Here is a 72,089-nt window from a genome sequence, read left to right on the forward strand (position 1 = left end):
AATATAATATAATAAAACTGGAAACCACCTACTAGCTAACAATAGACAATACGTGAAATAAAATTGTCATATGTTTGAAGGCTATTTAGTGACACAATGTTTTTCTCTTTTTTAATATTATTTTTATTATGCAAATAACACATGCTCAGTTAAGAAAAATATATAGGTAACTAAAAATTTAAGTAATTTTAAGATTTTTTTTAAAAAACTCATTTGTGATCTCACAACCTAAAATTTAGTACTGTTAAGATTGATGTATGTTCTTACAGATTTTCATGTGTGTATGGATATACACATAATACACACATGCATATATACAACATGCATACACATGTCTACACCAAAATGGCTTCATATTGCATTTACTGCTCTGTATCCTGCTATTATCACTTAATAGTATATTGTAAACAACTTTCCATGTCAATAATTATGTTTCTGCCACTTCAAAACAGAGCGCAAATGCAGAAAGGCAAGCATGCTCCAAGCCCTCTAGCAACACCGACTGCATTCCCATTTCTCTCATTTCTCATAGCCAAACAGTTTCGAGCCCTATCTTTTGCTCCCCTAGCTTCCTCTACCTAGAAGTCTCTTCCCTGCCCTTTTCTCCTCACTTCTTAGGCTGGAGGAGACTCTTCGTGTCACCATAGAATTGTGGACTCACATTTGGTAGAGTCTTGTTTGGTCAGTTCAGAGCCCTCAAATTCCTAAGACAACTAGCACATGACCCTGGAGGAAGAAATGAAACACAGGGAAAGGAAGGAAGGAAACGGACATTCATTGTAATTGGAGGGACCAAGTGTCTTCACATACATTATCATTTCATCTTCACAGAGATTCTGTGAGGCTGGTGTTAGTAACACTCTTTTCACAGATGTGAAAACCAAGAGTAAAGGCAACACAGCCAGGAAAGATCTCCAATCACTTTGTAAAACTGCTGCAGCCAAGATGCTGTTGCTGCCCAGGTGAGTGAGCATTGCAGTTTGCAGCACAGACCTCTAGCCCCAGACACCACTTGAAGGTCCTCTATCCCACAGCCTCTGGATCCTGGGTGTATCTGGCCATCCTTGCAGCATGGATTCTCTGGGATCCCACCTTTTTGACATCATTAGCTTCAAACTGAGAGTCAGGCTATCAATAGATCTTGCTCACATACCTGTACCAAAGCTGTTAAGGAGACTAGGAAAGGGACTTCTGGTTTCTACCTTAGGAGTAGTGAACTCTAGAGTGGAATTTTCCAAATGGGTGTTCAAAGGCACTGTATGTCTATACAGAGTAAGTAGACTGGGTGTAGTGGCTCACATCTGTAATCCCAGCTACTCAGAAGGCTAAAGAGGGAGGTTCTCTTGAGGACTGGAGTTCCAGACCACCCTGGGCAACATAGTGAGACCCTGCCTCTATAAGAAAAAAAAAAAAATTAAATTAGCTGGGCATGGTTACTCATGCCTGTAGTTCTAGCTACTCAGGAGACTGAGGCGGCGGGATCATTTAAGCCGAGGAGTTCAAGATTACAGTGAGCTATGATAGCGCCACTGCACTCCAGCCTGGGCAACAGAGTGAGACCCTGTCTCTACAATAAATAAATAAATAAGCTAATGTCTACCATCACTCATTTAAATGGTTCATTTTACAGAAAAGACTGCTCTGGGTTTGAGACACAGCTGAGTGAACCTCAAATGGTTTAGGCTCTCTAAACTGCCTACGTACTTAAAATTCAGGGGAATTTGATTCTAGAAAATCAAGACTTTTAACTTTAAACTTTATCTACCTCTCTTCTGGACTTCAGGCATACCAAAATCCTGCTCATTGCCTTCTTTGTATAACATGAATATGTGCTGTTGAGACAAATCTTTTCCAAATCTCCCACTTCTTCCTCCTAATGTTTATTTTGACCCCAACTTCCCCTCACCACTCCCCATCATAGCCATATGTGAGAGATTATTCTAAAACATAAGAAGAAATGCAGACCACCCTAAACCCATGGAAAAGGTATGAGAAATTCTTTCCTAGAAAGATCTGTTTTTTTAGGACCCTAAAAATGCACAAGATGAAAAATGAGATGGGGATTCAAACCGAGGTCTACTGGCTTCATGCTATAGTTTGAGAGAGAAAAAAACCTAATTCCATCTTGGACAATGGAAAATGGGAACAGAAATTGACAATAGGGAGGAAATTCCCACTTTCAAAAAGAACTCATATTTCATTGAATCAATTTGCTGCTCTCCTAAAATCATAAATTCTATGAAGATACTAGCAAGTTGTTTCTGCATGAGATTTTGATTCTTTTAAGGGCGAAAATGAGTGTACTAAAATGGGGAAAGGAATAAAGTTAAGCTTTTTAAGTCTAGGAAGGCTGAGGAAAGCAAATAATGCAACAAAAATGCAGAATAATTTGACCCCAGCCAACAATGTAGAAACCTAGATGGGATATATATAGCTGATATATAGATATAGATATAGATACAGATATATAGATATATATGTATCTCAAGACAAAAGTACCAAACATTACTAATGGTTCAAATTTTCCACTAATTTTGACTAGTCCAAGCTACTGAAATCCTTTTGTATGTATATTTTAAAAGGCTGGAATTGTAACATATATGACAATAAGAGATGCCTAGTAACTTATTTCAGCTGTGGCTAAAAAGAGGCAAGAGGCTTCATGGAGAAACTGAACAGAGACCAATCAGGAGCTCCAGATGGCATAAATCTTTGGGTCTTGAGGAGTTAGGTAATAAACTTACTAAATCATTGCCATTATTTTTATAAGTCAAATAGCAGGAGAGTTGCTAAATGCCTTTTATTTGAAGGGGTTTATATTTTTCCTTTCCTCTTGTCTTTTAATACAGGTTGAATCAGGTTATGAGGAAAATTTCACCCGAATGAAATACAGTACTTGCCAATAACCAACATCAATCTGAGAGTCAGATCCAGAAAAAGTATACAACTTAAAATGCAGTCAGGGTAATGCTTCAAAAAGTGATAATGAGATTCCTCCAAGTTGGACCCGTTTCTAAGTTCTTACAGACAGCTGCTTTACCATGCGGTGTGAAGCTGGATCGCACAGAGGTCCACGAAGACTATGCACATAAAAACAGTGGTTGGAAACAACCAGGCTTGATGTCAGGAGAATGGAGTCAGTCCCCTCTCCCCATCATGAGCTGAGTGACCGTGGGTGAGTAAATTAACCTCTCTGAGCCTTGTAATCCTGAACTATCTATAAAACTGGGAAAATGAGGCCTGTTACACCACTCTCGACGAATTTAAAAGCGAAAAATGCATCAAAATACAAGCTAGTGTTATTATTTTGAACTGCTGCTATGCTGAGAAAATTCCTAAAAATTCTGGGAGCATCGACAATGATTTTTAGCCCATGCCAAGCAATCTGAAACTTAGGCTTGAAAAATATTTTGAAATTATAGAAGATGGTGCCAATTACATTTATGATAAATTTAAGGCATCTCAGTGGGGAAAAACTGTCATTTATTGAGTGTTTATTATGAGTCTGACCCTGTGCTCAGGGCTTTACATACATCACTCGAATTTTAATCCAGTGAAGTTGGATGATATTCCAGCCCCATTCTTCTCAAGGAAGAAGTCAGGCTTAGAGAGGCTGGATTGCACATCCATGATCTTCTTAGTGGGAGGTAGAAGAGCTAGGATCTAACCCAGGAAATCAGGATCCAGAAACTGCTCACTTCACTGACACTAGGCTCTTACATGAAAGACGAAGATAAACAATAGCAACAGAAGACGATGGCTACAGAAGCGTTATGCAAACCCGCATGACCAGTGGTGATCACGTAAATAATCACTTGAGGCAGTGAATCATAGAAACGACACACATAAACTTTAAATGTTTTATTTAAAATATATAAATATCCACTCGTTTAATAGAACCATTATTTGAAAGTTGTTAAGAAAAAGAACACGGTTTTTGAAGTGTACTTTTGAAGCACGTACATTTGTTATGCTGTAATATAGTTGGCTGCTGATTCAATAAAACAAAACTCTTCCCAGGGCAGCTTTGGCTTCTAAATGTGAAGATTTGGGCTCTGGACTTGGTATATCACACTTCCTTTCCCCTCTTTGCTTTATTTTTTGATCTATGTATTTCTATCATGGCCTTAGTGATTCTTCCCTGGCCCTTAGTATATATTGCATAAATAGGAATCATTAGTTCATTGTCATATATTATCTTTCTTTAAATCACTGGAAACTCCAATTTTGTCTGGGTTCAGTTACCAAACTGATTTAACTCTTAATTAATCTCTTGTAGTCCAAAACGTTTCCAATGTTGTCAACTTCAGGCAACATTTTTTTTCTCTAAGACTTAGTAAATATCAAACTGGGACTTTCACTCCCCACTAAATGCTAGATGAAAAGAAAATAACCCTTTAATGTTAATTATTTTTAATGTATGGTGCCTATATATTCTTATCTTCTATTTTTTTCTAAAATGAAACTCCAAAATTATTTTTAAAACATTTTATAGCTCATTGATCCATAACTTGGAACAAGGATGTTACATTCTGTTATAAAAACCTGGCATTTATTTAAATCACTTTCTTTACATTATTCATAACCAAAACATGAAGGAGCATTATTTTAGACCAAAGGCCTTCAAAGTTTTTGCCAGAAATATAAGACAAATTTTACATGACAGCTAGGAATTTTATATCACGTATACATACATACATACATGCTCACACATACACACAAAAATGTATAATAAAACAATTTTCATAAAATGCCTTTACAGCATATAATGCACACTGACATTTTCTATTCTGTTTTATTCAATTTCATTTCATTTTTGAAATCCTTTATCTCAACTCGGTAAATTTATTTCATGACCCACCAAAGAATCAAAATCTACAATTTGAAAAACATTGGTAAAGAAAGCATAGGCTTTTCAGACGGCTATTTTCTTCAAGTGCTTCTTCACAGCATGTATACGTTCATGGGAAAGAAATCAATTTATAGAATAACTCAGTGTCTGTCCATGCTGGTTTTTACGAAGAATACATATCTTGTAAAAACAAACAATTCATATCTCTTAAATCTTGAAGACGTTTTTGTTGGCCAATAGTAACAGTCAAAATGTGAAATTCCACTTGTATTGCTACAGGCAGCTGCTGCACATCTTTGCCCGGATTTTGCGTAAACTGGTAGCACTTGCTTTACCTTGGCACCATGCTTTTTTAGAAAACATCTTGTAATTTAGAACTGCTTTCATTCTATTTGAGTTATTCCCTAATCAATTTTTTCCTTTTGATAAGTGACTTTAACTCCTCTGTAAATTTTTAAGCAGCAGATTGATTTGAGGGCAGAGGCAACTTCTGCCCTCCAAGACCCAATACCTGGACACCCTGGCTTTTCCTATATTCAAGCCATCCATCGGTTGCTACAGAGCTGTCAGTGCTTCCCATCTTTTGATGCAGGGCCAAGGCCTTTTTTTGTAACTTTCCATCTACTGATTGGCATTCTGTGTATTCTTTCTTGCATAAACAACATCAGTAATATATCAGTCCTAGTCATTAGTTTCCGTTTCTTTAAAGTAGAGCAAGAATTTAAAGATGCTTGGAAAGCCATGAAATGATAGAAACTTTCTAGATGATTATATGTTCCCCCAAAACTTTTACAATTAACTTACCGTAGTTCTTCTCTTTTTTTAGCAACATTCCTTTAAATCCATATTATTCAATGTAGTTTTTTTTTCAACTTTCATTTTAAGTTCCAGGTACATGTGCAGGATGTGCAGATGTGTTACGTAGATGATCTACGCAGCAAACCACCACGGCACATGTTTACCTCTCCTCATCTCTACTAAAAATACAAGAAATTAGCCGGGTGCGCTGGCACATGCCTATAATCCCAGCTACTTGGGAGGCTGAGGCAGGAGAATTGCTTGAACCGAGGAGGCGGAGGTTGCAGTGAGCCGAGATCACACCATTGCACTCCAGCCTGGGCAACAGGAGCAAAACTCCATCTCAAAAAAAAAAAAAAAAAGTCGGGGGAGATGGGTTAAGAGAGCTTCCACTGTCCCATAGCAGGGTCAAAGCCCAGCGGGAAGCTGTCAGGAAAGTATCACGGCCTGGGGCCTCCTGAAAGTAGACCCCAAGGCAAGAATTACAGTGCTGTCACTTCAATTATTAGGTACAAGACCGGGGTGCTGAAGGCTAAGGGAAAATGTGAAATGAGGTAAGGAAAGACACTGAGCAACACAGTTCAATGCAACAGCTACCACATCACAATTAGCAACAAAGAGATACAGCTGGCAATTCAAGAGACATGTTTACTCACCACACAAGATCTCTCTGGGATGTTTGGAAACAGGAACCGCACAATCTCACCACGATCCAAAAGGGGCAAAAGGAGTTGGAATTTATGGACCTAGCTTCCCCTTCCATCTCCTGATTCCTATTGTGAAAGGATCACCCTACAGCGAGTTGATTGCCCCACACTTCAGATTACATCTTCCAGCCTCTTGGCATCCAATCAAGGACTCAGATACCATTTCCCATGGTGGGACTTTTAAGTTCTAATCTTAAAAGTCTGGAAGCAGAGAGGCTTGCTTGTAGGGCATGGAGACAATGCAGTTCAGAGCTCTAACTGTGAGCGCCAGCAGCCAGCTCAGGGAGTTCATAAGGATGCCAGAAAATGAGGTGACGGCGTTCTCCAGAAGGTGTGCAGAAGCATTAGAATAAGAAAGTGGTTGAGATAATCTGAGAAGGTGAACAAGGTTTGTGTTCAACGCAGCTTAAAACAGAAAACACTGGGAAAGTAAGGACATTCCAGGAAGAAGGAATGATGCATTTCAAGACTCAGTAGGTAATATCTGCACCCCCATGTCCATTGCAGCATTGTTCACATCAGCCAAGATATGGAAACTGCCCAAATGCCCATTGGCAAATGAATGGATAAAGAAAATGTAATATATACATGCAATGGAATATTAATCAACCTTTAAAATAAAGAAGGAAATTCTACCATTTCTGACAACATGGATGAACCTGGAGGAAGTTATGCGAAGTGAAATAAGCCAGACACAGAAGGACAAATACTGCATGATTCCACTTATATGTAGTATCTAAAATTGTCAGCCTCATAGAAGCAGGAAATAGAATGGTAGTTGCCAGGGGCTAGAAAGAAGGGGAAATGGCGAATTGTTGCTCAGTGGGTATAAAGTTTCAGTTATACAAGATGAATAAGTTCTAGAGATCTGCTGTACAACATAATTTAGCCTATAGTTCATCATACAGTATTTTGCACTTCAAAGGATGTTAAGAGGATAGGGCTCATGTTAAATGTTCTTATCACAAAAATGAAATAACAGTAACAACAAAATTTATAAAAGAACACAAGGAAATTTTTGTACGTAATGGATATGTTTAGTTTCTTGATGATGGCAATGGTATCATAGGTGTATGAATATGTCCAAATCTATCAAAATGTATATATTAACTGTGTAAAATTCTTGTATATCAATTATACCTCAATAAAATTTTAATAAAATACTCAGTGAAAGGAAATAGCGTGTTTTTTTCTGCAGTGTAAACAGTAACTTGTCGACGGCTTGTGGGGGCATTCTAGAGTAGGACGGGAGCAAGCTCATCTCATTTCACTATGGCAGCCCTGTTACACTACTGACTTACAAAGAACTTAGAGTGAACTAAAACCCCCTACATTGTCTTTTTTACACATTCAGACCAGATTAGCACTCAGGTGTCCTGATTCCTGATTCTTATCCACCACACTGCATGCCCACTAGAAAATATCCTTCCCATGAGAGCGGGGTCTTAGGGAAAATATGGAGTACAGACAAGGCTTAAAGAAAGTAAAACTGCTTATTTCTTTCAAATAATGCAGCCTACATATTTCACAGAATTAATGTTGACAGAATTCACAGAGTTTAGGGAAAAGCAAGAGCCAGCGCACACGTGATTTCTTCCGGCCATTTCAAAGCTCACAATTTCTCTGCCATTGGTAACCTACCATGGAGAATTCATTTCATGCCTGTCTACTCTGGTAAAACCTTGGAATGAATTGAATTGTTACAAAAAGGCGAAAATTAAGAATGCCAAGAGTCATTTGATGCAGCTAATTAAGAGTCGTCATCTCTGCAGTTTTGCACGTGTTCCCGACTTGCTTTACTCTTACTTTCTGAAGTTTTATCTGATAAAAGAATTGTGAGAAACCCCTTCGTCTGTTGCCAGAGAGAAGGCCTTATCTCTTTACACTGAGGCATTGGAGAAAAATATTCACTTTCAAGCGATCTTTCTAATATTGGAATTATTTTGATCAAACTAAAAACCTCTGAGCCAAAATGTAGTTCAATTATGTGCTGGGTATAGGAGATTGGGAAATGAAAGAAATGAAACTGTCCCCTCCAATGACTTGTACTGCATTTAGATGAAAACCTGAGCCCGTTTACCTGGGTTGGCAATACCCTAACCTTCTGACCTCACCTTCATTTATGTTCCCATCACTGTCAGCGCCACCATAGCAACCTCTTCTCTTCCTCAAACACAACATGCTTGTTCCCATCTCAGGCCTCTGGACTTGCTGCCCCTACTGCCTATGGTGCTCTTCCTCCAATCCCTTGACATACCTTGCCTCCCTCTTGACTTTTTTTTTGAGATGGAGTCTGTCCTTGTTGCCCAGGCTGGAGTGCAGTGGAGTGATCTCAGTTCACTGCAACCTCTGCCTCTCGGGTTCAATTGATGCTCCTGCCTCGGCCTCCTGAGTAGCTGGGACTACAGGTGCGTGTCACCATGCCCGGCTAATTTTTTTGTATTTTTAATAGAGATAGGGTTTCATCGTGTTAGCCAGGATGGTCTTGATCTCCTGACCTCGTGATCCACCCGCCTCGGATTACAGGTGTGAGCCACTGTGCCTGGCCTCCCCCTTGAATTTCACATATCAGCTTGAAAGCCCCACATGTATCAGTTAGGATGCTTTCAGCAAAAGGTAACAAAGAAGACCCAGCCAGAAATAACAAAAAAAAAAAAAAAAAAAAAAAAAAGGCTTCAGCAATGCACACATATAACATAGAGAGGCAGGGTAGTTCTGAGGGTTGGATGATTCAGCAGTAGGACTCCATCAAAGCCTCAGGTCCTTCCCAGCTTTCCACTCTGCCATCTTCAGCAGATCAGCAATGCTCCCTTCATGGTCACAATGTGACTACAACTGCTCCAGACTTCACATGAGGACACAATGGTGATCAGCGAAAAAAACAGGCACCTCCTTTCATGCAACTCTTTCTATTAGCAGGAAAAGCATTTACCAGAGGTCGTCCAGTCAGTAACCCTCTGATTCCATTGACCAGTAACTGATGTACCTAAACTGATCACTGGCAAGAAGACCACCATGACTGATGTTGGCGAGGGATCTGGGCAAGGGTCACATTCCCTAAGGTGACCAGAGGGTAAGAAATTTGAAGCCATGCCAGCCAGTACAAGGAGCGAGGCCAGGATTGGGGCAGGAATGGCTATCAAAAACAAGCAGAAGCAACAACTACAATATCCAATTCAAAATTGCCCCAGTCAGTCTCTTCCACAATGTATGTTTACATCTTTGCAAAGAACTGAGTTGAGCCTCCTATTTCTCTTGCTTATTTATTTGTTCATTGTCTGATACTCCAATGCAAATGTAAACTCCATAAGGGCAAGGACCCTATCCATTGCTTCACCAGGGCATTCCCCAGCACCAGAATAGTACCTGGCACATAGTAGCACATAGTGAATATTTTTGGGTAAATGCATGCAGGACTGTGCCTAGATGTATGCCCATTCTGCCACTGAACCCTTTGTGGTAGCGTGTTATTGAATTTAAAAAGCAGGAAAATTCACCAAAACTAAGCCACAACTTCAATGACCATAGCCTTGGAAGAAGGCCACTGAGTTCATGAACATACCTCTCATGATTTCAGAAAATGTTTTAGGCAACTCAAAACATAATGCAACACTTTTCCCCAAGTTGTTCACCTTCTCCGGTGTTTCTGATTCCATGATTACACCATTACCCACCCAGCTGACCAAGACAGAACCTCAGATATTTTCTTCACTCCTCTTTCTTCCTTACCCACCCCACATCAAACAGTCAAGTTTTGAAAAATTCAAAAATCTGTCTTCTCCTCTTGATTTTGACATTACTATTTAGTTAGGTTGTGTTCAATAAACTCTATTATCTTTGTCAACTCTAATATTCTACGATACTTTGACGTATATGTCCTTATTTTCCAGGACCCCACATTAAAACACAGCTATCAGAAAAGGCTCAAATTCACTATTATTTTGTGTTACCAACATACATATCAAGAATATTTCTACTTTTTCCTTCCTCAGTAAAGTTACATTTGAGAGGAAAGGGAGGGAGAAAAGGCAGTTTAAGTTGTTACTTTAAATGGTCATTTCTTAACAGTGGAAGAAACACTAGAGCACTCAGGATTCTTAGTTTGGTACTCAGCCAATTGTGCAGAGTCCAATCTTGCAAAAAACCATCAATATATAAAATAAATGAAATAAAGATAGTCCAACATCTTTTATAATTCTGGGATGTTAGCCATGGAGAACTTTTTGCTTTTGAACACATATCGTAATTGTTGAGATGACATTAAAGAAAATTTATAGACAACATGTGACGCTTCCTTCCTCCCCCAATCAGAAAAGTCCATCTCTCCTCTGAATTCCCACAGCCCTTTAAATGATACATTTATTCTCATCCTTTCTAACACATGTTATTTCTGATCTTATTATATCTCTACTACTCACCTATGAGCTCACTGAAGGCAAAACCTAAGTGTAGTAGGAAGTCTTAATGCATTGGGGTCACATACATGAAACGATCATTGTCTTTTCCAATGACTGCTTTCAACCATTCTCTGTTGAATCCCTCTCTTGAATCTCTTGATGACACTTAGGCATAATACATAACTTTATGGCTACCTTGAGGTATTAAAAGTCCCTTTTATTTTAAAACTTCAATTCTATCTCTGATACAAACTTAACCTCTTCTGCCTGTGGGCTGGACACATAGTTTGGGAAAATCTGAGTGGGAGGGTGTTAGGTCTAATTTTTCACTTCCTCCTCCTCTTTCAGGATAGGCTCTTTGCCTATCAATAGTTGGGCATAGAGAGGATGGATCAGGGAGAAAGGAATTCTCCTTACATTTGCTGCCGTGAACCTCTGAGGCCCTCCCTGTGTGGTGGGCATCTAAACACTGCCTCTCCTGCATGGCTTCCTCCAGGGCCCTGTGCAGTCTTCCCAAAGCACAGATGCCTTCCCTTGGGAAATCTTAATTGACCTCTGCAGGCTGTCATTTGGCTCCCACAGGTGTTGCAGTTTCCCCAGCTAGCAAACAGTCTGAATTGACCCTGTGACATACTCTTAACCTCTAGAAAAATCATGGTTTCTGACATGCCAAGTGATGAGAGTGCTGACTGCCTTATTGCCAGCCTTTTCTAGGCTTTGCCAACTCACTGTCATTCACTTTTTCTACTCAAGAGGCAGATCTGAGACCTAAATACAGATGTAACTAATGGCTAAGATGATCATCACTCTTCCTGTGACTGGCTCCAATCTTCCAGGGGGTTCTCTGATAGTCCCTATCACTTGACTTTGAGGGGAGAAGGGATAAGGTAATCACTTCTCATCTGAACATTCCCCATCAGCACACCAACCCCAAAGGATCTCTCTTGTCTTCCTCCTTGGTCCTCTCCTTTGTAGAATGAGTGAGGGGGCAAGGAGTGATGATGGCAAGGCTCTCTCTTGCCCCCTTTGGGGAATATTGGCTGCTCATGTTAGATGGCAGCTCACAGAGTAAGAGGCTTCTCTGCCTCCCACTCTGGACTTTAGTATCTTACTCTGCAGCCACAGAAAAAATTACCATGAACATAGAGCTTAAAACATCATCCACTCATCATCTCAGTTTCCAGGGATCAGGAGTCCAGGCCTGACTCAGCATGGTCCTATTCAGGGTCTCCCACGACTGTAATCAAGGGGTCGTCTGAGCCAATTTCCTATCTGGAGGCTTGACTGAGAAGAATTCACTTCCAAGCCCACTCATGGTTGTTGGCAGAATTCATTTCCTTGCAGATGCATGGCTGAGGCCCATGTTTTTTTGTTTGCTGTCAGCCAGGGATCACTCTTAGTTCTAACGACACCCTCAGTTCCTTGCCATGTGGCCCCCTCCATAGGCCCTCCTACAAATTGGCAGATCACTTTTTCAAAGCCAGCAGGTGTATCTCTCACTCCTGTCTGCTAGGGCAGAGTCCAATGTAACGTAACACAACAATGGGAGTGACTGTCATATCTCCTTTGTCATATTCTACGGTCTAGAAGCTAGTCACAGACTCCAACCACACTCAAGGGGAGGTATGACTCATTGGGGACAGACTTAGAGTGTGTCCACCACATACGGTTTCTTTTCTTTCTCCCTCCCTCCCTCCCTTCTTTCTTTCTTTACTTCCTTTCTTCCATATGTAGATGGTCTGCTATGTGCAAATCATATTATCTTAAGTGAAACAAAAATGATTAAAGCAAGCCCCTTGTCTTAGTGCAGGCTGCTACAACAGACTATCATATCCTGGGTGGCTTAAACAACAGACATTTATTTCTCACAGTTCTGGAGGCCAGAAGTTGAGGTCAGGATGCCTGCATGGTCAGGTTCAGGTAAGGACTGTCTCTGGTGTTGACAGCTGTCTTCTCAGTGTATCTTCACATGATAGAGAACAAAGCAGAGAGAATCATTAACCTCTCCTGTTTTCCTTCTAAGGGCACTAATCCCATTCACGAAGTCTCCACTCTCATGACCTAATTATTTCCTAAGGCCCCACCTCCTGGCACCATTGCACTGGGTGTTGGGATTTCAACATATGAATCTGGGGAGACACAAACATTCAGTCCATAGCACCCCTATGTTTCAAAAGCTCATACACTAGTCGAAGAGATAGTCTTGTAAACAGCTACAGTGTAGCTTGTAATCAACACTGGCCTATAGTTATGCACAAGCCCCAGCCCAGAACCAGGAGCCCTAATTTTCCATGATAAAGGCAGGAAAATTCATGGAGGAGGTGCCATTTGACAGGCTTTTGAAAGAGGAGTGGAAGCCCCACATGTTTCCACAGTGCTTTACCTGTGTCAGGCATTCAGCAAATGTGTGTGTAATAAAAACCTCAAGAATGTGATCGAAGAACTAATTTTACAAATGAGCAGAGTAAAGGCTTGGGGAAAACACCTGACATCACAGCAATTTCAACATAATAATTAGTGCATGGTCACATGCTGAGTGGCCAAGAGCTTGAAATTCTTCAAAAATCAATCTCTTCATTCTGTACCTAAGAAGCAGCTGAGATGACCAAAAAGGACAGGACAGGAGAATGCAGTCTCAGAGCCAAGAAAAGGCGAGTAGAAGGACCAGAGTTCACTGCAACGGATTGGAGAAGAAAGCAGACAGAGCTGTCTGATGGCTGCACTCAGACAGGTGGTTCTGGACCAGTGAAATGCAGACAGTCATCCACTTCCAAAGTTTTTTTTGTTTGTTTTTGTTTTTGTTTTATTTTGTTTTTTTGTTTGTTTGTTTTGAGATGGAGTCTTGATCCATCACCCAGGCTGGAATGCAGTGATGCAATCTCGGCTCACTGCAACCTCTGCCTCCCGAGTTCAAGTGATTCTCACACCTCAGCCTCCCTACAGAAGCTGAATTACAGGTGCATGCCACCATGCCTGACTAATTACTTTTTATTTTTAGTAGATATGGGGTTTTACCATGTTGGCCAGGCTGGTCTCAAACTCCTAACTTCAAGTGATCCATCTGTTCAGCCTCCCAAAGTGCTGGGATTACAGGCATGAGCCATCGCGCCAGGCCACTTCCAAAGTTTCTACTTTCAGACAACCTGCCTTTTCACACATCACATACTGACACCATAAAGTGACTTTCATAAACCCAGGGAAGACTTTCCTCTATGAGCTGACAAATGAACATTTTGAACTATTTAATAGTAGTTCCCATCAAGTTCCTTTCTGACAGTGTTATCACCTTGGGCTGTATAATAGTGTTCAATGCAGAATATGAATATAATATTGGAAGGGTCTTTAAACAAGGTTCTGGGGGTCCCAGAGAGATGACTCTAAGACCTTTGTATTCCTGTCTCAATTTTAATCAAAGTTGGTCTACTTATTGTTTTATTTATTATTTGTATAAATTTAAGGGGTACAGGTACAATTTTGTTATGTGAATATATTGCATTATGGTGAAATCTGGACTTTTAGTGTAACCATCACCTGAATCATGTACATTGTGCCCATTAAATTTCTCATCCTTCACCTATCCCACCCTTCTACACTTCTGAGTCTCTAATGTCTATTATTCCACACTTTATGTCCACGTGTACACATTATTTAGCCCTCACTTATAAGTGAGAACATGTGGCATTCGGTTTTCTGTTCCTGCATTAATTTATTTAGAATAATGGCCTCTAGCTGCATCCATGTTGCTGCAAAGAAAATGATTTCATTCTTTTTATGGCTGAGTAATATTCCATGGTGTGTGAGTATATATACACAATATTTTATATATGTATATATATGCCATATATATACACCACATTTTCTTTAATCCTCCATTGATGGACACTTTTATTCCATATCTTTGCTATTATGAATAGTGCTGCAAGAAACACACAAACGCAGGTATCTTTTTGATATAATGATTTCCTTTGGGTGGATGCCCAGTATTGGGATTGTTGAATTGAATCAGGTTGCTCTATGTCCATGTTTTACGTATTAGGATCCTGGTAAGATTCTGTTTGAGGAGAACTTCACTGTTTAATTTTTTAACCCACTGTTTTATTATATTTTATCTTTTTTTAATAAAAATGAGAAATTTTTAAAAATTGAAGTCTTGACACATGTGATTGATAGGAAGCTAGGTATAAACATGTTACAATCAAAATTAAGACTGAAATCTTTAAGCACACTCGGCCGGGCACGGTGGCTCACACCTGTAATCTCAGCACTTTGGGAGGCCAAGACGGGCGGATCACAAGGTCAGGAGATTGAGACCATCCTGGCTAACGCAGTGAAACCCCGCCTCTTCTAAAAATACAAAAAAATTAGCCTGGCATGGTGGCGGGTGCCTATAGTCCCAGCTACTCAGGAGGCTGAGGCAGGAGAATGGCATGAACCCGGGAGGCAGAGCTTGCAGTGAGCCGAGATCGTGCCACTGCACTCCAGCCTGGAGAACAGAGCGAGACTCCGTCTCAAAAAAAAAGAAAAGAAAAGAAATCTTTAAGCACACTCAAAGCAGCAAACCTTTGTTTCAATTCAATGTTTAATGAACTTCGCATGGGTCAACCACACATGCAATTAATTGTCAAGGACAAGAAACAGAAGATAAACATGTACAAAATATCATTAATGATATATGATTGAAAATTGTGACCAAAAATGAAGAAGTAATTAGAGGGATTTTCTAGTATTTTAAGCTTTCTGGAATGGATCCCCCATCATCCCATGAATATCTGCATCTTTCACACATTTGAGGTTAGCACATGCATATTTTTTGGAATGTGTATGAATAAAAACAGGAGAACGCCTTCAAAAATGTTTTCATTATATAAAGTCATGAGCTAATGACTTCCCCCAGGTAGTGCATCTTTAATATGTTATTCTCAGTGCACACAGTATACAACATATCCTTTGAGTTTCACTTTCATGATCTGTGTCCATCTCACCTAGATTTAACTCCACTCTAATTTTGCTTTCTTTTGTTCCTAATTCTAGCCTTTGCTTTCACCAGGGCTTCTAATCAGTTTGCTCTCATAACAAACCAAGAGAAGAAGCTTAAGAAAATCACGGCAAACATTTCTTAGCCTGAATCCTGCTCTCTTTCCTGCCCCCTTCATTTCAGAAAAATTGAAGCTTAGAGAGCTTCTGATAACCACAATAACAAGCCAGAACAAGGCACAGCAGGGCCTTGTTATTAGGACATAAATATAATGGAGATCCACTTTGCCTTGGCAGTGACAAAAACGAATATTAAAGCAAATAAAATCACCATGCAAAAGACCAATTTACCCTTTAGAACATCACTAGAATGAGAAATTTAAGAAGCCCTAATGGGCAAATATTTTGATGGACAGTGTCTTAAACCTACTCTTGTAGATTTTTACTGTCTTGCTAGCTACTACCTTGTTGCATTTTTTTGTTTGTTTTGTGAATCAATAGATAGCCTTTGTCCAATACCTATCATGAGCAATACACTGTCTTAAGTTCCGTGGAAGATCAACAATTGAGCTTACCTATGAATTTTTAGCTTACCAGGGAAACTAATTCATGGATTCCAACAAAAAAGAAAAACATACAAGTGCCTGAAGAGAGAAACCCTTGCAAAAAGGTTTTGCATGACTGGTCAATGCTATACCCACCAGTTACTAAACACTTGTAAAATCACTTGTGGAATTCATACTATAATGCTGTCTGGCTAAGAGATGAGGAAACTGAAGCTTAGAGAGGTGAGGTGACATATCCAAGGTCACAGGGCTGAAGCAGCACCAACAAGATTCTAGACCATCCCCTCACTTCACTCCAGACTTCTCTGAGGCTCGGTTCTACTGCAAAGTTTTTCAAGGTTTTTACGAAAAGGTAGCATTTGAGCTGCCTTTGAAGGTTGGGTATGATTTAGATACACAAAGACGAAGACAATTGTCTTAGTCTGTTTGGGCTGCTTTAACAAGATACCATAGATTGAGCAGCTTAAACAACAAAAAAATTATTTCTCATAGCTCTGGCGGCTGAGAAATTCAAGATCAAAGTGCTGGCACATTTGGTGTCTGGTGAGGGCCCACTTCCTGCTTCATCTTTTCATTGCACCCTCACAAGGTGGAAGGGGCAAGGAAGTTCTCTGGAGTCTCTTTTATGAGGATGCGAATCTTTATTCAAGAGGGTGGAATTCAGTCCAACTCCCAAAGGCTTCTCCTCCAAATATTATCACATTGCAGATTTAGGTTGCAACATATGAATTTGGGGCACGGAGACAAACATTTAGTCTATTTCAGCATTCCTGGTAAAGGAACTCATGAATAACTATACCAAAATGATAAAGCATAAAATTGTTCAGAAACTAAAACCTAGATCTTGAGCTGTAGATACCGAAAAACTCAGTTTCAAATCCTAACTGGATATGCCAGTTCAAACTTCTTGGAAGACGCAAAGACACTCTTTTCTCTGGGATGCTGAAACGTGATGTGGAGACATAGACATTACTTTGGTACACTGAGGCAGCACCTTTTCCCCTGCACTGCTCCATTCTTTTCTCCCTTCCACCACCCATTTCATATTATGTCTATGCTCAGTTACTCAGATGTATTACAGATACTCAGTTATTCAGCATGCTCAGTTACTCAGATATATTCAGCCACCTGCTCCGGGGCACATACGTTTCAGAGCCTGGATTTAAACTGCAATCTCGCTCATTTCAGTGTCCCCACTCAGCCAAGATCAGCTGCCTACACCCCTTTGCCTCCTCCACTAGAATCTGTCTCCTCTAGTTTTAACCATCCTGGGAGCCCAGCACACACGCAGCCCACCCACACCTTGCTAGGCAACCAGCAACATTGGAAAAAAGAAGCACAAGCTTAATTCCACCAAATTGACCTTTGTTCTTGTCACTTCTCAGCACCATTTTAAGTAACAAACAAATTCATAGCCACCATAGGCATTGTCTGGGTCTATGCCCGTCACTGGTGTCAATTTATAATAATGCATAGAAGATGCCAACTGAATACCCAACGTCTTAGGCACAATAAACTAAAGAGAGAAAGAAAGACATTTAATATCACAATGATTTACTTTACTATGACACATCAAGATATTTTCAAGTTCCATTTGGGAAATATCTTCCCGGCCATGGTGAGGAGAAGAAAATCAAGATCCCAGTCAGATCAGAGCCCGTTGCAAATGAGCAGTAAGCTACTCCAGAGTGAGAAAAGTCACCTATGAATATATGTGGCCCCATGAAGACTGGGCCTTTCCTGGGCATCCTTAACCTGCTCTTTACAACAGCTCTGCAAGAAGGTTGTATTTATCTTGTTTACAAGTGAGGACTTACAGCTCAAAGAGGTTGAGTAAGTATCTGAAGTCACATCACAAATTAGTAGCCAAGCAGTAAGCCAACATTCAAACCCGGACCTATCAGACTCTAAGTCTTAATTTTTGTGCCTACATGGGGCTTCCCCCAAGTACCAGTCTCCCCTGGGGGGGTTCAGTGGTAGAATTCTCACTTGCTGAGTGCTAACCTATCCCACATTCTCTCTCCCATCTGACTCCTACTTTTTAAAGTTTACCCTTGTTCCATCCTAAACTCTCCCATATCTCCAATCACTATTGACTGCAATGACCACACTGTGGTGTCACTGCCTGCCTCCTCCATCAAACTCTAAACCTCTCTAGAAGTACTGTGCACTGAGTCTCATTAGCAACTGCCTCCTTTGCAATGCTTACAATGGGTTAGGCACTGTTCTCAGTGATTTACAAACATACTCTCACTTAATTTTCTCAACAGCCTGATGAAGTGGACAGAGCTGCTCCTCACAGTGACCATCCTGGTTGTTTACAGATTGTCCCCATCATAACTGGTCAATGCCATGCCAACCAGTTACTAAATACTTGTAATATCACTTGCCAACCAGTTACTAAATACTTGTAATATCACTTGTGGAATACACACTATAATGGTGTCTGGCTAAGAGATGAGGAAGCTAAAGCTTAGAGAAGGTGACACATCCAAGGTTACAGGGCAGCACCAGCAATATTCTTTTTTTTTTTTTTTTTTGAGACGGAGTCTCGCTCTGTCGCCCAGGCTGGAGTGCAGTGGCGCAATCTCAGCTCACTGCAAGCTCCGCCTCCCAGGTTCATGCCATTCTCCTGCCTCAGCCTCTCCGAGTAGCTGGGACTACAAGCGCCCGCCACCACGCCCGGCTAATTTTTTTGTATTTTTAGTAGAGACGGGCTTTCACTGTGGTCTCGATCTCCTGACCTCGTGATCCACCCGCCTCGGCCTCCCAAAGTGCTGGGATTACAAGCGTGAGCCACCGCGCCCGGCCAGCACCAGCAATATTCTAGCCCATCCCCTCACTTCACTCCAAACTTCTCTGAGGTTTGTGTCTACTGCAAAGGGGGCGGATTTCAAATAGTTTGTCTGCCCGTCAATTACCAACTATGTGCACTTGGATGAGTAATTAATCTCTATGCACCTAGTTTTCCTCATCTATAAAATGGGGCCATAACATCTAACTCAAATATGTCATGAGGTCTAAACTAAACAACTGTGGTCATCAGAACTCCTGGCTTGTGGCAGGCGCTGAATTATTATTCTTACTAATTTGTTAGTCATTAAAGAAAAGCCCCTCCAAAAGGTACTTAAAACCCTCTACGACCTACTCCCCTCATTGTTCCTCATACCTAACATGTCTGCCTGCCTGTCCCCCACCCACAATAATCACATAAATATGAAATGCATTTTTATTCTTTAAGATTTTGTTTACACTGGTCTTGGATTGCCTTTCCCATTTCTTCACCTATTAAAAAAAAGTTTCTAAAACAACTATCTAGGCTTAGCTCCAGTACCACCTTCCAGAAAAGTCTTCTGCAATCTCTCCACCAGATTCAACCATTTTAAACTATCCATGCATGTTTTTTTTTTTTTTTTACCTCTAGTGAGCAATTTATTCTTTACGTTTTTTTCATTATTTATTTATCCATCCATCTCCCTTAAGGGCTAGAAGCTCTTTGACTCATGTCTGCACTCCCCACAGTATCTAATCAAATGTATGGAGGGGAGGAAAGAAGAGAGGTGGTGAGAAGAAAAAGGGACAGTCCAGAGCTAGTTCAGTAGAGGGTAAGATGGGAGAGCACGTGGGAGAGGTCAGGGAGGAGTTCTGGTTGACCAGGGCTGTTGAATCATCAGTACCCCGGGCATCATGCAACAGGATGAAATGTTCAGGTCCTGATTTCCCATGTGGGCCCCAATTAGCTGAGTGACTTTTATCAAGCTGATTTACCTCTCTGGGCCTCAGTACTCTTCTTTGTAAAATGAAGGAAGTGCACTACGTCTCAAGGAACCCTTCCAACGCTGAATTCCATGCTTCTCTCTGCTCCACCTCCAGACACCTTGCCATTGCCCCTAAGACTGCAATGACCACGCTGTGGTGTCACCGCCTGCCTCCTCCACCAAACTCTGAACCCCTCTAGAAGTACCGTGCACTGAGTCTCCTTAGCAACTGCCTCCTTTGCCCTTAGCACGAGACCTGGAACTGTTTTCCCCGAGTGAATGAATAAATAAATGGCCCGAAAGAATGGAGAGTTCTGAAAACTCCACAACAGAAGTCTAGCTTCAGGTAGAACTGGGAATTTTAGTGGCTTCTGCGGTCAGAGTGGGATGTGATCAGGCCCCTCCATATGTCCTAGTCTGCCTGCGACAGTTCCAGTTATTGCTTGTTGTCCCAGTGTAATTATTACAGTCTCCCCTTTGACTCCCACGTGTCCCCTTTGAACAATAAATTAAATGATCACCACAGAAATGAGGGTGCCTTGTGCTTTAAGTACTGACCATGTACCAGATGCTTCAATCAGCTCTTTCCATACATGATCTTTATTAATTCACCCCAAACCCTTAATATAGGTATTATTATCCCCACTTTACAGACAAAAAAAAAACTGAGTCTCAGAAAGTTCATATGAATGACTGAAGACCTCAGAGCCATTAATAAATAGAGGACTGCCTGAATTCAAAGTCCCACTCTTTCTACTGGACCATGTGGTTGGAGCACGGGGGTAGTGAGAACCAGGATGGGTCATGGTTCTCTGGGCTCAGGGTCAGATTTCTCTTATTCTTACCTCCCTTGTTACATTCTCTCAATTCCTTATTTTTCTTTGCTGGGTCCTATCTCCTCTCCAAACCCCAGAATGGCCACAGTGGGCATTTGTCTCCTCTTTCCATCACTTTTCCTTTGCTACTTCCAGAAGTAAGTCTGTAAGAGTGGACTGTGCTTTGTAACTCAAACTCTTCGAGCAGAGTGCATAGCAGGAGTTGACCTTCACAGTGCCAGGGAGGGTCATGCCCAGCGGACTCAGAGGCATGCACTGTGGCTTCATGAGACTGCTGTCATGGAGAAGGATGTAGGCTTTTTGAGTCTGCCTGTCTGGGTTTGAGTCTACATCAGCCACCTTCAACTATTTGATGTTGGGATAATTGTTTCATCCCTCACAACCTCTGTTTCTTCATCTGTAACTGTCCATTGCCTCTGGTTGTCACAAGAAGACTTGTTCTCACCAGTTGCTGGATGAGAGGAACAGTGAAGACTAGGGCTTGGGATTTTACATGTCCTGATGGAAACTCTGCCTCTCCGTAACCTAGATACTTTGGGCAAATCCCTATTTCATCCCCCTAAGCCTCCAAGGCATCACCTAGATAGAACCTAAAATTCCTCCCACCTATGTCCCTCCTCACTCCACACCCACTACCAACTGCAGTCCTCTCACTCCTGAGTTTAAAGCAATAGCCTTCCATTCTGCCCCTTTCCCTTCCTTCCACCAATTTATTCTCCACTCTGATTCCAGATGGATTTCTTTTAAAGTGAAAATCTATTCATATCACTTGCCTACTTAAAATTCTTCAATCGTTTCCTCTTGCCCTCAGAATCAAGTTCAATCTCCTCCTCAGAGAGAATTACATGGCCAGGGCACCGTCCTGCCCTCTCCCCCTCGTTTCTTACTCTCTAGCCACAGTGAACTTCTCTTGGTTTCATTAAGAGGCCATATTCCCTCCCACTGCCAGGATCTCATGATGCTTTTCTCAGTTTCTAGAATGTTCTTCTCCCCTGCCCATTCCCCACTCCACTCACTCACCCACACCTCATCTAGTTAACTCTTCCTTGTCATGTGAATCTCAGTCTGAACCTTGCTTTAAAGGAAATAAGCCTTTCCTTTCCCCACATGCCAACCTAGTTCACTCATTTACAGGTGTCAGAACCCCTTGTACTTCTTCCCTTTTAAAATTCAGTCCACTCAAAGTGACTTAGTCAGTGGCCATCTTCACTACTAGTCTGTAAGCCCCACAGGAGCAGAGAGCACATCTGACTTGCATCCCACTATATCCCTACATGCTGGCGAATCAGAAGCAAGCCAGAAATTTCACGTATTCATTCACTCACTCATTCATTTGTGCATTAATTCTTTCCATTGTAGTGGGTGGGTATTTCTTTTTTTCATTTTTCATCACCTTTTCTCTGCAACTTCCAGAGATTAATCTGTAGGAGAGGACTGTGTTTTGTAATTCACAGAGGAGAAAGACTCCAAACTCTTTGAGCATAATACATTGCAGGCGTCTTTGCAGTATAAGAGGTTAGGTGTCTTTTAGATCGTCTGCCCTGATGCATGACCCTGGTATGGACCCCTTCCCTTTCCTCTCCTCTAATCTCAAGTTGTGAAGCTCCTCGCTCTGTCTGAAAACCCATCCCAGCAGTGGGATCAGGTAGAGCAGAGAATGACTGACAACTGAAATTTAAGATAAGACACTGGGAGAAGGAGAAGTTTGAAGAAAGAAGCAACAGGATGAAAAATGGCCAAGAGGTGGTGTGGGATAAGAGAAAAAAAGGGAGCCGGGCACGGTGGCTCACTCCTGTAATCCCAGCACTTTGAGAGGCTGAGATGGGTGGATCACTTGAGGTCAGGAGTTTGAGACCAGCCTGGCCAACACGGTAAAATCCCATCTCTACTAAAAATACAAAATTAGCTGGGCGTGGTATCACATGCCTGTAAGCCCAGCTACCGGGGAGACTGAGGCAGGAGAATTGCTCGAAACTGGGAGGCAGAGGTTGCAGTGAGCCAAGATCATGCCACTGCACTTCAGCCTAGGTGACAAAGCTAGACTCTGTCTCAAAAAAGAAAAAAAAGAGAGAGAGAGGGAGAAAGGGAGAGATTATGAATGGGTCCTGAGAGACTAAGACTAAACTGTCCCACCTAAAATTGGACTAGATAAGCCATCTGAACTTCTACCACCCTGTGGATTCCGGATGATGGAAGCATTTCTTGCTGAAGCCTAAAATAAAGAATTGATCAAATGCTTGCTAAAGTTCCCTGTAAATGCTTATAAATTGCTTATCTTTTTGTGTGACTCCTTTTTCAGCAAACACTGATGGCTATCCACTGGAAGCCATTTCTGCCTTCTTCATTAGGAACAGAATCAAAGCTGGGGTACCGTCAGCTTCAATTATGCCCACATTTCCCAGGCTCCCTTACAACTAGCCATGCATACTAAGTGTATGGTTAGGTTAGATCAATGGGAAGGGAGTGGCAATGAAATGTGCAACTTCTGTGCCATCTCCAGGTTGCTTGCCCGAGAGATCCTCTACATCCCTTCACATGAGCTGCATCTCAGAGGGACCGTATAGACAGGACAATGCTCTAAGGAATGGTAGAGTCATAAGACAAAAAAAACAGGAACTTGGCCCATGAATGGCCATATGAATCTGAGCCAGCACATCAGCCTCAATTGCTCACTTTAGGAATGTTACATGAGGATGAATAAGCTTCTGTCTCCCTTAAGTCATGGTATTTTGGGGTATCTTCATTATAGCGGGTTAGCCTCTACCCAGATTCATAGAGGGTGTTTCTCTCCATGTCAGAAGGTATAGAGCTGGGTTTTCAATGATTGGATTTGTGAAACAACAAAGAGCTTCCAGAATGTATGTTGTCTCTTAATAGCATATAGCAATTCTAACAGTACTCCCTTGGGACTTATTTGGCCAAGCAAAGCAAAGCACATTAAATATCATGCACATTGAATTGAGATGCGTTTTGAGGTTCCTATGAAAATATATGCAGATCTTTTATCTATTATCTATATAGCTCAGTTGGTATGCAAATGCTATTTAAGGTTCAGCTCAATACTGCCTCCCTGAAGAAGGCTTCCCTGAGCTCTTCCTACAGATTCAGTCAGTCTCCCCTTTCTTAGGTGTTGCATGTCATTGTACCAGTAAATCTTCTCTACCCAGAGGAGGATGTGTGTGCAATTTCTCTCTTCAATCAAGTTGTAAGCTGCATCACTGCTTTGCATCATTACTTATTTACTTAATAAACATCTATTGTGTACCAAGTACCGTGCTGGGTGCTGGGGACAGAGAGATGAATGAGACACAGTGATGGTCCGCAGAGTCTGATGGATGGAAAGAGACACGTAGATGAAAAATGACAACTCTTTTTTATTGCCACGTGTAGTGTGGCATGTGCTACTGCAGCATCACGAATCTAGGCAGGCAGCTCCAGAGCTTGGTCTCTCAACCACCACGCTCTCTGATGATCCCCAAATGCTTATCTCTAGGACAGGCTTATCTCCTGAGGGTCAGCCGACTGCAACCCCCCTGGGATGATGACACACTCTGACACTTGGGTTTTATCTTTGGGCTTCCCCACAGTCATCACGAACTGCCCTAGGTCCAAACTCACCAGATTGTTCACATTAAATATGTGCAGTTCATTGTATATCAATTATACTCCCAAAAAAGATTTAAAAAAAACTCCCCAGAAATGAAACTGAACAGAGGGGCCACGAAAGAGTGCGTGGACTTGTCTCTGTCCCAGAGAACTCTAACTGTGCATCAGGAAGTTTTACACATGGCTGGTTTACAGTGGGCTTGATTTGAGCCTCTGTGGGTATACCTAGAATCTCTGCTATTTGGGCCTCTTCCTTTAGTCTGATTAAGATTTTTAAATAAGAGACTTTCTTGTGAAATGTCTTTGATCTAAAAGCAAATTTTTAAATTGCAGGGTCAGAGAAAACCAAAGTCCCAAAAAGGAAATCAAACCTACAAATTTAATTAAAATGTAACAAAGCAAGCAACTGATTATGAAGGTCGTAAAGACAATGGGGCCTAGTTATATAATTGTTTTATCTATTTTCTTATTTACAAAGCCATTTTGGTGAAATACAGCTTTTAAGGCAGGATCTGGGTATCTGTAAGTGAATCTAGCACAGGCAATAGCATATGGTAGGGGCTCAACAAATATTTGCTGAATCCAGATTGATTTTTCGTAAGACCCCACTCCTCTCCCTCTTATCCAACTGTAATACATCCTGTATATTTTGAGCTAAAGGCTCAGCCTGAGGCTGCAGAGAGAACAAGGTGAAGGTTAATTAGGAATAGCCAAAATTCCTCTAATGACAGGATTTGGGACTTTTAAGGACAAGCCCTTAGAGTTCATATGCTCCAAAGTTTTTACTCAGTGGAAGAAGGAACAGGAGCCCGTAAGGAAAAACAAACTCTTGCACAATGTTTTGGGCAGAGCTGGGTGGGGAGGGAGATAAATCTAATTAGTAAGAAAATCCAAGTTTTTTTTCAGAACTTGAGTTACATTCCAAAGCGTAGAATATTTACTTGGATTTTAAGATAAGAGCAAGTCAGGGAGTAACACTGCAAGTGAAGTTTTAATCAAATGCATTGTATTAGATTGAATAAAGAAAATGTGGTACGATACACCACAGAATCCTATGCAGCCATAAAAAGAATGAAATAATGTCCTTTGCAGCAACATGGATGCAGCTAAAGGCCACTATTCTAAGCAAAACAACACAAGAACAAATAACTAAATGTTGCAGGTTTTCCCTTATAAGTGGGAGTTAAACATGGGGTACTCATGGACATAAAGATGTGAACGACAGACACTGGGGATTAATAGAGGGGGAAGAGAGGAAGAGAGACAAAGGCTGAAAAACTACCTATTGGGTACTATGCTCACTACTTGGGTGACAGGTTCATTCATACCTCAAACCTCAGCATCTCACAGTGTACCCATGTAACAATGCTGTACATGTACTCCATGAATCTAAAATAAAAGTTGAAATTATAAAAATAAAATTAAAAAAATTTAAAATGCAACATGCATCCTCCCTCCTAGTTCTGCATTCCCTTCTCCCACTGGTTTGGCAGCAAAGGAACACAGGACATTGACAACAATCACTCAGACAACTAGCAGGGAGATTTGTCCTGGAAGGAGCTAGGACATGGGCTGCAGAGAAGCTGATCCTATCCAGCCAAGATGACTCATTGGATCAATAGCATCATTAACAGGAGTCCCCTGAAGGAAAGGGCCCACCACAAAGCTGACTCCTACTCTATCTCAGATGGCTCTATGTGCACATGTAAAAGAGTCAGATCCAAGGCCAGGTGTGGTGGTTCACGCCTGTAATCCCAGCACTTCGGGAGGCCAAGGCAGGCAGATCACTTGAGCCCAGGAGTTTGAGACCAGCCTAGGCAACATGGTGAGACCTCATCTCTACAAAAAATACAAAAATTAGTGGGGTATGGTGGCATGTGCGTATAGTCCCAGCTACTCAGGAGGCTGAGGTGGGAGGATCTCTTGAGCCCAGGAGCATTGAGGCTGCAGTGAGCCGTGATCATGCCACTGCACTCCAGCCTGGGTGACAGAGAGCAAAACCCTGTCTCAAAACAAACAAAAAAAGGGCCAGGAAAGGAGAAGAGGGGATAGCCCAGACTGGGTGAGAGGAAGGGTTAAGGCCAAGAAGCAACCAGCAAACTGCATGTGGGAGCTAGTACCTAAGCCTTGAAAAAGGACTCTCAGGGCTGTAAGCTAAAGGGAGAGTCCAGACTCTGCCTCCAATAGTGCCCCTGTGATCATCACCTCTAACCCTATGATAACAATGGCTACCATGTATTGTGTCCCCAGCACTGAGGAGAAGCTGAGAACCAGTGTAGTCTTGGGGGTATGAGGGTGGCACTAGGAACAGCTGTGTCCTGGAGAAGTATAACTTATGAGATAGGATGAGGCGGCAGATGTAAGCTGTTTTGCACACTAAATAGTTTGGACTTTCTCCTAGGACAGTGGGGAGCCATGGCCAGATTCAAAGCATGGTAGTTCCCAGGGTTTAGGTGACTTATCTGGAGGCTGTGTAGAGAACAGGTTAGCACAGCGGCTCTCCAAGCACTGTCCCCAATCAGCAGCATCAGCGACACCAGAAGACTTGTTAGAAATGCACATTCTCAGACCCTATCTCAGACCGAATGAATCAGAATCTGGGTGGGAGCTTAGAATCTGTGTTTTAACGAGTTTGAGAAGCATCAAGTTAGACATCAGCACAACTGAGAGCACACCGGTTAGGACGCTGCTACTGGTGGCTCTAGAGAATGCTGAGAGAACACGCATGGGGGCAGCGGCAGTCCCTGAGAGGGGAGGATGTGAGTAGCATAAAGAGGCCAGAGGAGCAAGCCTTGGTGACACTCATGAGACAGAAGAAGAGGCCCAAGGAAATTTCACAGATTCCTGGTTAGAAAGAGGTACCATTTGCCAAGAAAGGACACACAGGAGGTGGGGAGGGGGAGAAACGAGTTTGTGGGGGGACAACTGTGCAGGGGTCCTCCCCATCTTTTCCTTCCCTCCCTCCAGCTCAACAGGCCCTCAATCAGCTTCATCCCTAGGCAGTTCTAGAGGACCACAGGGGAGCATGAAGATGGGACCCAATTCAGGATTGTGGTCCTCCCAGGGGGTCTGCTGTCAGCTACTCTCTAGACAAGCCAGTCCTAGAGATAAACATCTGAGAATCACCAGTTACTGGTTAGAGCACGGTGGTGAAGAGACCAAGCTCTGGAGCTGCCCGCATGGTGTTAAGTAAAATTTCTAGGTGGCCATTGATTGGGACTGAGCTCCTCCTGCAGTAGGCCCCCAAAGACCAAATCAAAATGGAGTCACTCATGCTAAAGTTCCACATCACCAAGCCATAACTTAGTTGTTTATATGACTTTCTGAAGAATTAGAAGAGGGAGAAATAGATAACAGCATATCCCCAAACAGGCCAGTTTAAACCTGATTAATAAGGAGGTCCCCTCCGCTTTAACCTTTACAAGGAAAGGACTTTGAAATGACCAACTCATTTTCTGTTCCTTGCGTCTACTTTCTTCAGCCTTTTCCTGTCTATAAATACTCAGTCCCCATGTTGCAAATCAGAGATCTCTGAACCTCTTCTGCTTCTGTGGGTTGCCTGATTCATGAATCATTCTTCACTCACATAAACTCTTAAACTTACCTTGTCTAAAGTTTTTCTTGTATCACTGGTCTCATGATTTCTGTTCTATGATTTACTTGCTGTGTGACCTTGTGCAAGTTGCTCAGCCTCCATTTCCTCGTCTGTAAAATGGGAATGGCAATAATAAGACACACATTTTAGGATGACTGTGAGAACAAAATGAGTTAGTACCTGTAAAGCACTTAGAACAGTTCCAGCAATGCTGTATTCAGGCCAATGTTTAGCTATCATTATTGTCATTATTACCATTGTTATAACCCATGGAAGTGAAGAGATTTGAGAAATCAACGAGGTCCTCTGAGATGGGAGGTCTAAAGGGCTCCTTTGCTCTGCTTCTATTGTAGTGGCTTGAATTCCAGTCCCGACTGCTGGGATGCATGCTTCTCTCTTCCTTCCAGGCCACTGTTCTTCCTTCCAACCTCCTCTCTGCTTATGCCTCCTCCTCATCATTGCTCTTCTCAGCTTTAATCAGTTGACACCACATTAGCTCTCAGGACATATTCAGTGCATGGCCAGGCTGGAAAACAAATTTTCAAGAGGGGAAAGAGATCTTTAATCCATACATTTGTTGAACATCTAATGGGCACTGAGGCCTGGGAGACGGAGTCCCTGGCCTCCAGGAGCACTCTGGCTGAAGGGCAGCAAGGAGGGTGCAGAGCCACAACAAGAGGCCCAAAGTAATAAGCTTTTCTCCCTCACTAGAACCTCCCACCCCCAAATCCACTTAACAATTTGTGTTCTCACTCTGGAATCATCAAAGCATAAGAAATCTGCTATTGGAACAGGAAATGCCAAGATAGCACAAGCTCTTTTTTTTTTTTTTCCAAACGTCCCATCTTTTCTAATCTGGGCTTTGGAAGCAGAGCCCCTTGGCAGGGGGAGAGAAAGCACAATCCAAGCTCGGAAGAGGCAGCGCTCCTGGAGAATGATGGGAAACGGCAGATACCAGCCCACACCCGGAGCAACTCGGGGCAGAGCCGAAGCCTGGGCCTCGGCAGCTGGGACTGATTCAACTTCCTGGTTTTAGCTATGGTCAGCTGGATAGACGGATAGACTCAAATAGAATCCCAGAATGGGTTTTGAGAATGAAATAGAAAGAGAAAGGCCCTGGGGAACAGAAAGAAATCCCCAGAAATACAAAAGTTGGGGAGAGAGAAGGAGAAACACTGAGAGGAGGAGAAAAAGAGACCAAAGCTGGAAAAGCTTCAAAGGAAGAAGGACCTAGGAGAGCGGCAAATGATGGAGAGATCTCATAACTTCTTTTCCAGCCGGTCCAAGGGAGCAGGGAAATTTGATCATGAAAACTGGAAGCAGCAGCTCAGAGAAGGGTCAGCAGAAGATAGCGTATCTGGTGACCCCGCCTTAGGCTTGGAATTACATGATGATTCCCCCAAACATAGCGCAGAGGTGAAGTGACCCACTGATTAGGAAAAATGTGTTCTGTCATCTCTGCAGGGCAAATGGCTTTATATTTTTTTCTTTTTCCAGTCTCTGAAAAAGGATCTCTTCTCCCCCACCATTCCCATCATCCTCGCAAGTCTCGTTCACTGCACAGAAAGGCTGTTTTTACTGAGACACATCTGGGCAAGCCAGAGTCTTTAACGGTATCTCATAATGGCATCAGCTTTTTATGTGTGAGAAATAATGAAACACCTTATTGGTGAAACAAATATCAAAGTGCAAAAGCATTGCTCAAGCAGAAAAAAACAGGAAAATTGCTTCCTTCTGCACCCAACCCATAAGCACAAGTCCCTTCCAAATTGAGGTGTTTGGGGTGTGTGGGGGGGTGTGTGTGTGTGTGTGTGTGTCTTTTTTGTTAGTCTGCCTTTTTTGTTAGTGTGTCTTTTTTGTTTCTGCTTAGAGTTTAATAAAATCCTAAGACAGTTGTTGCATTTCAAGAGGAACATACGGTCCTGTTATTAATGCAGAGTCGCTAGTGATTATATCCTCAGACCTTCAAAAGGGACCCTCAGCCTTCATTCCACTCATCTGGAAAGATAAAGTGTTTTATCAAAAAAGTAATAAGTGCACAATATAGAAAAAAACGAAGAAAAAAGGGAACAACCCTAGTTCTACAATTCAAACAAAATTATTTATGTCTTATTATAATTCTTCCCAGTCTTTTTTGTTCCTATATAGGGACTCTTCCATACTAAATTTCCTTTCTTAAAATCGGTAATCATAGAAGAGCTAATTGGAATTTTTTAAAAGAGAGACATGATGGACATATGAAATTCTTGGCTTCCCAGCATCTATGTCACCTTCCTTTGGTAATTGTGGCCATATTCTCCTTTGGGTATTACTTTTCCAGTGATATACCTGATGGGAATGTCACCTGGAATGTCCCGTGTTCCCCTAACCCTGGGGAGGGCATCTGACTCGCATGAGGCCACTCAGATACTTCTATCCTTAGATGTGCATCTTGAAATTCAAGTGACAGAAAGAGATGAAAATAAAAAGAGCTTTAAGCTTATAAGTCCAGTGCAATTGCCATGTAAGACTATTGCATTGTTCTTGCCACCTTTATACCCCTCCCTCGTGAAAAATGCCTTGGTTCCTAAGCCTGGTTCCCAAACTTTAGTTAATTCTGTGAACTCTCTCATGCTCTTTCAGGAAACTTTATTTTTGCTTAAGGCAAAAAGAGTCAGTCCATTTCTGTCACTTGCAACCAAAGAATCCTAAATGAAAATGTGGCTAAAATGAGGATAGGGATAATAAGAGGTGCTATATTATCTGAACAAATTCTTTTAATAGAATATATTCTGGAAAATATTGTTTAATTACTTGTAGGACAAAATATAATCAGTTGAGACTCCCAGAAATGTCGTAAAACACAAGATAGTACTAACATCTCAGTTAGATTTGGCAGTGTTGATGAGAACATGAGTCCTGGAACCAGAAGATCTGAGTTAAATCCTCGTTTTAACACATACTAGCCTAGCCAGGTGACCTCAAGCAGGTTGCTGAACCTCCCTGTGCCACAGTGTCCTCATTTAAAGAAGATGAAATAAGAGAGCCAAATTCAGGGGTTACATGATAAATACATGCAATGGCTTAAAACAGAAATCATTCAGTGTAATGATAGTTCTTATAAGAATTTGCTTTTCAGAGTCAATGATTGAAAAGAATCACTATCTTCTAATTGGATTCTGTTTCTTTCACTTAATTTGGCAATCTTTCCCTTCTAATGGGAATAGTAGGTTTCATTTAATGTACTATTGAGATAGTTGTGGTTAATTTTACCATCTTCTTGTTTAATATTTATTTTGGATTCCTGACTTCTTTGGGATATATTAAATGTCCCATCTCCTTCTCCTTATAGAGAGGTAGAAGATAGATAGATAGCTAGATAAATAGATAGATAGATAGAAAGAAAATAATAGGTCAATAGATAGTAAATTATAGGTAGACACATAGGTAAGTAAGCAGGTAGATAGATGATACATAGGTAGATAAATAGGTAGACAGAAAATAATACATAGATAGATAGAAAGATAGATAGATAGATAGACAGACAGACAGACAGACAGACAATGTGAGCCCATTCTCATGCTGCTGATAAAGATAAACCTGAGACTAGGTAATTTATAAAGAAAAAGAGGTTTAACTGACCCACAGTTTCACATGGCTGGGGAGGCCTCACAATCATGGTGGAAGGCAAAAGGTATGCCTCACATGGTGATGGACAGAGAGAGAGCTTGTGCAGGGAAATTCCCCTTAGAAAACCATTAGAACTTGTGAGATTTATCCACTGTCATGAGAACAGCACAGGAAAGACCCGCCCCCATGATTCAATTACCTCCCACCAGGCCCCTCCTATGACAGGTGGGAATTGTGGGAGCTGCAATTCAAGATGAAATTTGGGTGGGGACACAGCCAAACTATATTACTATATGATACATAGGTAGATAAATAAGTAGGTAGGTAGGTAGATCATAGATAGATAGATAGATAGATAGATAGATAGATAGATAAAATTGCCATTCTTTCAGTGGTTACTCTAAAGACTATAATATACATCCTTAACTTTAATTAAGGTCTAACATAAGTTAGCATTTTGCCAGTGAGCCATGTAAGGAACTTAGAATCTTCTGATGTTTGACTCCTTTTATTCCCATCCCACCTTATGTGCGATTATTAGTGTACATCTGAGGCTCCCTTAACATTATCCTGCTCCAGGGAGAATCCGGTTTTGCTTCTGTCAGGTAGCTAGGCTGAAAAACCAAGCAGAGATTTTCAGAGATTTAGACGATTTGAGGCCAGGCTTTGGTCTTTGTGAGGGCTGGTTTATTTCCAGGCTTTTACTCCTAGGAAGGGTTTCTTACTAGAGTTTCTGAGCCTCAGCACTATTGACATTTTGCAGCAGAAATTCCTTGTTATGGGGGAGCTACCCTGTGCACTGCAGGCCATTTAGCAGAATGCCCTACTTCTCCCCACTAGATGCCAGTAGCACACCCTCAATTGTGGCAACCAAAAATGTTCCCAGATATTATGAAGTGTCCCTTGAAGGGGCAAAGGTGCCCCATTGAGAACCAGTGTTCCAGGGTGTAGCCCTACAAGATCCCAACCAAAAGTACCCAGTCCCTGAGACAGTCAAAGCTGCAATTGCTTCTCAGCCTCTTTGTTGCCACTTTGGAATGAGGAAAAAGCTGCTCCCAAAAGGGAGCTCACTTCTCTTGATTCCCTCCTCCCAGAGGCCTTAAACTTACACATTTTCCCTGCCTTGTTAACCTGGCCAGCACCCTTACAGAGGGGTGTGTGTGTGTGTGCACGCATGTGTGTGTGTATGTGCGCGCAAGTGCGTGCATGCATGCGTGTGTGTGTGCATGTGTGTGTGTTTGCTTTTCTAGTTCTCAACAGAAACACTGATCTGAAATGACCTGGCTCATCATCTGAAATGACTAGCTCATCATGGCAGAACTCAAGAGTGACAGTCACTTGGAAGCAAAATCTTAAATAGTTTCTTTTGAATATAGATACAGAGGACTGAATGTTCTCTGCAAAGTTCCTGCGTGCGGGGTACAAAGAGGGAACACGTTACAACTAATAATAGAACTGTTATTAGAGGAGTTTTAGACTGAGTTATTCTTTGTTGTGGTCCATAGCCCTGTGCATTATAGGATGTTTAGCAGCATCCCTGGCCTCTGCTACAAACAACAAAAATATCCATGCTTAGAGGAATTTACACTCCAGTTAGTGTAAGAGTATATGCACATTTTAAAAGCCAAAATAAAAAGACTTCAGTTGAGCTACAAAGTATATACGCATCTCAAAAAAAAAAGGCATACAGTAGGAAACTACGGAAAGAGATGTTTATTACAAGCTAAATTCAACCCCTTACTTTTTACAAGCTGTGTGACCTTGGCCAAGTCGAGACTCATCCACAAAATAAGACTGTGGGATAAGAAGATCCACCACCACCGTCGCTTCCAGACCTGAAAGACAAGAAGTCTATCAGAAAATCGGTTTGTGAGGAGGTGGAGCCAAGATGGCCGAATAAGAACAGCTCTGGTCTACAGCTCCCAGTGTGAGCGACGCAGAAGACGGGTGATTTCTGCATTTCCATCTGAGGTACCGCGTTCATCTCACTAGGGAGTGCCAAACAGTGGGTGCAGGACAGTCGGCTTAGCGCACCGTGCACGAGCCGAGCCAAAGCAGGGCGAGGCATTGTCTCACTCGGGAAGCGCAAGGGGTCAGGGAGTTCCCTTTCCTAGTCAAAGAAAGGGGTGACAGACGGCACCTGGAAAATCGGGTCACTCCCACCTTAATACTGCACTTTTCCAACGGGCTTGGAAAATGGCACACCAGGAGATTGTGTCCCACACCTGGCTTGGAGGGTCCTACGCCCACGGAGTCTTGCTGATTGCTAGCACAGCAGTCTGAGATCAAACTGCAAGGTGGCAGCGAGGCTGGGGGAGGGGCGCCCGCCATTGCCCAGGCTAGCTTAGGTAAACAAAGCAGCCAGGAAGCTCCAACTGGGTGGAGCCCACCACAGCTCAAGGAGGCCTGACTGCCTCTGTAGGCTCCACCTCTGGGGGCAGGGCACAGACAAACAAAAAGTCAGCAGTAACCTCTGCAGACTTAAATGTCCCTGTCTGACAGCTTTGAAGAGAGTAGTGATTCTCCTATCATGCAGCTGGAGATCTGAGAACGGGCAGACTGCCTCCTAAAGTGGGTCCCTGACCTCCAAGCAGCCTAACTGGGAGGCACCCCCCAGTAGGGGCAGACTGACACCTCACTTGGCCAGGTACTCCTCTGAGACAAAACTTCCAGAGGAACGATCAGACAGCTGAATTTGCAGTACACGAAAATCCACTGTTTGGCAGCCACCGCTGCTGACACCCAGGCAAACAGGGTCTAGAGTGGACCTCTAGCAAACTCCAACAGACCTGCAGCTGAGGGTCCTGTCTGGTAGAAGGAAAACTAACAAACAGAAAGGACACCCACACCAAAAACCCATCTGTACATCACCATCATCAAAGACCAAAAGTAGATAAAACCACAAAGATGGGGAGAAAACAGAGCAGAAAAACTGGAAACTCTAAAAAGCAGAGTGCCTCTCCTCCTCCAAAGGAATGCAGTACCTCACCAGCAACAAAGCTGGATGGAGAATGACTTTGATAAGTTGAGAGAAGAAGGCTTCAGACGATCAAACTACTCTGAGCTATGGGAGGAAATTCAAACCAATGGCAAAGAAGTTAAAAACTTTGAAAAAAAAATTAGGCCAATGTATAACTAAAATGACCAATGCAGAGAGGTGCTTAAAGGAGCTGATGGAGCTGAAAGCCAAGTTTTGAGAACTACGTGAAGAATACAGAAGCCTCAGTAGCTGATGCGATCAACTGGGAGAAAGGGTATCAGTGATAGAAGATGAAATGAATGAAATGAAGCGAGAAAGGAAGTTTAGAGAAAAAAGAATAAAAAGAAACAAACAAAGCCTCCAAGAAATATGGGACTATGTGAAACGACCAAACTTTCGTCTGATTGGTGTACCTGAAAGTGACAGGGAGAATGGAACCAAGCTGGAAAACACTCTGCAAGATATTATCCAGGAGAACTTCCCCAATCTAGCAAGGCAGGCCAACATTCAGATTCAGGAAATACAGAGAACATCACAAAGATACTCCTTGAGAAGAGCAACTCCAAGACACATAATTGTCAGATTCACCAAAGTTGAAATGAAGGAAAAAATGTTAAGGGCAGCCAGAGAGAAAGGTTGGGTTACCCACAAAGGGAAGCCCAGCAGACTAACAGCGGATCTCTCAGCAGAAACTCTACAAGCCAGAAGAGAGTGGGGGCCAATAGTCAACATTCTTAAAGAAAAGAATTTTCAACCCAGAATTTCAAATCCAGCCAAACTAAGCTTCATAAGTGAAGGAGAAATAAAATACTTTACAGACAAGCAAATGCTGAGAGATTTTGTCACCACCAGGCATGCCCTAAAAGAGCTTCTGAAGGAAGCACTAAACATGGAAAGGAACAACCGGTACCAGCCACTGCAAAATCATGCCAAATTGTAAAGACCATCAAGGCTAGGAAGAAACTGCATCAACTAATGAGCAAAATAACCAGCTAACATCATAATGACAGGATCAAATTCACATGTAACAATATTAACTTTAAATGTAAATGGGCTAAATGCTCCAATTAAAAGACACAGACTGGCAAATTGGATAAAGAGTCAAGACCCATCAGTGTGCTGTATTCAGGAAACCCATCTCACGTGCAGAGACACACATAGACTCAAAATAAAGGGATGGAGGAAGATCTACCAAGCAAATGGAAAACAAAAAAAGGCAGGGGTTGCAATCCTAGTCTCTGATAAAATAGACTTTAAACCAACAAAGATCAAAAGAGACAAAGAAGGCCATTACATAATGGTAAAGGGATCAATTCAACAAGAAGAGCTAACTATCCTAAATATATATGCACCCAACACAGAAGCACCCAGATTCATAAAGCAAGTCCTGAGTGACCTACAAAGAGACTTAGACTCCCACAAAATAATAATGGGAGACTTTAACACCCCACTGTCAACATTAGACAGATCAACGAGACAGAAAGTTAACAAGGATATCCAGGAATTGAACTCAGCTCTGCACCAAGTGGACCTAATAGACATCTACAGAACTCTCCACCCCAAATCAACAGAATATACATTTTTTTCAGCACCACACCACACCTATTCCAAAATTGACCACATAGTTAGAAGTAAAGCTCTCCTCAGCAAATGTAAAAGAACAGAAATTACAACAAACTGTCTCTCAGACCACAGTGCAATCAAACTAGAACTCAGGATTAAGAAACTCACTCAAAACCACTCAACTACATGTAAACTGAACAACTTGCTCCTGAATGACCACTGGGTACATAACGAAATGAAGGCAGAAATAAAGATGTTCTTTGAAACCAATGAGAACAAAGACAAAACATACCAGAATCTCTGGGACACATTCAAAGCAGTGTGTAGAGGGAAATTTATAGCACTAAATGCCCACAAGAGAAAGCAGGAAAGATCCAAAATTGCACCCTAACATCACAATTAAAAGAACTAGAAAAGCAAGAACAAACACATTCAAAAGCTAGCAGAAGGCAAGAAATAACTAAAATCAGAGCAGAACTGAAGGAAATAGAGACACAAAAAACCCTTCAAAAAATTAATGAATCCAGGAGCTGGTTTTTTTGAAAAGATCAACAAAATTGATAGACCACTAGCAAGACTAATAAAGAAGAAAAGAGAGAAGAATCAAACAGGCACAATAAAAAATGATAAAGGGGATATCACCACCAATCCCATAGAAATACAAAGTACCATCAGAGAATACTACAAACACCTCTACGCAAATAAACTAGAAAATCTAGAAGAAATGGATAAATTTCTCGACAAATACACCCTCCCAAGACTAAACCAGGAAGAAGTTGAATCTCTGAATAGATCAATAACAGGCTTTGAAATTGTGGCAATACTCAATAGCTTACCAACCAAAACGAGTTCAGGACCTGACGGATTCACAGCCGAATTCTACCAGAGGTACAAGCAGGAACTGGTATCATTCCTTCTGAAACTATTCCCAATCGATAGAAAAAGAGGGAATCCGACATTTTGGGTGGAGCCAAGATGGCCGAATAGGAACAGCTCCGGTCTCCAGCTCCCAGCCCCAGCGACACAGAAGACGGGTGATTTCTGCATTTCTGCTTGAGGTACCGGTTTCATCTCACTAGGGAGTGCCTAACAGTGGGTTCAGGACAGTCGGTGAAGCGCACTGTGCGCGAGCCGAAGCAGGGCGAGGCATTGCCTCACTCGGGAAGCGCAAGGGGTCAGGGAGTTCCCTTTCCTAGTCAAAGAAAGGGAAAACAGACGGCACCTGGAATATCGGGTCAGTCCCGTCCTAATACTGCGCTTTTCCAACGGGCCTGGAAAACGGCACACTAGGAGATTGTGTCCTGCACCTGGCTCGGAGGGTCCTATGCCCACAGAGTCTCGCTGATTGCTAGCACAGCAGTCTGAGATCACGCTGCAAGGCGGCAACGAGGCTGGGCGAGGGGCGCCCGCCATTGCCCAGGCTTGCTTAGGTAAACAAAACAGCCAGGAAGCTCGAACTGGGTGGAGCCCACCACAGCTCAAGGAGGCCCGCCTGCCTCTGTAGGCTCCACCTCTGGGGGCAGGGCACAGACAACCAAAAACTCAGCGAGAACCTCCACAGCCTTAAATGTCCCTGTCTGACTGACAGCTTTGAAGAGAGTAGTGGTTCTCCCAGCACACAGCTGGAGATCTGAGAACGGACAGACTGCCTCCTAAAGTGGGTCCCTCACCCCTGAGCAGCCTAACTGGGAGGCACCCCCCCAGTAGGGACAGACTGACACCTCATTCAACCGGGTACTCCTCTGAGACAAAACTTTCAGAGGAACTATCAGACAGCTGAATTTGTGGTCTCACGAAAATCCGCTGTTCTGCAGCCACCGGTGCTGACACCCAGCCAAACAGGGTCTGGAGTGGACCTCTAGTAAACTCCAACAGACCTGCAGCTGAGGGTCTTGTCTGGTAGAAGGAAAATTAACAAACAGAAAGGACATCCACACCAAAAACCCATCTGTACATCACCATCATCGAAGACAAAAAGTAGACAAAACCACAAAGATGGGGAAAAAACAGACCAAAAAAACTGGAAACTCTAAAAAACAGAGCACCTCTCCTCCTCCAAAGGAACGCAGTTCCTCACCAGCAACGGAACAAAGCTGGATGGAGGATGACTTTGATGAGTTGAGAGAAGAAGGCTTCAGACGATCAAACTACTCTGAGCTACGAGAGGAAATTCAAAACAATAGCAAAGAAGTTAAAAACTTTGAAAAAAAATTAGAAGAATGGATAACTAGAATAACCAATGGAGAGAAGGGCTTAAAGGAGATGATGGAGCTGAAAGCCAAGTTTCGAGAACTACGCGAAGAATGCAGAAGCCTCAGTAGCAGATGTGATCAACTGGAAGAAACGGTATCGCTGATAGAAGATGAAATGAATGAAATGAAGAGAGAAGGGAAGTTTAGAGAAAAAAGAATAAAAAGAAATGAACAAAGCCTCCAAGAAATTTGGGACTATGTGAAAAGACCAAACCTACGTCTGATTGGTGTACCTGAAAATGATGGGGAGAATGGAACCAAGTTGGAAAACACTCTGCAAGATATTATCCAGGAGAACTTCCCCAATCTAGCAAGGCAGGCCAGCATTCAGATTCAGGAAATACAGAGAACGCCACAAAGATACTCCTCGAGAAGGGCAACTCCAAGACACATAATTGTCAGATTCACCAAAGTGGAAATGAAGGAAAAAATGTTAAGGGCAGCCAGAGAGAAAGGTCGGGTTACCCACAAAGGGAAGCCCATCAGACTAACAGCTGATCTCTCAGCAGAAACTCTACAAGCCAGAAGAGAGTGGGGGCCGATATTCAACATTCTTAAAGAAAAGAATTTTCAACCCAGAATTTCCTATCCCGCCAAACTAAGCTTCATAAGTGAAGGAGAAATAAAATACTTTACAGACAAGCAAACGCTGAGTGATTTTGTCACCACCAGGCCTGCCCTAAAAGAGCTCCTGAAGGAAGCACTAAACATGGAAAGGAACAACCGGTACCAGCCCCTGCAAAAACATGCCAAATTGTAAAGACCATCGAGGCTAGGAAGAAACTATAGCAACTAACGAGCAAAATAACCAACTAACATCATAATGACAGGATCAGATTCACACATAACAATATTCACGTTAAATGTAAATGGGCTAAATGCTCCAATCAAAAGACACAGACTGGCAAACTGGATAAGGAGTCAGGACCCATCAGTGTGCTGTATTCAGGAAACCCATCTCACGTGCAGAGACACACATAGACTCAAAATAAAGGGATGGAGGAAGATCTATCAAGCAACTGGAAAACAAAAAAAGGCAGGGGTTGCAATCCTAGTCTCTGATAAAATAGACTTTAAACCAACAAAGATCAAAAGAGACAAAGAAGGCCATTACATAATGGTAAAGGGATCAATTCAACAAGAAGAGCTAACTATCCTAAATATATATGCACCCAACACAGGAGCACCCAGATTCATAAAGCAAGTCCTCAGTGACCTACAAAGGGACTTAAACTCCCACACAATAATAATGGGAGATTTTAACACCCCACTGTCAGCATTAGACAGATCAACGAGACAGAAAGTTAACAAGGATATCCAGGAATTGAACTCAGCTCTACATAAAGTGGACCTAATAGACATCTACAGAACTCTCCACCCCAAATCAACAGAATATACATTTTTTTCAGCACCACACCACACCTATTCCAAAATTGACCACATAGTTGGAAGTAAAGCTCTTCTCAGCAAATGTAAAAGAACAGAGATTATAACAAACTGTCTCTCAGACCACAGTGCAATCAAACTAGAACTCAGGATTAAGAAACTCAGTCAAAACCGCTCAACTACATGGAAACTGAACAACCTGCTCCTGAATGACTATTGGGTACATAATGAAATGAAGGCAGAAATAAAGATGTTCTTTGAAACCAACGAGAACAAAGACACAACATACCAGAATCTCTGGGACACGTTCAAAGCAGTGTGTAGAGGAAAATTTATAGCACTAAATGCCCACAAGAGAAAGCAGGAAAGATCCAAAATTGACACCCTAACATCACAATTAAAAGAACTAGAAAAGCAAGAGCAAACACATTCAAAAGCTAGCAGAAGGCTAGAAATAACTAAAATCAGAGCAGAACTGAAGGAAATAGAGACACAAAAAACCCTTCAAAAAATTAATGAATCCAGGAGCTGGTTTTTTGAAAAGATCAACAAAATTGATGGACCGCTAGCAAGACTAATAAAGAAGAAAAGAGAGAAGAATCAAATAGATGCAATAAAAAACGAAAAAGGGGATATCACCACCGATCCCACAGAAATACAATCTACCATCAGAGAATACTACAAACACCTCTATGCAAATAAACTAGAAAATCTGGAAGAAATGGATAAATTCCTCGACAAATACACCCTCCCAAGACTAAACCAGGAAGAAGTTGAATCTCTGAATAGACCAATAACAGGTTCTGAAATTGTGGCAATAATCAATAGCTTACCAACCAAAAAGAGTCCAGGACCTGATGGATTCACAGCTGAATTCTACCAGAGGTACAAGGAGGAACTGGTACCATTCCTTCTGAAACTATTCCAATCGATAGAAAAAGAGGGAATCCTCCCTAACACATTTTACGAAGCCAGCATCGTCCTGATACCAAAACCTGGCAGAGACATAACCAAAAAAGAGAATTTCAGACCAATATCCTTGATGAACATTGATGCAAAAATCCTCAATAAAATACTGGCAAACCGAATCCAGCAGCACATCAAAAAGCTTAACCACCATGATCAAGTGGGCTTCATCCCTGGGATGCAAGGCTGGTTCAACATACGCAAATCAATAAATGTAATCCAGCATATAAACAGAACCAAAGACAAAAACCACATGATTATCTCAATAGATGCAGAAAAGGCCTTTGACAAAATTCAACAACCCTTCATGCTAAAAACTCTCAATAAATTAGGTATCGATGGGACGTATCTCAAAATAATAAGAGCTATCTACAACAAACCCACAGCCAATATCATACTGAATGGGCAAAAACTGGAAGCATTCCCTCTGAAAACTGGCACAAGACAGGGATGCCCTCTCTCACCACTCCTATTCAACATAGTGCTGGAAGTTCTGGCCAGAGCAATCAGGCAGGAGAAGGAAATAAAGGGTATTCAATTAGGAAAAGAGGAAGTCAAATTGTCCCTGTTTGCAGATGACATGATTGTATATCTAGAAAACCCCATTGTCTCAGCCCAAAATCTCCTTAAGCTGATTAGCAACTTCAGCAAAGTCTCAGGATACAAAATTAATGTACAAAAATCACAAGCATTCTTGTACACCAATAACAGACAAACAGAGAGCCAAATCATGAGTGAACTCCCATTCACAATTGCTTCAAAGAGAATAAAATACCTAGGAATCCAACTTACAAGGGATGTGAAGGACCTCTTCAAGGAGAACTACAAACCACTGCTCAATGAAATAAAAGAGGATACAAACAAATGGAAGAACATTCCATGCTCATGGGTTGGAAGAATCAATATCGTGAAAATGGCCATACTGCCCAAGGTAATTTATAGATTCAATGCCATCCCCATCAAGCTACCAATGACTTTCTTCACAGAATTGGAAAAAACTACTTTAAAGTTCATATGGAACCAAAAAAGAGCCCGCATCGCCAAGTCAATCCTAAGCCAAAAGAACAAAGCTGGAGGCATCACGCTACCTGACTTTAAACTATACTACAAGGCTACAGTAACCAAAACAGCATGGTACTGGTACCACAACAGAGACATAGATCAATGGAACAGAACAGAGCCCTCAGAAATGATGCCGCATAGCTACAACTATCTGATCTTTGACAAACCTGACAAAAACAAGAAATGGGGAAAGGATTCCCTATTTAATAAATGGTGCTGGGAAAACTGGCTAGCCATATGTAGAAAGCTGCAACTGGATCCCTTCCTTACACCTTATACAAAAATTAATTCAAGATGGATTAAAGACTTATATGTTAGACCTAAAACCATTAAAATCCTACAAGAAAACCTAGGCAATACCATTCAGGACATAGGCGTGGGCAAGGACTTCATGTCTAAAACACCAAAAGCAATGGCAACAAAAGCCAAAATCGACAAATGGGATCTCATTAAACTAAAGAGCTTCTGCACAGCAAAAGAAACTATCATCAGAGTGAACAGGCAACCTACACAATGGGAGAAAATTTTTGCAACCTACTCATCTGACAAAGGGCTAATATCCAGAATCTACAATGAACTCAAACAAATTTACAAGAAAAAAACAAACAACCCCATCAAAAAGTGGGCAGAGGACATGAACAGACACTTCTCAAAAGAAGACATTTATGCAGCCAAAAAACACATGAAGAAATGCTCCTCATCACTGGCCATCAGAGAAATGCAAATCAAAACCACAGTGAGATACCATCTCACACCAGTTAGAATGGCCATCATTAAAAAATCAGGAAACAACAGGTGCTGGAGAGGATGTGGAGAAATAGGAACACTTTTACACTGTTGGTGGGACTGTAAACTAGTTCGACCATTGTGGAAGTCAGTGTGGCGATTCCTCAGGGATCTAGAACTAGAAATACCATTTGACCCAGCCATCCCATTACTGGGTATATACCCAAAGGACTATAAATCATGCTGCTATAAAGACACATGCACACGTATGTTTATTGCGGCACTATTCACAATAGCAAAGAGTTGGAACCAACCCAAATGTCCAACAACGATAGACTGGATTAAGAAAATGTGGCACATATACACCATGGAATACTATGCAGCCATAAAAAATGATGAGTTCATGTCCTTTGTAGGGACATGGATGAAACTGGAAAACATCATTCTCAGTAAACTATCGCAAGGACAAAAAACCAAACACCGCATGTTCTCACTCATAGGTGGGAATTGAACAATGAGAACTCATGGACACAGGAAGGGGAACATCACGCTCCGGGGACTGTTGTGGGGTGGAGGGAGGGGGGAGGGACAGCATTAGGAGATACACCTAATGCTAAATGACGAATTAATGGGTACAGGAAATCAACATGGCACATGGATACATATGTAACAAACCTGCACATTGTGCACATGTACCCTAAAACCCTAAAGTATAATAAAAAAAAAAAAAAAAAAAAAAATTAAAAAAAAAAAAAAAAAAAAAAAAAAAAAAAAAAAAAAAGAAAAAGAGGGAATCCTCCCTAACACATTTTATGAGGCCACCATCATCCTGATACCAAAGCCTGGCAGAGACACAACCAAAAAAGAGAATTTCAGACGAATATCCTTGATGAACATTGATGCAAAAATCCTCAATAAAATACTGGCAAACCGAATCCAGCAGCACATCAAAACGCTTATACACCATGATCAAGTGGCCTTCATCCCTGGGATGCAAGGCTGGTTCAACATACACAAATCAATAAATGTAATCCAGCATATAAACAGAACCAAAGACAAAAACCACATGATTATCTCAATAGATGAAGAAAAGGCCTTTGACAAAATTCAACAACACTTCATGCTAAAAACTCTCAATAAATTAGGCATTGATGGGACGTATCTCAAAATAATAAGAGCTATCTATGACAAACCCACAGCCAATATCATACTGAATGGGCAAAAACTGGAAGCATTCCCTTTGAAAACTGGCACAAGACAGGGATGCCCTCTCTCACCACTCCTATTCAACATAGTGTTGGAAGTTCTGGCCAGGGCAATCAGGCAGGAGAAGGAAATAAAGGGTATTCAATTAGGAAAAGAGGAAGTCAAATTGTCCATGTTTGCAGATGACATGATTGTATATCTAGAAAACCCCACTGTCTCAGCCCAAAATCTCCTTAAGCTGATAAGCAACTTCAGCAAAGTCTCAGGATACAAAATCAATGTACAAAAATCACAAGCATTCTTATACACCAATCACAGACAAACAGAGAACCAAATCATGAGTGAACTCCCATTCACAATTGCTTCAAAGAGAATAAAATACCTAGGAATCCAACTTACAAGGGACGTGAAGGACCTCTTCAAGGAGAACTACAAACCACTGCTCAATGAAATAAAAGAGGATACAAACAAATGGAAGAACATTCCATGCTCGTGGGTTGGAAGAATCAGTATCATGAAAATGGCCATACTGCCCAAGGTAATTTATAGACTCAATGCCATCCCCATCAAGCTACCAATGACTTTCTTCACAGAATTGGAAAAAACTACTTTAAAGTTCATATGGAACCAAAAAAGAGCCCGCATCGCCAAGTCAATCCTAAGCCAAAAGAACAAAGCTGGAGGCATCATGCTACCTGACTTCAAACTATACTACAAGGCTACAGTAACCAAAACAGCATGGTACTGGTACCAAAACAGAGATATAGATCAATGGAACAGAACAGAGCCCTCAGAAATAACGCCGCATATCTACAACTATCTGATCTTTGACAAACCTGACAAAAACAAGCAATGGCATAAGGATTCCCTATTTAATAAATGGTGCTGGGAAAACTGGCTAGCCATATGTAGAAAGCTGAAACTGGATCCCTTCCTTACACCTTATACAAAAATTAATTCAAGATAGATTAAAGACTTACATGTTAGACCTAAAACCATAAAAACCCTAGAAGAAAACCTAGGCAATACCATTCAGGACATAGGCAGGGGCAAGGACTTCATGTCTAAAACACCAAAAGCAATGGCAACAAAAGCCAAAATTGACAAATGGGATCTAATTAAACTAAAGAGCTTCTGCACAGCAAAAGAAACTATCATCAGAGTGAACAGGCAACCTACAAAATGGGAGAAAATTTTCACAACCTACTCATCTGACAAAGGGCTAATATCCAGAATCTACAATGAACTCAAACAAATTTACAAGAAAAAAACAAACAACCCCATCAAAAAGTGGGTGAAGGACATGAACAGACACTTCTCAAAAGAAGACATTTATGCAGCCAAAAAACACATGAAAAAATGCTCATCGTCACTGGCCATCAGAGAAATGCAAATCAAAACCACAGTGAGATACCATCTCACACCAGTTAGAATGGCCATCATTAAAAAGTCAGGAAACAACAGGTGCTGGAGAGGATGGGGAGAAATAGGAACACTTTTACACTGTTGGTGGGACTGTAAACTAGTTCAACCATTGTGGAAGTCAGTGTGGCGATTCCTCAGGGATCTAGAACTAGAAATACCATTTGACCCAGCCATCCCATTACTGGGTATACACCCAAAGGACTATAAATCATGCTGCTATAAAGACACATGCACACGTATGTTTATTGCGGCACTATTCACAATAGCAAAGAATTGGAACCAACCCAAATGTCCAACAACGATAGACTGGATTAAGAAAATGTGGCACATATACACCATGGAATACTATGCAGCCATAAAAAATGATGAGTTCATGTCCTTTGTAGGGACATGGATGAAACTGGAAACCATCATTCTCAGTAAACTATCACAAGGACAAAAAACCAAACACCGCATGTTCTCACTCATAGGTGGGAATTGAACAATGAGAACACATGGACACAGGAAGTAGAACATCACACTCTGGGGACTGTTGTAGGGTGGGGGAAGGCGGGAGGGATAGCATTAGGAGATATACCTAATGCTAAATGATGAGTTAATGGGTGCAGCACACCAACATGGCACATGGATACATATGTAACAAACCTGCACATTGTGCACATGTACCCTAAAACTTTAAGTATAATAATAACAATAAAAAATTAAATAAAATAAAATAAAAGAGAAAAAGAAAAAGAAAATAGGTTTGTGATCATTTAGAACACTAAATCCAGCCACAGAGAAGCCACATGTTTATGACAAATCAGTCATATCTGATTGACCTATTCCCATTTTGATGATGTTTCTAATTGAGAAAGTAAAGGAAACTCATCAGATATGAGGTAACTGGTTTCCAGACACATCTGACAAGATGCATCAAAATGTTCTGAGGAAATGGAGAAGTATGGGCTGCGGGAACAGACATCTTGGATGGTTTGTAACTAGTTGATTCCAGAAAGCAAAGAATTCTGATTGGCAAGTAGATACGGACAGATAAAGGCCATCTCTGATGTTACAGTCCCATAAAACAGTGGCCTCTCTTCAGGCCTGTTGCTCTGGATCAATGATTTGGATCCCAACCAAGAAAGCATTTCATCAAATGCATAGGTTTTTTCAAAGGTGAGATAAAATAAAGGGAACTCTAGACCAGGCGCGGTGGCTCACACCTGTAATCCCAGCACTTTGGGAGACCAAGACGGGTGGATCACTTGAGGTCAGGAGTTCAAGATCAGCCTGGCCAACATGCTGAAACCCCGTCTCTATAAAAATACACACACACACACAAAAAATAGCCAGGCTTGGTGGCAGGTGCCTGTAATCCCAGCTACTCGGGAGGCTGAGGCAGGAGAATTGCTTGAACCTGGAAGGTGGAGGTTGTGGTGAGCTGAGATCACACCATTGCACTCCAGCCTGGGCAACAAGAGCGAAACTAAAAGATAAAGGGAACTCTAAATCATGTTCCTGCCCACTGTCCTTCAAGTGCCGCCTCTCTCTGGTGCAGGAAGTACTACACAGGCTTTCTTCATTCTTGTCCACCTGAGTCAGTACACCCTAATGCCTGCTTTATCACTGCTGCCCAGTGGACCCTCTGGCTCCTGAAGCTCGTGCCCTCTCCTTCCTGGTCACTTCACCATGCACAACACCCCTCTGCATTTATTCCCCAGAGTACCACCAACACAAGACAATCGTGTGCTGCAGATTTCTACTAAAGTTTTGCAAACAGAAGAAGGTATTTAGAGCATAAAGCAGAAAACAGCTTCATACTGAAAATCAGACATCAAATCCCTAGAAATATATTCTCCACTCCCTGCCACAGAAAGTGCCCGATTGGCTTTGTTATTTCTCCTCTTGTCTAAGCAGCATGCAAAGTTCCTTGCGTTCTTTCATCTCTTCCTACCCTTGACTCCTGGGTTCTGACAACATTTTGTCTTACCTACCATAGATATTCAAACTTTGACCTTATTTTGCTGCACGAGTACATTCCGGACCCTTATCGACCTCATCTTTGCCATCCAATGTACACCCAGGGTGGAGCAAGGAAGGGGAAGAGAGGGCTTGTCTTCTTCACCTAAAAGACCTACCAGGGAATGTTCCTATAAATTCATCCACCCAAGAGAAAAATATTGCCTTTTACATACAGGGGAATTTGAAGGTTCTTCTCTAAGCTGAGATTCTATGATTTTGTGGTTTTACTTTTTGTCTTTAAATGGCTAAGTGCTTACGAAACAATGAGCACTAGCCCCCCACAGTCAAGGATGGGAGGATTAAGGCTCACAAGTTTTGAGGATCAAAGATTCCTAGAATACAGCGAGGATTGCCATGCATTTACAAAGCCCCTTTTTCCTTTGTGCATTCGAACAAACCTGAAAATACTCTCATCCCCATTCAATAAACAGAAGCTTAAAATTCAGTAGAAGCAGGAAGTAGTGACAGAAGATGAAAGAGAGTAAAAATGATTTGGAGGAAGAAAAAAAAAATACAAGGGAATGAAATATCCACACCCAAAAAAGGAGTGGACTAAATGAGATGAAGGATTTGGGTCCCCGAAATACCACCTTCTCCTTTTGCCTCCCGGTTTGATGCCGGTGGGGAGCTGCGAGCACTTGGGCAGATATTTGCATGCTCTAAGTGTTCCGCTGGGAAAGTGGCAGATATCGAGACAGATGGCTCTAGGAAGTGTGGGTGAGCCTGACGTCAAGTTTATGAGCCAAATGGTGTTTTCTGAGTTCCACCTCTTCAGATCCCATCCATAACGGACCCACTACCTCAAACCATGCCCCTCCCTGAAGCCTCTCCTGCCCCCTTGATGATAACAATCTTTCTTTCCTCTAATAATAATAAATGCTGGTTAAATGCGTGCTGTTCTGTCAAATATTGTCATTTAGGCCTCATCCATCAAGGACCCCCTTGAAGGCCACAACAGGCTCTTCCCGCTGTATCGCACTGGCCTGGAATTCCTCCATTTACTCGACACATCCTGATCAAATACCTACTATGTACCAGGCGCTGTGCTTCGCATGAGGGAAATCAACAGGGGACCAATGAGAAGGTCCTTATCTTCATAAGGATTTCATTCGAGAAAAAAAGAAACAATAAATACATAAATAAAATGAAGAGTCCAGCTCCTAGTTTAAAAAACCTACATGTGATTTTTCAGGCCCGACCATAGGCAAGTACAAAGGCTTTACCTGGCTAGCTCCATGGGCAACATCTGCCCTTCCCATAGCAGACTTGGCTCACAGCCACTGCATGGCAGGCTCTGAAGGGAATTGGAAAGGACTCAGGCCCCTCTAGCTGGTCCTGCTCTTTGCATGTTTGTAATCCTAGCCCCACAGCCTTCATTCCTGGGTTTCTTTGTCTGAGGCCTTGGGCAGAGGTCCCCTTCAGACATCTCTGCCAAGTCCTACTTACGGTGAAAAGAACGGAAAAAACTGGAAGACCATTTTTCCCACTCTGACTCAGTACTCAGTACTTTTCCACTCCTGGCTCTCAGCCTTGATCCTTCCCAACCCCAGAGTCCATAAACTGCTCCCTCTACCCCACACCTGCTCTGACCCACCTGACCTCAGCCTGTGCACTGTGCCATGGGCAGCAGGGGAAATCTTACTGCGTGGGTTTAGCCCCTTGCTTGTACCATGGCAGTTAGTGAATAAACGCTGCGCTGATACTTCCCTGTCAACCCCCCTGATGCTTCACCAGCTACTCCTACACCTGATAGCTCAGCCCTCTCTCCAGCTCAGCTGAGCTCCTGAGAAAAAATAACAAATCGTTACATAGAATAAGATCTTAAATGGAATTTTTGGTGTTGTCTTAGAATTTTGGCTGAAGCCCAAAGCTGAGAACAATAGGTGATAAATAAAACCCTCTCATTCCTCCTCCAGCAAACTGTAACTAAAGATGGAAAGGTGTAGACCACCCATTCAGGAAGTCCTGTGACCCACAGCCCACCTCCGATGCCCTAGTCTGTGTGTATGAAGGAAGCCCAGAGATGGAGGAAGACAATCTCGGGCAAGTGGTGAAGGGGGTTCTGTCCCTGGTGCTGCCAGGGGATCAGAACAGAGGGTGACTTTTAGGGGAGCTTTTCAGTCTCCCAGTGCACAGAGACCAGGGAAAGAGTCTGCATGCCAGAGGCTGGCTGCAGCAGCCAGTGAAGGTCGCCAAGGGACAGGGCTGCCTTGGGAGTGGCCAGTTCCCCCAAGAGTACATAGCAAAATACCTAATGCTTCCAGTGAGCCGAGTGGATGCTGTGCAAAGCTGCCCGGCCTGAATTGTCTTGAAAGAGCTGCCCAGGAGAGTGAGGCCACCCTCACAGAGAGGTTGTGAGGTACGGTGCCTGAGATGGAACTGCAGGGCCAAGGTTCATGGAAGCGAGTCAGAGAGTCCCCCCACTGAGGCTGGGTGGGCAGGATGGAGGCCTCCTGTGCGGCGTCTTCTTCCCAAAGAAGAGCCAGCAATTGTGAATCCACCTTGACAGAGGACATTTGACAGTCAGGAGTGAACTGCAAGCAGCACCAGCTACCTGGAAAAAATCTTCTTGCCCATTAACCTCTCATTTCTCCCTCATCCCTCCTCTTTCAGCCTGACTCTGAAAATGCCAGGAGGAGTCCAGTGGGGAAGCAGGGGAGGAAAGTGGTGAAGAAGGTGAAAAAATCAAAGATGGAACCACAATGCACTTGCAACTGTTGTCAACAGGACCTAAGTCCAGCTTGAGTCTACAGGGCAGGAAAACAAACCGAATGAGGAACTGAAATTATGGCATTAAGTTGGATTAAAACTGTTTAATATCTAAAAAACAAGATGATTTTAATACTCAATAATTATCATAAAAGCCATGGGATTTGCTTGCAATATTATTTTTGGCAAATTCTTCCCAAGCAGGTTTGAAGCTGCGGTGGGTGAAAAATAGAGTTATTTCCTTATCTTATATCTTACCAAATATAGCTTGTTCAAATGCCAGCCATAAAGGCAAAAAAGAAGCTGAGAAAGAGACAAGCAGAGATGAAATCTACTTTTGAAACTGCCACCTGGGAAGGCTGAGGTGGCAAACAGTAGTGAGACAGGCACCGTCTCTGTGGAGAGGGGAAGATTGTTCCAGGCCAAGGGAAGATATGTGCAAAGGCCCTGAGGCAGGGAAGAGGAAGCCATGAAACTACAAGGTCCAGAGCAAGGCAGAGCATGAGACATGACGTCAGAGGCAGATTGCACGAGGCAGTGTGATCACAGTGAAAGGTTTGGATTGATTCTGAGGGCGTTCCAGAGTTTAAGCAGCAAATTGACGTCCAATTTATATGTTTAAGATCACTTTTACTGTTGTTTCAAGAAAGGATTGGGAGAAGGAATAAGAGTGGAGGCCCAGTAGAAGGACACAATGTACTTCTTAGAAATGGTGCAATAAATCCTGAGTGGTTGCCTTTCTCAAATTTACAGACTCCAAAAAACCAGAAAGACAGGTGGTGATGGATACTTCAGGCTCCCTATGACTGACAGAATCTACTGGAATTTAACAAACAAACAAATAAATTTAAAAAACAAACAAAAAACCCAGAAGAAATGGTCTTGCTTGAAAAACAGGCATTCTTCATGAAAACTACATAGCATGTTATACATGTAGACATATATATATTTCCTCCTTAAGCCACCAAAAAGCTCAGAGCTAAATTTTATGTTCTAGTACAGTAATTTTCTCACCTCTTCTTCCTCGCTATAAATATGGTTTCTAATCTCTCCTTTAACAGAATTTCAATATGAAAATGTACTTGTTCATTGTTCATGAGCCACTGCAGATCCATTTTAAAGACTGTTTTGCACAACCTGCCACGAAGGGAAGAATGAGATTTTTTTAACCCGTTTTGAAGACAAGACCAAAGAAAAAAAAAAAATACTGCCAATTATCAAAAAATGTTTTGATTTTTTTTTTCTCACCAACAGCTACACTGAGCACTCCCCCTCAGTCCTGACCCTTTGGGACAGTGAACCCCCAACAAACCTACTGCCAGCCCAAGGGGATAAGCTGCGAACACCTCCTAATGTTTGAGGCAATTTCTCGGGAAGCCCCACCCCATTCTTATGCATTCTAGCCTTATTTGAATAGCTACTATACACTGAGTACTCGTTCTGTGCCAGGCACCATGCTGAGCACTTTACATATATTATAATAATCCAGCATCATAAAAACTCTTTAAGGCAAGAACTGTAGCCACACCAGACCAATCTGCTTCAACTTTTATGTAATAAAGCTGTAAGTTGTTTTTCAGTTGCTATGGACCCTCAGGTCATATAGCCTGAACGTGCCCAGATGAACCAAGCACGCAACCACAGAGGAACCTAAATGCTTCGACCAAGAAGGAGGGGACTGAATCAAGAAGTGGATACCACATGGCAGGATCCAGAATCCAGTGAGTCTGAGCCCTGGCATCGCCCCATGGCAGAATCCAGTCAGATCATGCCTCCCAACGTCACCTTGTCACAAAATCCAATTAGATCATGCCTCATTACCCTATGCTTATAAAACCTGACCCAACCCCCAACTCAAAGAGATAGATTTGAGCATTTCCTCCTGTCTCCTTGCCAGTAGACTTGCAATAAACCTTTCTTGCTGAAAAAAAAAAACAACCCTGGTCCTTTGGTGTTTGGCTTCCTGATGCACAGGCAAATGGATCCGGTTCAGTTCAATGACAGAACTATCATTATCTCATCGTATAGCGAAAGCAACTGAAGCATGGAGAGTTTCAGTCACATATCCAAGGTCCCAGATAGTCAGTGGGACCACTAATGTTTCCACTATAAATCTGTCTGCCTCTGGTGATAAACTTCCATGCTTGAGGTCATCACTTTAATCCCCCTACACCTCCACTTCCAGCCCACTAGACGACGGGATATTTGTTTATATCCTCTCTAGCTCAGGTGCCTTGTCAGCTTGATATGCACTGGCTTGGCCCCTTGCTTCTCACCACCTACCATGGTGTTCCATGAGAAATATCAGGCCTAACTCGGGCCCCAACTCAGCCACGCTATTACCCTGTAGGAGGTAATGGGATCCAAACAGACAGCAGTGTGCTGCATCTGCTTACACTAATTTAATGTATTCAATGGCATCATGTTGCTCACTTGAAATCAGTCACGATGGAAGTATTTACACCATAGAAATTGGCAAACACTGCCAATCAGGGATTTTTAGGGGGAAAGCCACATTTACCGGCACACCACTTGGGGCAGACAATAGGATAATAACAAAATCATCTCTTAGTCTTTTCTTTATAGTCCTTAATAAACAAACCATTCTTAATTCCCAGAACTCCACCAAGAGAAATCCAGCTGAAATTGCACATGTAGGGACCCATTCTCCTTGCCCAGAGTGCAAATGTCATTCCTCAACCTGTACTGCTTTCTTTGGTGCATTAAGAGAAACAAGCTAGAAACTTTTTCATGCTTTCCTACATTCTGTTGAGCTTGCAGTCTTGCTGGAAGGAGAAAGCCAATCTCAGGTGCTGAACAACAAATTGCTTATTGGAACAGCTGCTGCTTTTGGCTGAGTAGGCAGGACACTCAAGGGTGGCACTTTCTTGCCATGGTGCTGCAGCCAGTTAAAAATTAGTGTCAGGGACAGAAAATAAGAAGCAAAAGGGAAATCAGCAGATGATTTGATATGAGCCACAGCCAGAAGCCTCCTTTTAAACACAGCATAGGGTAGAAGAAAGAATGTGAACAGAGAAATAAGGCCTGCATCTGAGCCTTTGCTCTATAGCTTGCTACATGTTCTGCTGGGACAAAAAAGTAGGAGAAGAGAAGGAGGTGTAATGAAAGGTGTGATGAGGGAGAGACGTCAGGGCTGAAGAAAAGACTTCACCGCGACAGCAACTCAGTGATGATTTGGCACATTCCTTGTATATTCAGTATTCATTGGGCACCTACTGTGTGCCATGAGAAATACTAGATATAGTTGTGAACAACAGAGACATAGCACCTGCCCTCATGAAGCTTACAGTCTAGTGGAGAATAGAAACATTAAATGTGTAGTACTAATGAAGTTTTATTGTTTGTTATGGTAAAGAAAATAAAGGAACCATAGAAACGTAACAGGGAGGAGTTGTGGCTGACCTAGTCCAGGGGCCAGAGAGTAAAGTCTCCCCATAAGGCCCTGCTCACAGAGTGAAAGGACAAAGTGACTAGAGAGTCACAGGATGACAGCATGGCTGGACTTTTCTCTCTTTTAAGAGCACTAGAGTGAGCCAAACACTATAGATTTGGAAGCCAGAGACCTGTGTTCAAATCCTGGCTCTACCACTGAGAAGCTGAGCAAGTTACCTAACCTCAGTTAGCTCAGTACCATCATCATATACAGGGACAGTAATAATACTTATCTTCCAGTTTTATTCCTGGAATTAAATTAGTGTGGAGAATAGGTCTCAGCATAGCGCATGACTTACAGCAGGTGCTCATTAAATGATAGCTATATATAAAGATTAACAAAAATTTTATTTTAAAAATTAAAGATCTCTTAAACTGGACATGTTGATCACCTTACTTACTTATCAGCAGAAACATTTAATGAGGCTTAGTGGTCCTGTCCTGTAAGATAACTTGAGAGTTTGCACAGCAAGAGGCTTTGAACGTGCTTGCATTAAACACATCCAGAATAGTCAGCATTTGTTTCTAGCAGCAGTGAGAACACATGCTGTCCCTTCCAACCTAACTTGTCTTGCTTTACCCAAAGTATGATTCCCACCTGCAGTGACTCTATCTATTCCCAGATTGTCCAAGGTGAACTCCTATTTCTCTTTTTTTTCCCAACAGCAAGAAGATAAAAGTGACTTAATTTGTTCACCTTTACAAAACATTTATTTAAAAAAAGATCACTGTCCATGACATGTGCCAATTTGACATTAGAGAACATATGATCATTATAAAGACTGTAACATTCTGGAAGTTTGAGTTGGAATAGATTGATTCAATTGCTACCAATAGCTTCCCTGCAGTGAACCACCTTGTTTTCCATCCCTCTAGTGATATATGTAAATTTTAACAATCTGTAATACTTCTTTCTATACACTGCATTTGCAGCAGGGGTGATAGGCTGTGACGCTTGTCTCCTTTGCACTTTTGCTCAACTTTAGCATAAATTTATCAAAGAAGGTAGCAAACTGCAAGTTGATCAGTTTCCCCACTTTAATTTAACACGACAGGTCATAATGGCTTTGTTCCTTGGCCATAGAGGCCACGGAGCTGTTTTTACATATTAATGTGACATGACTTGGAGAGTCATTAATAACTATAACAAGATAAAGGGAATTAGTTAAAACTTAATTAAAACCACATGGATAACAAACAAGTAGAACACTGTATGTTTAGTATCTTGAAATCTTTGCTCCTGGTTTGACAAAAAAAAAAAAAAAAAAAAAAAAAAAAAAAAAAAAAAAGATGCTTTGTAGAAAGCACAAGGTCCCCAATTAATCCCTGGTCTAAAATAATCGGATCTAAATCAGAATCAAGAGGAAATGAAATTGGTGATTCTGATACATGTCAGCACCCACCCTGTCCCGCCTTGGGTCATGGTAAAATGACAAAAGTGGAGTTCTCATCAGCTCAAAGACTGGAGGCGTGAAGTCAGTAGTTACCACATTTTAGCATGCTTAAGAATCATCTTGGGACATTTATTAAAAAGCTGATTCTTGGGATCCAATCTCAGACATTCTGATTTGATGAGTCCAGCCTGGCAGGCCTGAAATCTTTATTTTTAGCCAGCATATTTCAGCTTTAAAGTGACTTATAGTCAAAATATATTTGGTTACCATAGACAATGAGGGAAGATACTTTGAGATTATGTAAATAACTTGCTCTTCATTAAACTTTTAGTCTCTAGTTTTATTACCCATAGATGAGACTTACCTGAGCCAATTATAACTATCACAGTTGCAAAATGGTGATTTTTCTAACTCCCATTTATTAGCTGGCATTTATTATTTTTTTGTTTGTTTTCTTGAGACAGAGTCTCACTCAGTCACCCAAGCTGGAGTGCAGTGGCACGATCTTGGCTCACTGCAGCCTCTGCCTCCCGAGTTCAAGCAATTCTGCTGCCTCAGCCTCCCAAGAAGCTGGGATTATGGGCATGCACCATGCCCAGCTAATTTTTGTATTTTTAATAGACATGGGGTTTCACTATGATGTTGACCAGGCTGGTCTCGAACTCCTAACCTCAGGTGATCCACCCACCTTGGCCTCCCGAAGTGCTGGGATTATAGGCATGAGCCACTACACTCGGCCGGCATTTATTATTTCTTTCTTCTATGTTTATTAGTTAGGATATATTATTTCTTCCTATTCTTTTCTACATTAGCCAGAATTCTATTATAAGGAAGTGTTCTCTCATTGATTATGAGTATTATGTTATTAGATGGGTAATTGATCCATTACTGTCATTCATTTTTAATATTTGTATTATCCCATATTTGACCACAGATAGCCCCTTCAAGCTGGCTTCCACAACCTTCTAAGTAAACCCTCACTTTCTGGGCAACAAGGTGTTCTAGGCTTATCTTATATTTTCCCTGCCCTGCCCTGGTCCTTTTAGCAGGGACTGAGGTTTAAAAGTAAATTTCTGAACTAAGAAAGACCCAATATCATTTCTATGATAGTCCTGCCAAAAAATGCATGTCCTAAATCTAACTATGAGCAAACATCAGACAAACTAAAATCTAAGGGTTTTCTACCAAACAAGAAACCTGTACTCTTCAAAAATGTCAACGTCCTGAAAGGCAAATAAAAGCTAAAAAAGTGTTCCAGATGAAAAGAGAGCCAAGAGACATGAAAACCAATGGTGGTGCCTGAAACTCGTTTGGATCTTAATCAGAATTTGGCAGAATTGGTGAGAATTAGCAGATAAAATGCTATATGAAGAGCATGTTTGGAACAACAGGCAAAATTTGAATAAGGACCGTAGATTAGATGATAGTATTGTACTATCACTAAATTTTCTGATTTCGAAGGGGAATATGATACAGCAAACACAGTGACATGATGAAAGGTGTAGAGAATTATTTGTGCTCTTCTTGAAACTTTTCTGTCCATTTAAATTTATTTCCAAATATAAAGTTTTAAAAGATTGGCAATGTGGCATTAAGGCAAATGATGAATGAATGGCAATTTACTTAAGCAGGTAAATGTTCAGATAATTATTAATCTATTTTAATATGTTTTTAAATATATATAACAAGCACATGTAACACATAGTTTCACAGATATTAGTACTTAGTAGAGGCTAAATTTAAAGGAATCAATGTAAAGAAAAATATTCAGTAAATAACAGCAGAGGTGTTGTGCAGATGCAGGAAAAATTGTTAAGTATTGAACAAGAATGAAGTTTACGGAACAGGGGTTTGTTGAGGAAAGCACTTACATCAGGGGTCCTGTGCTTCTCTAGCTATGGCTTCATATTTAATATCTTGAGTAAATCTCCTACTCTTTGTCCATAAAACGCAGATAGGAATATTTGTCCATACCATTTTCTATAATGATTACCAAAGGTATTACTAGGAAAAGGGTTGTTATTCTATAAAGAATATCACCAGGCCTGGTGCGGTGGCTCATGCCTGTAATCCCAGCACTTTGGGAGGCTGAGGCAGGTGGATTAACTGAGGTCAGGAGTTCAAGACCAGCCTGACCAATATAGTGAAACCCTGTCTCTACTAAAAATACAAAAAATTAGCTGGGCATGGTAGTGTGCGCCTGTAGTTCCAGCTACTGGGGAGGCTGAAACAGGAGAACTGCTTAAACCCAGGAGGTGGAGGTTGCAGTGACTTGCGATCGTGCCACTCCAGCCTGGGTGACAGAACGAGACTCTGAAAAAAAAAAAGAAAGAAAGAAAGAAAAAAGAAAGAAAGAAAGAAAGAAAAGAAAAGAAAAGAAAAGAAAAGAAAAGAAAAGAAAAGAAAAGAAAAGAAAAGAAAAGAAAAACACCAAATCCGTGGCCAGGGATGGTGGCTCACACCTGTAATCCTAGCACTTTGGGAGGCCAAGGCGGGTGGATCACATGAACCCAGTGAGACCAGCATGGACAATATAATGAGTCCCTACAAAAAAATAAATAATTAACTGGGTGCAGTGGTGCACGCCTGTCACCCCAGCTACTCAGGAGGCTGAGGTGGGAGTATCTCTGGAGCCTGGGAATTCAAGACCACCCTGGGCAACATGGCAAAAACCCATCTCTACAAAAAAATACAAAAATTAGCTGGGTGTGGTGGCACGCACCTGAGTTACTCAGAAGGTTGAGGCAGGAGGATTGCTTGAGCCTGGGAGGTTGAGGCTGCAGCGAGGCATGATTGTACCACTGCACTTCAGCCTGGGAGATAGAGCAAGACCCCTTCTCTCTAAAACAACAACAACAACAACAAAAAGAATAGCACTGAATCCAAATGTAGCCATTTGATACCATTCTGTATCCAAAAATGTCCTTCATTTCTCTTTATTTATCACAACACTTGGCAATATTTCATCAGCTGGTGGCCAACCAGTAACCCTCTTCTTGCCTCCTCCTCCTCCTTCTTCCTAAGTAGAGGCCTTTCCATTCCTTCTTATCACTTCCTGCAATTGGAAGAGTAGGATGTGAAATTTCAACCTCTGAACATGGCTGTTCTGACAACCATGGCCATAATTTGGTTTTATCCATTTGGCTTCATCCCACTCATTCTTCCCCATCCTTACAATAATCCTGAGCTCTCTGGACCTTTGAGCACATGGAGTGTAATGTTTTGAGGAGATCATCATGATGTAAACATTTATTTTTACTGTTTGATTTTAATAAGCTCTTTATTATGTCTAGGGTTGTAAGAAAAATATAAACAGGTAAAGATAATATTTCACTTTCAGTGCACTGGCATTTTAGAACACAGAAGAATCAGTGTGGAAGAGTATAACTTACATCAGTAAAAAACTAGATTTGAATCCTCACTCCTCTACTTTTCAGCTATGTGATGTTAAACTGCAATTTTCAAACTTTCACATGCACGCAAACAATTTTGGGCAGATTCTGTTTCTGTAGATCTGGGGTGGGGCCTGAGATTCAGCATTTTTTAAAAAGCTTCCAAGTGATGGTCTATGGACCATACTCAGAGTACCACGGACTGAAGGCTGAAGGCACAGACAAAAATGGCTAAACCAGAGCAGATTCCATGTAAGTTTGCTTCACTCTCTACTACTTCCCACCACTTCATTTTCTAAAGGGGTCTGTTAGCTGAAAGAACTCACTAAGGAAAGTCAATCAAAAAATGACAAAGAAAAAAGCATAAGAAATTCACAGCTCTACAGTAGGGGTTGATTAGGGTCAAACGAAGATATATTTAAACCTAATTAAGATAAAGGATCCCTCGTTAAGTTGAGAGAAAGGCTAAGAGTAAAAACTCTGAGGACTGGTTGATTTCTGTCAGATTTCTGTCAGAAAAATATTGCATCAAGGGAATATAATGACAGCCTTGAAGAATGATGGTCCCAACTGTATTTCTGAAGGCAGTTTTAATATTATAGAACTCAGGACATAATAATAATGTATACTTAGAAATTGTTTTAAACATTGCAATCCCTTTTCATGCATTAATATATCCCAGTCCTCACTTCTTAAACCTTTTATCACTCTTATTAAATAGGAGATTGTGAGCTCCTTGAGGTTAGGGACCTACCCTGTTCATATCTGTATTTCTAACATTTGGCAAACATTTAGTATCTAGCAGACATTTGACAAACATTGACTCGAAAAGAGATTTTTTTCCCCAGTTCCTCAAATACATATCATCCCATTTCATTGAATCTAAGTAATCATCAATAATGTGATATGCTATTTTATGTATCTCTAAGAAAGAAAAAAATGCCCCCATTTAAATCTTGTGTACCATTGACTGTAAGATATATCCCAATTTCAGAGATGTTAAAATGTGGGCAAAAATGTGACTCTTAAAACTGAGAAACTGCAGCTGTTGGGCTCCACTATGGAGTCACTCACTGAGAGCAGACGTGAAATAACAAAACAGCCATACATTAGGGTTGCTGACGATACCGTAGGTAAGCAAGGAGACAGATAGGGACAGGGAGATATTTCTTTTTTAATTTTTTCTAGTTCAATAGTTCTTGGGGCACAGGTGATTTTTGGTTACATGGATAAGCTCTTTAGTGGTGATTTCTGAGATTTAGTGCACCCATCACCTGAGCAGTATACATTGTACCCAATGTGTAGTGTAGTCTTTCATCCCTCACTCCCCTCCCAGCCTTCCCCGCCCCCGTGAGTCCCCAGAGTCCATTATATCATACTTATGCCTTTGCATCCTCATAGCTTAGCTCCCACTTATAAGTGAGAACATAAAATATTTGGTTTTCCATTCCTGAGTTACTTCACTTAGATTAACGGCTCCCAGCTCCATCCAAGTTGCTGCAAAAGACATTATTTCATTCCTTTTTATGGCTGAATAGTATTCCACGATGTATATATACCACATTTTCTTTATCTACTCATTGGTTGATGGGCACTTAGGTTGGTTCCATAACTTGGCAATTATGAATTGTGTGCTATAAACACGTATGTGCATGTATCTTTTTCATATAATGACTCCTTTTCCTTTGGGTAGATACTCAGTAGTGGGACTGCTGGATTGAATGGTAGCTCTACTTTGAGTTCTTAAAGAAAAGGAGATGTTTCTTTATTTCTCTGTAACATAGAATGTGTCACAGATTCAGTAACTTGGAGGCAAGTGGGGATCTTTCTCAGATTGTGGTCAAAATGGCAGACAGATTTTCTCAGGAAAAGCATCAGTGGACTCCTGCCTTTAAAGACTAGGTGAGCAGCAGAATCCATGAGACATTATTCCAAGGCTAATAGTCCTCTAACAGAAAGCATATGGAAGAAAAAGGCAGGGGGAAGCAGGAGTGTCATTATTATCTCAACTTATACAAATCTGTATAGCAGCTATTAGGGGAGCCCAGAGCTATAGAAATTCAGTGAGTGTGGATGCTGGGAGCAGTTGTCTAGAAAGAGACTAATTCTCTGCCTATATTAGTCCATTTTCATGCTGCTAATGAAGACATACACAAGACTGGATCATTTATAAAGAAAAGAGGTTTAACTGACTCACAGTTCCTCCGTGTTGGGGAGGCCTCAGGAAACTTACAATCACAGCAGAAGGGGAAGCAAACACATCCTTCTTCACATACTGGCAGCAAGGAGAAGTGCTGAGCAAAAGCGGGGAAAGCCCCTTATAAAACCATCAGATCTCGTGAGAACTTACTATCATGAGAACAGCATGGAGGTAACTGCCCCCATGATTCAATTACTGCCAATCGGGTCCCTCCCATGACACATGTGGATTATGGGAACTACAATTCAAGATGAGATTTGGGTGGGGACACAGCCAAACCATATCACCGTCTCTAGTATTAAAGTCTTGGATCAAGGGAGACATCTTTCTGCTATGAATGAATGTGGGCCGAGGAACCACTTTTATGCTCTCTCAAGAGGAGATCAAATTCAATGCCGGACTCTAGACTCATTGAGAAAAATAAACAAATTAGAATTACCTCCAAGTGAGGTTTTTTCCTACCCATGGGAGCTACTGTCACCACAGCTCGCAGTGCAGCTCTGCAGCTGCCTTTACTTGGCTTGAAAAGACACTTGCGGAGATTCTCTCCTCAAGTTAATGACCTTGGGCAGCTATTTAATGACTTTGGGCCTTAGTTTTATTATCTATAAAATGGATGAGTAGTATCCATGTCATCTTGAAATGAGAATTAAATAATACATGAGAATATTCTGAACAGTGTCTTGCATACACCAATCACTCAATAAGCATTACATATTTACTATTATCTGACTTTTTTTTATAGATTGACACAATGACTTCACTCAAGGCTGCATTCCTGACGATGCAACAAGTTGCCTATGCCTGCAGCATTCCCAAATTCCTATCCCAAACTTTTTTTTAAAGGTGGCTTACACAGGCAATGTCGAAATTAAAATTAAAAATCCACAACTGCAGGAAAGGGTCCAATTCCAGAAACCCAGAAACACGGTCTTCCAAGAACTGGGGCCACAGTACTTCCCCTAAAGCAGGCTGACAGCAACAGCAGCTCCAAGGAACCAAGTCCCCAATGCACCTCACTGCACCTCTGAGTCTCCTTTCAGGATGCGGAGTGTGTGCTGTGCAATCTGTCTTGTGCACAAAAGCATTAACCTCTGGAATCAAATGTGTCTGTTAATAAACCAATATGCCGCTCACACCATCAGCCCCCTTGCGGCGTCCCCCCTTCAGAGCCACAGCACAGGCACATCACATTTGTCAGCCGGTTCAACTCCTTAGGCACAACATAATTTAGAAATGTGAAAGATCCCAAATTATCTTATCCAGAAGTGACAAATCAAGTACAGTGCCCACAAGCCCAGACAGTTTACACAAATAAACAAAGCACAACAGTAGTGGGGGTATTAATCTCATAACAGTTTAGGATAAACAAGTTTATTTCTTATCTGTAAGATTAATGAAGTAGGCTGTAACCTCACCTCTCATTGTGGCTGAACAGAAATTAGGTGCTGTTTTTCATCTATTCTGCAGTAACATAATAACGTCATGTCACAAAAGTTCATAAAGAAGGGTTCTATACTTATTTGCAGAATTATTTAAAATACCCAGTGACTAGCCATTGAGGCAGAATTATTAATTTTTTCTCAGATAATACTGTTTTTAAAAAGCCACAAATATTAGGCATAGCCCAACCGCTGAAAATACCTTCCAACTAAGCAAGACTTTGTGTTTTTTTCACTACAGACACAACTATAAAGAATGTTTATTTATATAGCACATAGTTGGTATATTTAAAAAGCTATTGATATTTCTATATCTTTGTGGCCTTCTGCTGAACTTACTTGTTCCAATAGCTGTCCGGTTTATTTCTTCCACATGATTTTAAATGAATGTTTATGTTATCTGGATTTAGTCAGGGCCCATTCTCCCTGCTTCCCCCTCTGAGCTGAGACACAAACGCTTGGAAAGCTTAGGCGAGGAAGAAGGGAAAGCTGGCAGACTGCAATGAGGAAAGAGAACTTGGTTTCCTTTAGGTCAGATAACTGCTGAAGCCGACTGAATGCTTTCAGAGACTCAGGTACAAAGTACAGCACCTTTCTGTCTCCAAGCTCTGTTGAAAATGGTTGTACATCTAATGAAAATTCACGTGGAACTTCACATGGTTAAAAATAATCATACCCAGTGAGGTTTTTCCCACATGGAATATAAAATGTGCTTTTTCCTCAGAACTTTATTCCATCAACGAGACTGTGAGTAATCATAGGAAGGGATTCATCCTGAGCAAAAATCAATTTTATTGGAAAAGCAAAGAAAGGTAATGCATACAAAAAGGGAAAAGCAACGTTTCCCAATAAATTCCCAGGTGGGGAGATAGGCTGAAACCATAGGCCATGTCTACACTACTGATTTGAGCAATGGAATTTGGATGCAAGTTAAACTGAATCATCTGTATTATATTCATGCACACACTGATTTGACAGGAAAATTTTAATGAGCCAACACTGAAGTCTAGTCATTAGTCTTGGTAGTAAATTGTGCTCACCTAACAGCCCAGAAAGTTCTAGAGTAGACACATCTAGGAGAAGTATTTTCATGGCCTACGTGTGTGTGCATGTGTCTGTCTGTCTGCATTCTTTTTCAATTGAAGAATTGTTCCATGCCTTCATTATCCGAGCTATGCCTAGTCCACACATAGTAAACACTCAAAAAATGTTATATTAAAATAGACCTTTTTGCTAAGGGGTAAAATGGCCAAATGACTACAGGACACCCTTATTTAAGAAAGAACTCCGCGAGGCATGGTGGCTCATGCCTATAATCCCAGCACTTTGGGAGGCTGCCGCAGGCAGATCACCTGAGGTCAGGAGTTCGAGACCAGCCTGACAAACATGGAGAAACACCGTCTCTACTAAAAATACAAAATTAGCCAGGCATGGTGGCGCATGCCTGTAATCCCAGCTACTCAGGAGGCTGAGGCAGGAGAATCGCTTGAACCCAGAGGCGGAGATTGCGTTAAAAAAAAAAAAAAACCTCAAAAACAAGGGAGAAACAGAATTCCAGAATTCATTATTTCCTTTGTGTGACCACCTCAATTTTTGTACTAAAGAAGTCTTCAATAAGTGGAAAGTAACTGCAAGCCAGAGATTTCTGACTGCCTTTCTGCAGCCTTCACCCGGGTGCCCCTGGAATTCTAGGGGGGTTGCTGGCTGGGACACTCTGGTCAACCCTTGATTGGTCTCATGCTTATTGATGAAGCACACAAGGTCTGATTCTGCTACTAAGAGCAGAGCAAACATTTAAGTACTGAATTACCTTTGTCCATGGCCCTGAAATAGTCCCCAGTAACCAGAAAGACCTAAGAGAAATCTATGGAGCCAGTGTCTTCCTTTCTTCTAACCAATAAGATCAAACCAAACTAATAGCTTAATTCCTCACCAGTAATGACAATGAGGAATTACATTTAGGACCTACATAAGGTCATTGGAATAAGTGCCTTCTTAAAAGAATAAGACGACTTGCACAGCTTAATGGGGAAAGACAATCTGGAAGCAAGTAATTAAATATACTAGGTTAAGTGTTGAACTCAGATAAACAAAAAATACTATGTAACATGAAGAAGAGATTTAAACCCCTGTACAGAAGTCCTGGAAACCTTAATGGAAAGGTGTCGTCTGACCTGGTTTATCAAGGATATGCAGAAACTGGTAAATTAGAGAAGGAGAGGAAGGGCATCGTGAAATAAAGAAACAGCAGTGCAGAGACATTGAGCTATCCGAGTTCAGGGTCTGCTCTCCGTGCCTCTGAATGGTTTGTACTGTGGGTGTGCAAACAGAAGATGAAACCAGGAAGAAAGAAGGACAGATTGTCAACGGCTTATTTAAGCAAGTGCTAAGGTCTGAATGTCCCCCAAAATTCACTTATTGAAACTTGATTCTTATTGTGCTGGTATTAAGAGATGAAGTCTTTTTTTTTTTTGAGACTCAGTCTTGCTCTGTCACCCAGGCTGGAGTGCAGTGGTGCAATCTCAGCTCACTGCAAGCTCTGCCTCCTGGGTTCACACCATTCTCCTGCCTCAGCCTCCCGTGTAGCTAGGACTACAGTTGCCCGCCACCAGGCCCGGCTAATTTTTTTATATTTTTAGTAGAGACAGGGTTTCACCGTGTTAGCCAGGACAGTCTTGATCTCCTGACCTCATGATCTGCCTGCCTCGGCCTCCTAAAGTGCTGGGATTACAGGCATGAGCCACCGCACCCGGCGAAGAGATGAAGTCTTTTAGGAAACAATTAAGTCATAAGAGTTTCACCCTCATGAATGAAGTAGTGCCTTATAAAAGGGCTGGAGGGAAGTAGCTTAGGCTTTTCTTGCCCTTCCATCTTCCATCATGTAAGGACACAGTGTTCAAGGCACCATCTCAGAAGCAGGGACTGTGCCCTCACCAGACACCAAATCTGCCTGCACTTTGATCTTGGACTTCCCACCTCCAGAACTGTTCTTTATAAATCACCTAGTCTTTAGTATTTGATTATAGCACACAAACAGACTAAGACACCAGGGGAAGGCATATGGATTTATCCTAGGGATAAAGTGGAAAGCCAGCGGAAATATTAAATCAGGGGAGCCATAAAGTAAGATTGGATCTTTAGGAATTATGTGAAGATGAGGGAAAGGAGAGAAAAACATTTATGGGAGCTTTTGTAGTTGTCTAGGTAAGATACAATGCTGGCCTGAACTAAAAGAGTAGCATTAGGAATAAGTAGAATGGACTAAATCAGAAAAATGACCCTGATTTAGAATTGTAGAAGATATTGGCCAGGCATGGTGGCTCGCCCCTGTAATCCCAACACTTTGGGAGGCCGAGGCAGGTGGATCACCTGAGGTCAGGAGTTTAAGACCAGCCTGGCCAACATGGTGAAACCCCATCTCTACTAAACATACAAAAATTAGCTGGGCGTGGTGGCGAGCACCTGTAATCCCACCTACTTGGGAGGCTGAGGCAGGAGAATCACTTGAACCCAGAAGGTAGAGGTTGCAGTGAGCCGAGATTGCACCACTGCACTCCAGCCTAGGCAACAAGAGTGAAACTCCATCTCAAAGATATTGCATGATCAGATAGGGAAAATAAAGGAGGAAAGGAGAAATAAATAATGTCAAGATTTTTTATCTTGTATAGTTGGGTGGAAACTAACATCATTAATAGAGAAAAATCAGGTTTAGACAGAATGATTTTGAAATGCCAAAGGGAAGTCAAGCACTGATGCTCAACAGACAGTGGGAAATATTAACCTGCTTAGAAAATTTTATTTGTAGTGGATTCTTATGACTTATTTAATTCCTGCAATGTTCAGAAATGTTGACAAGTATGCAGAGAGAGTAGAAAGCATACTCCATGTCCTCTTAGAACTTATATTTCTTAAGACTTTCAGCTAAAATTTCTGCTCACTTAAATTCTCTCCAAAGCGCAGTTCCCACATGCAGGAAGCTTTCTTCTATTCCCAAAACTTTAAGTCATCTCTCCTTCTTCTGAATTCTGCTGTCAACATACATGCTGACAATGTCTTTCCTTTGGCATTTATACGATGCCTTGTGCCTAATTGTCAGCTAAGTCTTTATAAATATGTATCTTGTTTTTCCAAGATGAATTAAGAATATTCTCAAAGGCAGAGCCATAGTTCATTCTTTTTTTTTTTCCAGCCTTAAATATTTTGCACAATGTCCAATAGAAAGGGGCAGCTTAGTTTAGCCAGATTGCCTGGGCTTGAATCCCAGCTTTGACAGTAACTTGTTACATTGGCAAGTTATTTATTCTATGTCTAGTTTCCTTATCTAAAAATGAAAACAATAATAATACCTGCTTCACAGAGGTGCTATGAAAACTCAGTGAGATAATAAATGCAAAGCACTTTCTAAGTTCCTAGGGCATAGCAAGAGTCCAATAGATATTTGTATTAGTCAGGATAAGTCAGGATGTGCTATGTTAACAAACAACCTCAGTGTTTCAGTGGCTTAAAACAATTGAAATTATTTTTTCTTCATACGACAGACTGAATAGATCAACAAGGGATTTCTGCTCATCAAGTCACTCAAGGACCCAGGGTCACAGCAGCCACTATCTTGAATGCTGTTGGTTGTCATGTCAGAGGGAAAGAGAGCCTGGAAGGTCTTGCACCAGCAATTAAATACCCAGAATGAAAGTGTCTCATTCACTCAAAACTCATTGGCCACAGTAGTGACATGACCTCATCCAACCACTGGGGCTAAGAAAGTACAATCCTACCATGTGCCCAGAGGGGAAGAAGAAGCAGATTTCAGTGGAATATCTCTAATGACTATCAAAATATTAGTTGTACTATGGTCATTTTGTTGTTGCCACAATAAATGACTCCATATAAAGTACTTAGCATAAGGTTGGGCTCATACTAAAGACTCGATGTTAGCTATTAACAGTATTAGTACTAGTAATAGTTTCACATAAATAAAATTCTTTTAAGTTTACTCAGACCTAAACATTAAAACACATGTACACATGTACGCACACACACGTGTGGAAACACACACACACACAGAGATGAGATTGTATTAACCTAATCTGTATACTGCAAGTCAAGTTGGGATATATAATACCAAATGCATACTTAATATTAAAAAATAAAAGTCAGGCTTTTAAAAAGTTGGCCAGGCACGGTGGCTCATGTCTGTAGTCCCAGCACTTTGGGAGGCCAAGGCTGGGGGAACTCTTGAGGTCAGGAGTTTGAGACCAGCCTGGCCAACATGGTGAAACCCCATCTCTACTAAAATTACAAAAATTAGCCAGGTGTGATGGCGGGCACCTATAATCCCAGCTACTCAGGAGGCTGAGGCAGGAGAATCACTTGAATCTGGGAGGCAGAGTTTGCAGTGAGCCGAGAACATGCCACTGCACTCCAGTCTGGGCAACAGAGTGAGACTCCATCTCAAAAACAAACAAAAAAAAATTATCAGTTCCACTACTCAAAAACAAACACATTTAATATTGTAGAGTCCCTTCAGTATTAGTATTAGTACCAGTAATAGTTTCACATAAATAAAATTAAGTTTACTCAGACCTAAACATTAAAACACATGTACATGTGTGCGCACACGCACGTGTGGACACACACACAGAGGAGAGAGTATTTTAACCTAAGCAGTCTCTTCTCTATTCATAAGACTTTGTTTTCTTTATGTTTAACATGACAATACATAGAAAACTTTTATCCACATGTTTTCATTTAGACCTTTCTCTGTGTTATTGGAAAGCTTACCAGTACTTCCCCACTCCAAACATGCTCTTCCTCTAGCATTCCTTTCTTCATAATGGTATCTGCCAGCGAGTTCAGCCAGACACCTGGGAGTCATCTTTGTCATTCATTCCCCCTCCTCCAACATTCGGTGTATCAGTAAGTCTTAATCAATTCTACCTTCTAAATACATCTCAGACACATTTGCTTTTCTCCTGTTCTATTTTTGTCACCCTAGACAAGCGTTTCTCAACATTGGCACCATTGATATTTGAGGCTAGAAAATTCTTCCTTGGAGGGGGCTGTCCTAGATATTATAATCATTTTGAAATACATGCAGTGCATTCTACATAACAAAAACCTTCTCTCCCAAGTAAAAAACTTTGTCAGGGCCTTATCTCATCCAGGGGGACAAAATTACCTAACCCCAGCCCCTTCTAACCTTCCTGTCTCACCTAAGGGAGGTGGGCAGCAGAGGGAGATAAGAAACACTTAACGAAGGTCACAGTCCAGAGACACAAGCCCAGAAAAATAATGAGATTTTATTTGAATTATAGAATGCCTCCCCTCCCTCACTTCTTACTAGCCCATCAACAGGACTTCAGTATAATAACAGTGGATTAAAACTCATACAGGTACAAGATTAAAGTGGACACAGGTACAAACTCTATTTAAGAATAACATTTAGAGAACGCCAAAGACAACAGGAAAGATTAAAACAAGGACACTAGAGGAATTTGAAGCCCTTTTGCCTTCAGCTACAGCAAACATTATGTACAGCCAAGATCCCAGCCAGATAAATATAAAACCTAATACTAAGGGCCTGTTTGCCTCAGTGCCTATTACCTGATATATTATATGCAGCTTCCAATAAAAAATTGCAAAGCATGACGAAACACAAGAAAAAACACCATCTGAAGAGACAAAGCAAGCATGAGAAACAGACTCAGATATGACACAGATTTTGGAATTGTCAGACAGGAAATTTAAAATAACTGTAATTAATATGTTAAGGTATCTAATGGAAAAGGTAGGCAGCACACAAGAACAAATGGGTAATATAAACACAACGATAGAATCTCTAAGAAATTATCAAACAGAAAGGCTAGAAATCAAAAACGTTGGAACATAAATGAAGAATGGCTTTTTGATGGCTCATCAATAGACTAGACACAGCCAAGGAACAAATCAGTGACCTTCAAGATATGTCAATAGAAACTTCTTCCCAAACTGAAATTACAACAACAACAAAAAAAATAGAATCTGAAAACAGAACAGAATATCCAGGAATTGTTGGCAATTTCTAAAGGTGTAACATGCATACAATTGTATACCAGAAAGAAAAGAGAGAAATAGTTAAAATAATAATGGCCAAGAACATTCCAAAATTAACGACAGACGGTAAACCACAGATCCAGAAAGCTCAGAGAACACAAAGTAGGATAAATACTAAATGTCTACACTTGGGCATATGATAGTAACATTGAAGAAAACCAAAGACAAACAGAACATTTTGAAAGAATACAGAGAGTAAAAAAAAGGACAAGAATTACAACATGTTTCTTGTCAGAAACCATGCAAGCAAAAAGAGAGTGGATTGAAATACTTAAAATGTTAAAAAAAAAAAAAAAAAAAAACCCTAGAATACTACACCCAGCAAAATTATCCTTCCAAAGTGAAGAAATAAATATTTTCTCAGGCAAGCAAAATCTTGGGAAATTCATTGCCAGCAAACTGGTCCTCCATGAAATATGAAAAGAAGTTCTTAGGGAGAAGGAAAATTATAATAATCAAAACCTCAGCTCTACATAAAGAAAGGAAAGGAGCCAGAAAAGGAATAAATGAAGGTAATATAAACTCTTTGATTTTTTTTCTTATTCTTTTTTTAAATAGAATCAGGGCATGCACATGGTGGTTTGTTACATGGATATATTGCGTAGTGGTGGAGTTTGGACTTCTAGTGTACCCATCACCTGAATAGTAAACATTGTACCCAACAGGTAATTTCTCAACCCTCAACCACTCCCACCTCTCCCCTTTTGGAGTCTCCAGTGTCTATTATTTCCTTTTGTATGTCCATGTGTACCCACTGTTTAGCTCCTACTTATGAATGAGAACATGCAGTACTTGATTTTCTGTTTCCGAGTTATTTCACCTAGAATAACGAACTCCGACTTTCTCCACGCTGCTGCAAAAGACATGATTTCATTCTTTTTTGTGATTGCATAGCATTCCATTATCTATATATATTAAATTTCCTTTATCTAATCCACCACTGGTGGACACTTCGGTGGATTCTATGACTTTGTTATTGTGATAGTGCTGCAATAAACATATATATATAGTATTTTTCCTTTAGGTAGATATTCAATAGTAGAGTTGCTGGATCAAATGTTAACTCTATTTTTAGTTCATTGAAAAATCTCCATACTGCTTTCCATAGAGGTTGTACTAATTTACATTCCCACCAACAGGGTATAAGCATTCCCTTTCCTCTGCATCTTCGCCAGCATCTGTTGTTTTTTGACTCGGTGGCCATTATTAAAGAGTCAAGAAACAACAGATGCTGGCGAGGCTGTGGAGAAAAGCAAATGCTCTTACACTCTTAGTGGGAATGTAAATTAGTTCAATCATTGTGGAAGTCAGTGTGGCAATTCCTCAAAGACCTAAAGCCAGAAATACCATTTGGCCTAGCAATTCCATTACTGAATATATACCCAAAGGAATATAAATCATTCTATTATAAAGATACATGCATGGGTATGTTCACTGCAGCACTATTCACAATAGCAAAGACATGGAGTCAACCCAAATTCCCATCAATGATAGACTGGATAAAGAAAATGTGCTACATATACACCATGGAATACTATGCAGCCACAAAAAAGAATGAGACCATGTCTTTTGCAGGGACATGGATGGAGCTGGAAGCCATTATCCTCAGCAACTAATGCAGGAACAGAAAACCAAACACTGCGTGTTCTCACTTATAAGTGGGAGCTGAACAATGAGAAGACATGAGCACAGAGAGGGAAACACATACTCGGGCCTGTAGGGGGTAAGATGCAGGAGGATGGAGAGCATCAGGATAAACAGCTAACGCATGCAGGGCTTAATACCTAGCTGATGGGTTGATAGGTGCAGCAAACCACCATGGCCCACAATTAACTATGTAGCAAACCTGCACATCCTGCACATGTATCCAGGGACTTAAAATAAATTATAATAATAGCCAAATCTGGCTGGTATAGATGGCATCTCATTGTGGTTTTGATTTGCATTTATCTGATAATTGGTGATGCTGTTTTTATATATTTTTGACAACTTGTTATGTCTTCTTCTGATAAATGTTTGTCATGTCCTTTGCCCACTTTTTAATGGAGTTATTTGTTTTTTTCTCATTGAGTTGAGTTTCTTGTATATTCTGGATGTTTGTCCTTTATCAGATACATAGTTTGGAAGTATTTTCTCCCATTCTGTAGCTTGTGTGTTTACTCTGTTGATTATTTCCTTTGCTGTGCAGTAGCTTTTTAATGAAGTCTCATTTGTCTATTTTTGTTTTTGCTGCATTCGCTTTTGAGGTCTTAGTCATAAATTCTTCGCCTAGGCCAATGTCCTGAAGAGTTTTTCCTAGATTTTCTTAGAGGATTTTTATAGTTTCCAGTCTAGCCAGAGCAATCAGGCAACAGAAAGAAATAAAAGGCATCGGAATTGGAAAAGAGAAAGTCAAATTATCTCTGGTCACTGATGACATGATCTTATACACAAACAAACATAAAGACCCCTCCAAAAGACTACTAGACTTAATAAATTACTAAAGTAAAGTTTCAGGATAGAAAATCAACAGGATACAAAAATCAGTAGCATTTCTATACGTCAATAATGTTCAAGCTGAGAACCAAATCAGGATTTCAATCTCATTTACAATAACCACAAAAAAAAATAACTAGGAATATATTTAACCACAGAGGTAAGAGACCTCTACAAAGAGAACTACAAAAAAAACTGATGAAAGAAATCATAGATGACAGAAACAAATGGAAAAATATATCATGCTTATGGAGTGGAAGAATCAATATTATTAAAAACAACCATATTTCCCAAAGCAATATACAGATTCAATGCAACATCTATCAAACAGCCACTGTATTATTCACAGAATTAGAAAATATCATTCTAAAATTCATACAGAACCAAAAAAGAGCCCAAATAGCCAATGCAATCTTAAGCAAAAAGAAAAAAGCTAGAGACATCACATTACCTAACTTCAAATTATACCTCAAGGCTATAGTAACCAAAACAGCATGGTAGTGGTATCAAAATAGACACATAGATCAATGGAACAGAATATAGAACCCAAAAATAAAGCCACATACTTACCACCAACTGATCCTCAACAAAGTTGATAAAACTATACAATGAGGAAAGGACGTACTACTCAATAAATGGTACTGGGAAAATTGGATAGCCATATGCA

This window comes from Symphalangus syndactylus, chromosome 16 (assembly GCF_028878055.3).
Source record: "Symphalangus syndactylus isolate Jambi chromosome 16, NHGRI_mSymSyn1-v2.1_pri, whole genome shotgun sequence".
NCBI classification, from domain to species: Eukaryota; Metazoa; Chordata; class Mammalia; order Primates; family Hylobatidae; genus Symphalangus; species Symphalangus syndactylus.